The following is a 72,089-nucleotide window of genomic DNA, read 5'->3' on the forward strand; positions in this document are numbered from 1 at the left end:
TGTAGCCTAAGGTGTGATGAAATAAAAACGACTATTGTGTCTGTCATGAAATGAGTACAAAAGGTACTTTTGAGAGCTGTTTTTCAGGTCCTGTTTCGACCCGAACGTGCAATTTGTGTAAAAGTCGTCGTTGGGGGCAGCAAACAAAACATAGTAAATCATGACGTAATAAACAGGATTCCCGATGCAGCGTAGTATAAACGAGTCCTGACGGATATAAACGAGAAAAATGACGGAAATGTCTTCGAGCATTCCACAACCTCTTTAAAACGTGGGCAAATCATATCACCATTCATCACTCACGCATGACATACAATCGTTACATTTCATCTTTGGGATTGCATACCGGTGCTACATTCCATCTGCTTTAGACGACCTCATTACATGATGATCTTGTACTTCCATGCACTCCATGGTTTTTCATTCTTGTCATTCATAATCATGTTGAATTTTGCGCCATTAGTATTTTGTTTCAATTTTCATTGACATCAAATGCCTTTTTGTTTGCTCGCTTTCCGAAGGAAGGGCGAATCTCGTTGAAGGTACAGGTGTTTTTGTTGATTAGGTTAAGAACATGTATAAAAGTTGTACATTGTTTAATTTGTGATTAATATTTAAATATCAAAGACTACGGTAGGAAAGCCCTATGAAAATTCACATCATACTTATGGTGATGCTCATCGCATGAACATCAATTAAGTTTATGCATATGATGGAATTTGTGTCGGGGAGATTAGGTTTTGCCCTTCACCAACGTATATACACACTGTATACTTAGTGTGTTACCTCCCGAGTGAAAGTGAGAAAACAAAAATCACTTGGTTGGGACTCGAACCCACGACCTCCTGCTTTCTAGTGCAGATGTCTTACCACTCGACCACCGAGCTAACGGGATCGGGTGGCTGGTTCGAATCTGATGTACGTAGCAGCGGGTACCGCATAAACTATTATAAGATGGAATTTTGCGTCGGGGTGATATCAATCAAATTAGGTTTTGCCCTTCACCAACGTTTAAACACTGTATACTCAGTGTGTTACCTCCCGAGTGAGGAAAAAAAATCACTCAGTTGGGACTCGAACCCGCAACCTCCTACTTTATAGTGCAGATGTTTTGTTTTTTTGGCACAACAGATCCGCTTTGCAAGCAGACTGGTTCCCGGTCCGTACACTATCGATACTAATTGTGGAACAGAAACCAATCTACTCTCTGAGAACGGAATTATTGTCTTGCAACCAATAGTAAAATAAGGTTTTTTTGGTCTGCACTCAACCTAATATTGAATTTACATCACGGATGTGTAACCGATTGCAAACAAAATGTGGACTAACTAAATTTGGGAAATTGGGGGCAGTATTTGAAAAAAGTCAGTTTTTTCCAACGATGGTTGGCCAACCATTGTTGGAAATTGAAACAAAAATTCCACTTATCTTGAAAATGACAGCACACCAAGTGCCATGACTTCACAGGATGCTGGAGACTACTATTGACTTACAGTCAAGTAAGGTATTTCATGATAGTTTGGTAGTTTTGTTTTTTGATGTTTTCAAATGTTGTATAACAATAACGCTTAGTACTGTTCGGAAATAAAATTGAAGTGCAAACATTTTTGTTCAACTTCTTTTAAATTGGGTCCAGTTCTACTTCAGCAGTAATGGTATGCCATGAATAGTGCCCTCAATGGTAGACGCACGGAGCTGGTTTAAATCCAAATTTATATAACATGTATATTTTTTTTAACGATTTTGCAGGTCTGATCTACGGGTCCAACCGCGGCAGCCGCAATCTCTCCTTAGAGGCCACCTCGCGTTTCTCCCTGTCCCAGTACATGACGGACTGGTCATTGGTGAGCTCGTCCAGGACCAGCATGATCGGAGAGAACGGACTCCTGGACACCCCGCCCACTGATGGGGGAGGGGGAGGAGGAGGAGGAGGAGGGGGCGGAGTCACAGGACACAAGGAAGGGGCGGAGGAAAACGCCGGAGGGATTGATGAGACCTCAGAGTGGGCGCAGGTAAGCACTTTAAACTGATAATCAATTTTATCGCTAAATGATCAAATTATTTATAAGCAGCAAAATTTCTTTTGTGGTCTTGGCATACAATGTATGCACATAGGAACAATTTATCATAAGCTTTGTGGTGATATAAAGTTTACCGGCACTTTCTTAATGGATTTTCAGTTCGGCCTATCGTAAATAGGTCATTTATTGCAATGAGGATTGAGCTGTGGTGCTCCGAGTCAAATGGTGCTTGGAGCTGCCCTTGGGCCTTTGTGGGTGCCCAAAAAAACGGAAGAGCTATGGTCTCCGAGTCAAATGGTGCTTGGATGAGCTATTGGTGCTCTGGGCCTTTGAGGTGCCCAAAATTTGAATATTAATAATAATAATAATGTGCTGCATGCATGATGGGTCGGCTGCCCAGATTTCGGTACCCGACATTTTTTTAATAAAAACCTTTTGGCTGAGGCGTGCACACACAAAATTTTCTGTGTTGCTTGTGATTTTTTTTTTTGTCTGCTTGAAATTTATTGTGTAACGTTAGGGTTTGAAAAATACATATTCGGGTTTATTCTCTGGCTGTTAACCAGTTCGCCTCGGATGACGTGTATACACGCAACTGTTTTGCAGTATTCGGAACGGATGACGGATAAACACGCAATGAGCGAGGCCAGAAATATCTGTCTGCGACCCGCTCACAGCGAGCGAGGCTGGAAATATCAGGGTGTGCTGCCCGCAGATGACGGCCTGAACCCGTCTGGCATCGAGGTTCATGAAAAACAATCCCGCGCCTGGATCCGGTCAATGTCAGAATAATCCCGGCGCGAAGTGGTTAAAAGCTCTGTCACAGACATCATGCTTGAGTTGCCCTGACCTTGATCGACTTTCAATGTTTTCTCCTTTTGTTTCTTTTTTCCTCCAGATTGAGAGCATCATGGCATCCTTCGGAGCAGGTCTGGTCCGGGAATCGGTCTACATCAGAGACTTCCAGAAGGAGTTTGAAAAAATGTTTGAAGGTAATTAACCCTTATGGCGGCCATCTTGGTCTTGTTCCCAGAAGCATAAAATGACAGTTATCATCATGTGTGGCATGAGAATAGGGTATCGATGTACTAGTAAAATGTCCTGAACCATTTCTTGGCCATGTATATATTATTTTGAGAAAGTTTGGAGGGTTCAAAACAAAATCGAATGAAAAAGTGAAAATGTTAAATATGCTATTTGGTGACTTGGAGCAAGGCTGAAAAATAGTCTTGACGGAGGAAAGTAGCCATTTTGGTATAAAATGCAGTAGCCATCTTGGAAAATGAGCCCAATGTAATTTTTTTTTAAATTGGAATCTATCCATATTGTTTGGAAAAAGCTAGTTGCTACGTGTTTCTATGCATGATACACTACATGCCCTATTTTACATTTTTTTTTTAAGGAATTCTAAATTTCTTTTTCTATCAGGTCCCACTAAACCTCAGAGTGTTGGGGGCTGGCTGGACAATCTGGGCATGGGGCAATATGAAAACATGCTGATTGCTAACGGGTTTGACAACTTGGACTTTATGGTAGGTGGTACATTGTGATTGGTTTCTGATGACTTGTGATTGACTTGTACTGATTAATGACTTCACCTATGATTACTTGTGAACGGCTAATGACTTGACTTGTGTTAGTCTAGGGGCTAGGCATTGTTATGGTTTGATACGCAATAACCATAGAGCTATATTAAATTACCAGAGCGCTAACTCTTCATTCTTGCCTGCGGAGACGCTTTGAAGCCACTCTGGGCGCAGACATTTTGAATTCATGTGCGTGTTTGTAGAACACAATCAAAATAGATGGATTGAATTTTAAAAGTGTACTCTAAATGCAACGCGCAAGTGGAAGATACGCAAACAACTTAAGCGCGTCATGACGGTTCAAAAAACGTCACAGCGAAAGGCATCTGCAGCGGAGGGACGCGCACACGTTGCGCTGTTTGCGTAGAGCAAAATGAAACGCTCATTTGCTGATCATGCGTTTCGGTTTTGGGCTTGTTGGCTTCGATGACGCACCGGTATGGAATACAAACGCAGATATGCAAATAGCCGTACAAAAGCCGTACAAAATTTCGAGTTTTCCATAGGTTTGTGCACAAACATGGATGCGCCCATCAGGCATTACTTTGTACGTCAAGTTAGCGCTCTAGTAATTTAATATAGCACTATGGTGATAACCCACCGCCGCAGTAACCCGCCGCCACGAGAGGGCGTTATCACGACCAACAAATATCACCCATGAACCTGTCAGGAACAACGTCTAGAGAAACTTGTAACATCGCCCCCTAAAAAATAAGGGAAACTAGTGCGCATGCGTTACTTCTGCAGGCAATTACGGTCCATTTTCAGTCCCACGCACACAACAAAAGAGCTGACCAGTGAAGTTGCACAAAAGTCTTGCTGCATCTTTTATACTACTGGAAGAAATTTAAGACTTTGGTTCGGAACTACAATGAAATGTTTTGAATGCGCGCTGCATAGATTAGGCCAAACAGGTGCGCGCGCATTACACAACCGGTACGAATTTCCCTAGACGTTGTTCCTGAGAGGTTCGTGGCTGATATCGGTTGGTCATGACAATGCCCTCTCGCGGCGGCGAATTATCGCGTACCAGACTATAGCAACTTCTAGCCCCTAGACTGGGCTTGTGATTGTGAGTGATTGACTTGTGATTTGCAAGTGCTGATTGTGATGACTTCTGGTGACTTGTGATTGGCTATTGACGATTAACTTGTTATGACTTGTGATTGACTTGTGATGCTTGTGATTGGCTTGTGATTGACTTACGATTGTCTAGTGAGTGACTTGTGATGACATCTGAGTGACTTGTGAGTGACTTGTGATGACTCAATGACGGACTCATGACGACTTGTGATCACTAGAGACCAACCTCGTCCCCAGTGCTAACTTTATTTCCAACCGCGTTTCCAATAGTAAGCCCTGGATAGGAAACTTTCTTCCTGCATCCTGATTCGTTACCGCAATTTGCTAGTAATAGATTTTTTGTCGTGTACTTGGTGCTATAATTCACAACGTGCAGTACATGTTTTCGCGATCGTTCGTCCATGCCTTCTCGAAAATACTAATTTCCTTTTCAATTTGCTCATATTAATATGAAATATGATACTGCATGTTGTCTCGATAAGATCGTAACGGTTTGATTAAAAAAATCGTGTTTTCATAACTCACGCCGTGGCTCGCACTGCTACGAATTGACTCTGTTTTTACCCCAGACACCGCATACAAAAACAAACGCTAATGTAACGCATATCCAGGCACCAGACTGTTCCTCATTTGCATACGTGTTCAAAAATCTTGCACATGCAAATGATCCAATACCAGGGTGAGAGAGCAGGTAGTGGTGGGCGCGTACTGCTCGACACCTTGGGGAGGAGGTTGACTAGAGACAGACTTGTGAAAATGTATCACAACTCTTGCAGTACTGTCCACATTGGTGTTGTGTCTTGCAGGGAGGAAGCATTCTGGAGGATTCTGACCTGATTGAGATGGGGGTCATGGAGGAGCTGCATCGTAAGATCATCCTGCAGTCCACCAGCGCCCTCCCAGTCATGAAGACAATCAGTAAGCCCAAAATGTGTCACTTGACAGATCTTTGGAAATGACCTTCTTTTATTGTTTTCTTCAAATTGCCAGCATTCCAAGTATAGCTTTCAACACTATTTTCGTCAGTTACATTTTGGATAGCTGGAAAAGATCTACTCTACCTTTTAAATGTAGAGTACACGTATATCATCTGCAGCTATCCAAAAATGTTGACATTATTTTGACAACGACTGGACCCAGGCGCGGGATTGTTTTTCACAAACCTTGATGCCAGACGGGTTCAGGCTGTTATCTGCGGGTAGCACACCCTGATATTTCTGGCCTCGCTCACTGTGAGCGGGTCGCTGACAGATATTTCTGGCCTCGCTCGTTGCGTGTTTATCCGTCATCCGTTCCGAATACTGCAAAACCATTGCATGTAGACACGTCATCTGACATGAACTGGTTAAGCAGCTGGGCGTCAACTAAAGCAAACTAAAGTATTCACTTTTTTGTTGTTATCCAGCTCAAAAAGGCAGCATGCCCAGCTCTGTCTCGGAGTGGCTACGGAGCCTTCTCCTCAACGACTGCATACCCAACTTCCTAGCCAACGGGATCACCTCCATGGAACGCGCTATGGAACTCTGGGAAGTCGAGCTCGAAACCGTAAGTACAAGCAAAAAAGGTAGTCGGAAACCAAAACTGAATGTGGATTTTTGTTCCTCTCATGCAGCGAGTCCCTGGCAAGTACAGTGGTAGAGGGCGCTTTCACTATGATGAATCTTGGGAAATGTTCAGCAGTAGAGGGCGCTTTCACCATGATGAATCTTTGGAATGTTCAGCGGTAGAGGGCGCTTTCACCATGATGAATCTTGGGAATGTTCAGTGGTAGAGGGCGCTTTCACTATGATGAATCTTGGGAATGTTCAGTGGTAGAGGGCGCTTTCACCATGATGAATCTTGGGAATGTTCAGTGGTAGAGGGCGCTTTCACCATGATGAATCTTGGGAATGTTCAGTGGTAGAGGGCGCTTTCACTATGATGAATCTTTGGAATGTTCAGCGGTAGAGGGCGCTTTCACCATGATGAATCTTGGGAATGTTCAGTGGTAGAGGGCGCTTTCACCATGATGAATCTTGGGAATGTTCAGTGGAAGAGGGCGCTTTCACTATGATGAATCTTGGGAATGTTCAGCGGTAGAGGGCGCTGTCACCATGATGAATCTTGGGAACGTTGAGCGGTAGAGGGCGCTTTCACTAAGATGAATCTTGGGAATGTTCAGCGGTAGAGGGCACTTTCACCATGATGAATCTTGGAAATTATTTAGCAGTAGAGGGCGCTTTCACTATGATGAATCTTGGGAATGTTCAGTGGTAGAGGGCGCTTTCACCATGATGAATCTTGGGAATGTTCAGTGGTAGAGGGCGCTTTCACCATGATGAATCTTGGAAATTATTTAGCAGTAGAGGGCGCTTTCACTATGATGAATCTTGGGAATGTTCAGTGGTAGAGGGCGCTTTCACTATAATGAATCTTGGGAATGTTCAGTGGTAGAGGGCGCTTTCACCATGATGAATCTTGGGAATGTTCAGCGGTAGAGGGCGCTTTCACCATGATGAATCTTGGAAATTATTTAGCAGTAGAGGGCGCTTTCACCATGATGGATCTTGGGAATGTTCAGTGGTAGAGGGCGCTTTCACTATGATGAATCTGGGAATGTTCAGTGGTAGAGGGCGCTTTCACCATGATGAATCTTGGGAATGTTCAGTGGTAGAGGGCGCTTTCACTATGATGAATCTTGAGAATGTTGGCACTAGGACCCGATGGGATATGACATTTGATCACATTTGATCCGTTTTGGATTGACCCAGGTCCTTGAGGTTCACATGTTGGGGCATAGGAAGAGGATACTTGCTTCGTTGGGTGAGCGAAGGCACAGCGTAGCCAGCAGTGGGGGCAGTATACCCAGGCCTGACTCCCTGGAGCTCACCACTGATGACCTGGTAAGTAACACCTGTTTCAGACTTGGGCAAGTTTGCGCAAGAACTATTGTTAACCATAGTTCAACTAAGTTAGCCCAAACTCTGTCTAGTCGACGACGGTTGAACTACGCTAGTCGATTATTTTGAACCAGCCTACTGGGCCCGGTTGCATCGCTGGTTGTCAATAGCCTCGTCTTGTTACTTCAGTGCAGAGGCAACCATTGACAAGAGATTAAACGTAGCTAGTTGTACTACCCCCTGGTTGGCCTCGGAGATATCTCCCAGTTCATTCAACAGGTCAAAGGGCATAAACAATCCAAACATACTTGTGACCACCATATGTTGACAATGGTTCGACTAGAGTCATTCGCACTCTAATGTTACAGCGCATGCGCACTGTTCGACACCAACTAACCATTGGTTGACTAATGGTTGTTGCGCGAACTTTCCCTTGGTACTCCAAAGCCTTGCTAAACCAAACAGTTTTCAGAGCAACTCAAGTGGACCCAAATAGAATTTTGTTTTCAGCAAGCAGGGATGTCCCTTACAAGTCCATCCCCCTAAAAATATTTGTTCTGTTCAAAGCAAAACCAAATAAATTGAGACCGAAGGAGTCAGAGTTAGTCATCAAGTGACTGTGCTTTTTTTCTTCCAATCCAGGAGTTGAAGCTGTCCTCCTTTGAGCGGCGCAAGCAGCTCTCCAGCACGGCCTCGGAGCAGTCCGCCTCCCTGGACATCGACCTCTTCAAGGATTACTCTAAGGAGGTGTCCACCCCCACCAAGCCTAAACCCTTCTCCGCCCTGGACACGCCCGCCACGGCCGACGCCCAAACAGGGCGGGAGCCATCTCGGCAGCACTCGGACATTGAGGACTATGACAACATGACTGCGTCAGATAAGGTGACGAATAGGGTGTCAGACAGAGTGACCGAGAGTGTGAGAGATAGGCCGTCAGACAGGGTGGGGGACAGTGCGTCTAATTCCGAGGAGGTGGAAAACGGACCAGTTTCCCCTGCTATGCAATGGATGCATCCACCAGAGGCACTCATGAAGGGCTGTTGCAATTACACTGCGTCGGTGAGTATTTTTTTTGGGTGGGGGGTGTTCAAGAAAACAACTTTTTCTTGCTGATTTGAAGGAAACATGTGGCTTTCATGTGTTTTCCATCAGAGGCAATTCAAAGGGTCCGTGAAATGAGTTTTTCTTAGGAACATCTTTTGCGCAACTTTCTATTTTGTTACATTTCTAAACAGTCAACTGACCCGGAAAACAAAACAAAAATTCTGGCTTGGGCAACTGTGTCCACTTTTTGTGCGTGAACTTACCCAGTTTACGTGAAAATCGTCATCTCTCAGATTCAGATTCAGTAACTGAATCATACCATACGGCACTCACAACTTGACCTGCTGGTGGGCCTACATGTCATAGACCGTGCGTGATAGACTGCAAACCACTTTGGTCATACTGGGCACAGTGACTCTGCAATAAATATTGCATCCTGTGAATTTCTGGACTTTTTCTGGGGGTTTTTTTTGTTTAGTTTGGATTTTTCCAAGATGTCTTAACTGACCCGATCCGACCCGAAAATCGCAAACGCAAAACCGAAACCAACCCGACTGAAATGATGGACAAACTAACCTGACCCAAAGTCGGTTTCGGGTCGGCTTTGCACAATTCTATGTCAGAAGTGTTTGACACTGCCTTGATTCTTCTTCGGGGGAAACTTTGTAGGACCTACCTAAGAGAGTCAATTCCTTTTTTAAACAAATGGAGTTAAGATTTCAGATTTCGAATTTTTAATTGATTTGATCAATTTCTAGCATAGAGTGGCCCGATTCTGCTTTTAACTCACAAGTTTATTTTGTCTTGTTTTTCTAGTATCTTGGCTCGACGCTCGTGAAGGAAGTCAAAGGTTTGGACTCCACGCAGGAATCCTGCTCTAAGCTGCGGCGATCCGCCTCACACCTGCAGAAAGTCCCATCCATCACGCTGTCCATCAGCTACCTGGGCGTCAAATTCATCGACTTCAAATCTAAGGTATGGATAAGCCCCCAAAAAAGTGTCAAGTTTCTTGTATGGAGCTTGCCCAAAAGTGGTTCGGCGAGGCGGGTTTTTTTTTTTCCCCCTTACTTTTTTTCCTTCAAATGTCGGCTGATATTGCAGATGACGCTTTGATCCCCTTAAAACTCACAAAAATATCCCTCAGGGTGGAGCTTGAGATGACCTCAGTAAGGCCATACGGCTTGAGAATTCTGCACCCACTTACGATCTCGACCGACACGAGCATTCTTCAAGAAATTTGGATAGTTAAGAGAAAATCAGCGAAAACGGTAACGTCAGACCATACAGTGACATCGTGCCTTTGTCTGTGCTGCCAGGCTGGTCATTAGTCTGCTCCCTAACATATTGCGCTAAATATGGGAATTTATAAATTTAATTAAAAAGCGTTTACAGGTTCCAGATACATGACCATTGCTCCCTCAGTCTGGCTTCCAGACGCACAATTACAAGATAACAACACCATCTGCAAATGGTGCCCGACTAAATTCAGTACAAAATATATGGGAACCCAGAAAGGCCACATAAAGCTTATTCTCGACCATAACCCCTTCTAAAAACACGTTAAAATTGTGCAGCGGCAGGATTACAGTCAAACCAGTGAGTTTTGTGGTTTTGAGACATCATCTTACGTTGAACAAAATATAGTTTAATTTTGCCGATGCGCATGGCTACGGCGATGCGCGCTCAGACCAGAAACCGGAGACTTATTTCATGAAAGAACAGTGCATAACATTTTTTAGCCTACCCGCGAGTGCAAGATTCTGCAAATGTACTCAGGACACTCTGGCTCACAAGCCTGAAGAAACCTGTAGAGGGAATTTAAAGCTATCATGAAAAGTCATGGAAAAGTCGTGGAATGTTGTTATATATTTTACAAGTAGTCATTGAAAGTTGATATTCCAAGACAAAAAGTCATGGAAAAGTCACGGAATCCTACACAACACATACGTGAGGATGCGTACTATTTGGCTATAGCCTAGGCTGGTTTATACTTCAAGTGAAAGCAAGTGCGAAGTGAAATTCATGTTGTCAACAATGGTGGACGTGCTGTGAAATTATTGTTGACGTCACAAATTTTGCTTCGCTTTCACGTGAAGTATGAACGGGCCTTATGGCAGTCTTCCAGTTTGCATTCTACATGTAGTTTGCATTCCAGTGTATTATACTTCCTCTTTATGCATGTCTGCTCTACAGGGTGAGTAAAATAAAACGAAACCCAAATGTTGGGACCATTATTTTAGTGAAGTTCTGCATGTAGCATTTTCAAAATCTAGGATATGAAAGCCCAATTCAATAGCTTTCTTTTAGTACAAGAATCATTCAAATCACTCGTGTACTTTTCAAGTTACATAATTTTAAACACAACCACTGTTTAAAGGTTCTGTCCACGGATCACAAAAAAAGTTTGGCGTTCTTTCAGCAAAACGAAAACAAATCACATAAGGATGTGTGTGAATTGTTTTCGGGGTTTTTTTTGTGATCCGTGAACAGAACTTTAAAACGGCGGTTGTGTTTAAAATTACGTAACTTCAAAAATACATAAGTGATTTGAATGATTCTTCTACTAAAAGAAAGCTTATGAATTGGGCTTTTATATCCTAGATTTTGAAAGTGCTCCATGCAGAACTACACTAAAACAATGGTCCCAACATTTTGGTTTCGTTTTTTTTTTACTCACCCTCTATACTTGTTGCATGTTCAATGCACCATTGTGATGCTATTGTGGTGCTCAGTGGTCTTGTGTCAAACTGGAAGGCTGAAAGGGAGTGGTGTCCCTTGCCTCAGTGTGATGACTGACCAGTGAATTGTGCATGTAAAACGGGCTCCTAAGATGCCAAAACAGTGTAGGAATTGGTCATGGAAAGCCCGGATTTTGTTGCGAAACAGTCATGGAAAAGTCATTGCATTTCATTTTACAATTTCGGTGAGAATCCTGATTATGGGGATGCTACATAATCAGGTAGGGACTGAAAACCCAATCCGCATGTGGATCAGGGCGGGAATCGAACCTGAGTCACAGCGGTGGAAGGCGAGGAAAGATCCTATCCAGGCATGCAACTTTCCCTCGGATCTGCTGATTTCCTTGTTTCTTACTTCTCATGAATGCCATTACAAATTGATAAACGCTGTACAAAGTCTTGTGTGGTTTGGAATTTCCTGACTGCCCAGAAATTTGATCGGAATGTTTTTCTTTTTGCTCCTCCTTTACAGTTGATCATCACGGAGCATGAGATTTGTAACATATCCTGCGTCACGCAGGACTCGGACGACCTGAGGACCTTTGCCTACATCACCAAAGACAGCGAGAATGAGAAGCTGTATTGCCACGTGTTCAGCGTCAAGGTAGAGGTGAGAATACTAAGTGAACGTTGAGTCTATTCTCCTGATTCACATTACTCTTACCAACTTTCTAAAACATTCAAGTGACATGTTTCTCTTCCCGAATCTGATGAGAGCGCTTTGCTAAAGAAGGTTAATAATATAAATCCTTCTGTTCAGGAAAAGAAATTTGTAACGTGCATTTATTTATTCGTGTTTTACCCTTTTTTGTTTCTCCCAGGACACGGCTACAGAGATCATCATGACCTTGGGCCAGGCGTTTGAGATCGCCTACCAGATGCTCCTGAAATCCCGGCCAGGATCCCTGGAACACACCCGGCAGTTGTCCAACACCTCGGAACACGACCACAACACCAAATTATGAGGACCAACCTCAGGAAAACAACACTCTACTTTAACTCATACTGAACACCCTCTTTCAAATGCTATTGTTGGAGTAATCTCGTTAGCGAATTGCAAACACAAAGAAACAGTGCCTTAAGCACGCATTGAAAACTGGGTTGAGTTGTTTTAACTTTGTATTTCATTGGAGGGAAAACCCCTTCATGAACCTCTTTCTTAGGGAACATCTCAAAAGTCGGAACGTTCCCGTTCCGTATGGAACCTACGAAAAAGTACCCAGTGCTCTCTCCAAATGCTATTGTTGGTGTAATCTCATTGGCAAATTTCAAACATAAAGAAACAGTGCCTTAAGCACGCATTGAACACTGGGTTGATTTGTTCTTATCTTTGTAAATCATTGGAGAGAAAACCTCTACATGAACCTCTTTCTTAGGGAACGTCTCAAAAATCGGAACGTTCCCGTTCTGTATGGAACCTTCCTTTGAGGAACAATCAGGAATGCGCTGTGTTTCCAGCGTGTTCCCAACTGGAGCAGGCCGTTCCTGAAGCGTGCACACGCATAGACCAACGTTCCCATGCGGGATCACCTGGCGTTCCCGGGCTGTTCCCATTGGGAGCAACGCATGTTCCCACTTTGGAACGGGCGATGTTCCCTGATGGAACGTTCCAAGCGTTGCGACTTTGGAGACATTCCCTCCAGTTCGCGCCGGGATTATTTTGACATCGACCGGACCCAGGCGCAAGATTTCACGAACCTCAATGCCAGACGGGTCAGGCCGTCATCTGCAGGTAGCACACCCCGATATTTCCGGCCTCGCTTGCTGCAAGCGGGTCGCTGACAGATATTTCCACACTCGTTCGTTGTGTGTATTTCCGTCACCCGTTCCGAATACCGCAAAACCTTTGCGTGTATACACGTCATCTGACATGCACTGATCAACCTTCTTTATACCCAACGTAAGATGTACTGAATGCAAGGTCATCTATTGAACATAGACATTGACAAAACGGGGGAACCGCAATCATAGTGCTGGATAGCTCAGTTGGTAGAGCACCGGAACGGCAATCCGGAGGTCGCAGGTTCAAACCCCGCTCCAGTCAATTTCTTTGCTCAACATTAAAAGAGTCATTTATTTCTGACGATATTTAGAAGTCATGTACTCAGGAGTCATAATTATAATAATAAAAGAAACAAAAAGTAAGGTATTTTTAAAATGCTTTTATGTTTGTGCGTGAATCCTCCCATTTTTTTACGATGTTCTCAAATATTAAGTTTTTAGAACTGTAATGCTGAGTTTTCATTCACAATGTTAAAGTTGTTGAAATGTACGTCAACTTTGTAAATTGAAATATCTATCATTGCCTTTTTAGCAAAAAAATAAGGACTACTGATGAAAAAAAAAATCTACTTTTATTTGGCAAACTCGACATCACTATGGATGAACGAACTTTGTAAATTGTTTTAAAAATACCTCTATTTCACGAACCTCTCCTATTTGTAATGATTTTTTACTAACGTTCTGACTTGTTCAGAGAATCAGACTTCGCATATATATATTTCTTCCACCGATCGCATTTTTTATGACTTTGCCATCAGGAGCTGCTATTTTTAACTAAGATTTTTCTCTCTCACAAAATTTTCCCACCGTGGCTTGCAATTTGTATTTGCATTTTCAAAGTAAATCGGCAATTCCAGCGTTAAGTCCGTGACAGAGCTTTTAAGAGCTCAGTGAATAAACCCGAAAATGTATTTTTCAGATCTTATACATCCATCATCTTGCAATGGTTAAGGAGATTACAGACTAGAAGTTTTGGACCATTTCTCTGAATCATTAATTTATATCATGGTTACCTGGCTCTGTCACGGACTTTACACTTCCTTCCGTAATGATGGAATTGGCCAAATGTTTTTTGGGACATCTGTAGAAAATGATTATAGATCTTAGCTGGCCAGTTGAACACATATATGCAACAAGGTGTTAAAGCTACAGTCCATCATTTGCAGCTATCCAAAAGTAACTGACGTAATTATTGTTGAAAAACATACTTGGTTGAAAGATAGTAATGCCACTAAACTCTCTGTGAAAGTATTCGTTCTGGCATGCTGTCATTTTGAAGAAAACAATGAAAGAAGGCCTTTTCCAACGATGCGTCTAAAGACGCATTTTTGGAAATTTCCGTTTGTAGTTCATTTTTAATTCAGCAAAGCGCGCGCAGGCGTTGACACGACGCACAGGTGTGCGCAGTTGCTATAAATCGTTGGTTCAGTGCGCGACATCGCGTAGCTGCAACTAGCTGAATGAGAACGTGTCCCGGACGCTGAATTCGGGCGCAATTCAAAACATGACTCGGCAACTTTTGATTTGAAATCAAGATCCTAGAATATTGTTTTCTCGGTATATGCAGCATTCACTGAGCTGAAACTTCATCAGGTTAGTTGTTCAGCACCCTTCTTTTTAGATTTTGAGCACTTTGGTTGCTTCAAACGAACAATATGCACAAATGATAAAAGATGGGAATCTACCTTTAACACTTTTTTTTATTTCAAAGTTGAATGCATTGTACTAATGTGGGCGGGGCACACCCTCCCCCCGCTATAATTTGTCATTTTTTACTACATTTGAAATAATGCTCTTTAAACGATAATTCATCAGTATTTGCTTGTAAAGTCTTATTTTAAAATGCTGACGTTTCTTCTTGTTCATTTTATAATTTGTATAATTTTGTATTTTTGTATCTTTAAAAAAAGTATAGTACCTTAACTCTTGACAGTTTTGCTGAACAAATTGTAAATATGTATATATGCAGAATATGTAAAGGAATATATATATTTGATATTTGACGTCGTTCTCAGTATGTGCTCGGTCGAATGTGTGCAAACGCAATCATTTTACAGTAAGAGTAAAACAATATTGCTTCTATTTAATGTTACTTTTTTTTATTACAGGTTTTCCCTGCCAATTTCCTAAAATGTTCATTCACTTCTTAAAATCGGTCATTCATTTTCATCTGAATTTGAGAATCGCTCTGAACACGCGTTTCATTTTCGCTACCAGAGCATTCGATTCCATTTCAGTTCAACCAGTTAAGTGATTGAGCAGCACCTTTTGTCTATGTCCATTCAGATTCGTTTACAAGACTTCTTTTTCGCTTTTAGATGGCGATTTCAAACATTCACCATTCTATTTCACTTTTAGTTTAATGCCATCGGCACTAGATACAATTAGGGGTTTCTTTTTTCATTAACCGTCACTCAAATTAGCTGTACCTGAAATCAATTTAGAAAAGGTATGCTCGCGTAAATGAATGCACAGGTAACGTAATTGGCCGTCGGTTTCTCAAAACCGAAGGCACAGACAATGAAAATGATTGAACTTGCGTTAAAATGAAATGGAATTAGAGACGTGCATTCAAACTCAGACGAAAATGAATGACCGATTTTCAGAAGTGAATGAACATTCCAGGAAATTGGCCAGGAAAACCTATATTTGGTATTTGGTCTTCACAAAATAGACTTTGTGCATAGCAGCCATTTTGAAGGGCATGTTTTGGTTATGTGAATTCGGTGAATGAACAATAGGTCTACGCATGCCGATGTAATCAGAACAGAACCACTGCTCTCACAGATGGCCACCATGCAGAAGGTCACGCGATTGTCACAATTAACGCGCTTGAAGATATTTTACTCATTTAGAATATTACGATACAGTATTGTCTATTTCGAGATATTGAGGTCAATATTTTACATAAATATCTGGTGTTGCGTAACTAAACATGAGTATACAATTCGTCTTGAACGAGTGACATAATAAAGTACATGGGATTAAATTGCTAAGTCCCCCCCCCCCATTTCATTGCCCCGCCCACCTCTTATCGAAATTGTACAATTATAAAAAAATAAGACTGTCTCTAAGTATCCCCAAGTTGTCATTTCTGAGCCCATCACAAGTTAATCACTAGTCAATCACTAATCATAGCAGGTCAATCACAAGTCGATCACTAGTAATCACAAGTCAGTCTCTAGTAATCACAAGTCAATCACAAGTCAATCACAAGTCAATCATCGGTCAATCATAAGGCGATCACTTGCAATCACAAGTCATCACATATTAATCAGAGATTAGTCACTAGCCAGTCAAAACAGACAGTTAAAATGTCCATCCACTTCCCCTGCTATAAGTTTAACACAGGCTAGTCACCAGCAGTCAGATCATATGTCAAGTTAGCCACCGTTACTAGTCAAACTCAGTCGACAGACCATGAACAGACAAAGGGCTGTCTCGAGTTATATTAACTGTCCTGGCCAGTCAATCCTGCTTTATGTAGGCTGGGAATTAACTGTTGAAAACAGTCACTTGATTGATTTTGACTGAAAGGACTACTTGGCACAGAGTGTTTGTTTGCATAGGAGGGCTATCCAAAGTCAATCGCAAGTCATCACAAGTCAATCATACGCCTATCACAAATTCATCACAAGTCAATCGCAAGTCAAATCACAAGTCCAGTTATAACTGTGACAAAAGCAAATGGACTTAACTCAATCTCGTTTGTTTCCTTTTTTTTTTTAATTAATACATTGTATATCACCAACATGTGTTATCCAAGACTTTTAAACGATTCAGATTTTGCTTTAAAATGCATAATCACTTACCACTTTTTTATTCCTATTTTCTTTGGTGCTCTGTAATAAATGTTGGACTTCAGTTTTATTGAGGCTTATCAAAAGTTCTGGTTGAAACTGCAGCTACAAAGTGGGATTTTTTTTTAATGTTTGTCTGATTGTAAAAACAAAATTAAGAATCCTCAAAATTTTCCAATACCTGTATTCTCGATCCTAATTCCAACTTTATTTACCCTAAACCTACCAGATCCATCAAAATCCATGAGGTTTTTGAAGGATATTGTAGGATTGAGGAAGGTTCAGAGCGTAGAATCATTACAGGGGAGTTGGACGCCTTTTGAAATAGATTTGGAGGATATAGGAAGGTTTGAATGAAAACAAATTTTGGAGTCGTTCTGGCAAAATACACAACTGGGCAGAGGTCAAAATGAGGGTTTGCAGATATCATGAGCGAAAACAATTCTCCTTACAGTACTGTTTGTTGCTCTTCAATTTGACACTCCATTGACAAGTTATGGCTGTTTAAAGTTCGCATTTATCGACATGTCATAAAAGTAAAATACTGAGAAAAAAGGCCTTTAAAATTCGATTGTTTTGCTGTCGTGAAAATGAAAGATGCCAATTGTATTTCCTTACAGACACATTTATTTCTCGATTTTTATACTATTTCCTTATTAAAAATATGTGTAGTAGACATCAAAGATAACAAATATCAATAAATCCGATAATCGAAAAAATAAAAAATATATTACCCCATTCAGTTTTTGGCATTTTTCTCCATTTCAGCCTGTGCTAAGTTTCGTCTCATTTTGCCAGCACGACTTAATTTGGAAGAAAAAACCTCAAGGATGTACCATAGCATTTCCTTCATTAGAAAATAGTTTTCTTTCATGACTCTTTACCACTGAAAAATCAATTCAGTGATTTTTTTTTTGTTAGAAGATCAGATTTTGTTTCAATGCTACGGTGCCGAAGTTGTTGCTTTTTAATTCTTTCATCAGTACAGTTTTATTTGTTAAAATAAACTATGCATTGCAGTTGTCCATTGTTCTGTAAATTTATGAACATTTTATTTATCATCGCACCCCACTGGGCAATACTTTGGGCGTTTGTGGACTCTAAGAAGTCTTCTATTTTTCCCTTTTCTTTTTTCTCCTCCTTGAAACTTGTCCAATTTGGATTTTGGTTTTTTGGCCTGGCTGTTATTTATGCAAATGTTATTTGCCTGTCAACAATTGTTCGTATTGAGAGCAACAATTTGTTATTGTTTGTACTAACTCCAGACATGCCAGGATAATGTGAATATGACCGACATATATAAATGTCTTATGTTTTCTTCTTTTTCAAAGGAAAATTAATGTTTTTCATTATGTGTTGTTGTTGTTGAGTTGTCTTTATTACATGATTTATTTATAAACATAAGTGAGACAATAAACGAGGCAGGGGCAGCCGGGGTAAAAAAAAAAAAAAAACTCAAATGCTACTCAGGGTGACTAATTCAAGTGATAATTTCTACGCGAGTCATAAGCATATAAAGTGCCCCCACAATTTCGTTTGAAACGGAGACCGTTTGGCTTTAAAAAAAAACAGTGGAATTGTGTAAATAGGCCTATACCCAGGGATCAACTCCCCGGTTTTGGGGCTTCCATCTGAGGGCAGGCTTGATAAAAATACGGATGAAAAATGGGTCCTATTTGCCTGTGAAAGTGGAAGGATGCCACTTGTAAAATGACTACATGCAGGCTTGGGAACTATTACTTATCGGGAGGTGATGGGTGTGAATATTTAAAAATGTAATTGGCCAATGTACCTAAAATTGAACAGAAATGAAAAGATGAAGACAAGACAATAATTTAATTTTTGTTTCAGAAACCCCAGTGATGTTGGCTTGCATGTTACTTGGCCCTGAACTTTGTTGATTTTACACTGTTTTCAATGGGGCTTGAATTAGTACAGTGGACCCCTCAGTTTCCGTAAATATAGGTCAATTGTTTGGCTTCTATTAAAATAATTGCTCAACATTTTTTCTTGAAATTTAATAGACGTATGACTGACATACATTTCAATCAATAGACAAAAGGTCATTTGAATACAACAGGTGTTTCTGGAGATATCGTCTGGAAAACGAGTACATTACCGAGTTTTTAGCACACTTTTGCTAATTTAACATATTTTGTCAAAAGAGGGCGCACTGCACAAATGCTGGTCAACATAGAGGATTTTCTTCAACATGAGAAACTCCTGCCTAACCGAAGTCAACTTTATTAATTGAACTGAACGAAAGTTATTTGTTTCATATTTCCTCTTGAAATTTAACACTCTTGCTAAGAATATCACTAGTAATCAATAGAGAAAAATTGCAATTATTCGACACAAAAGGTATTTCGGGAGATATCGTCTGGAAAACGATTACGTTAAATATGCATTTTTTTTGTCGCACTGTTTTACATTTCCTCTTGAAATAGGCGACGGTCTCACTTACAATCAAATGGAGAAAAACAATTTTCAGTACAATAGGTAATTCTTGAGTTATCTTCTGCACAACGAGTATTTTAATTACTTTCGTTCAATTAAAGTTGACTTGAATTTGGCATTGCATTTTTTTTTCGCGCTTACCACAATAATTATAGGCCCTAATTGTTTTGCTTTTGTTAAAATTAGTGTTTGGCATTTCCTCTGCATTTGAAGCATACTCTTGTTCAAAAGTGTTGACATCTACTGTTTAATATGGGCAAAATAACATGTAATGATTTGTGTATGTTCTTGACTCTGATTTTTGTTTTCATCTACAAACAAAAATTGTGCCGCATGGCATTTATTAATTGAACTGAACGAAAGTTATTTGTTTCATATAACCACTTAAGAGGTGTTTGCACAGTATACAACCAGAACCAGAACCAGTTCATGCACCAGTTTCCGAGGTCCATTAAAAAAATGATAGGGGGCGCTATTTAACCTCACCGTGTCGACGTGTATCCGGAAGTCATTGAATTTTTTTTCAGACACGGCGGGTGTTTAAACGCTAGCTATGTCATGTATGTCGTAGTGACGTAGTGTCAGTTTTTATTAGGAAAATTTGGCTTTTGATGTTTCTGATGTTTGTCCTTCTAACTGAAGCATAGTCTTTTTCGGAAAGAATGTGGTAGGCCGTAGTAGTACTGGGAGATGCCACTTGTTGCTTGTTTCAATGTTTGGTTGTGTACAAAGTCTATGGACGTGATGGAGAGTTGATCGAGTGCATTTTCAAAGTATTTTCTAACAAAATTGGAAATGTTTCTCAGTCCCAGATTCTTGTCTGTTCAACATTTGGAAAAAATGTTGCAACCTAACGCCACTTTTTCCTTCATATATCATCTCAATGAAGGTCATTCATTGAAAAAATGATGATAAGACATGAATCTGGGACTGAGAAACATTTCCAATTTTGTAAAGATAAATAGTCCGAGTAACTAGGACTCTACGAATCGCCTTTTTAACATTTTGACCATGTTTAATTGTTAAAAAAAGGTGATCCGTAGATTTCTAGTTACTCGGACTCATAATGGAACAGGGTCCTAAACCACACTTTACCACTAAACTGATGAAGATAATAAGGGAAAGAGTTCCAATTACCTGGACATCATTTGACACCCTGTGCACAAACCCAATGAGACTGGTCTAAAAAAATATGTTTTCTCAATAAATGCTTCAATATTTTCCCTGCTAAATTTATGTGACTTTACATGTTAATAATTGTTACCACTTTCTGATGGCTGATACATGTCGGTCAATGTCATTGCAGGCGGGAAAAATTAGTGATGGCCGGCCATGTATCGAATTCTTTCCATAATATTAATAAGATAATTGATTTGAAGTTGAGCTGTCAAAAATAACCTTTGACTATTCACTCACTTCTTTTAATTAAAATTTTTAATGCAGTTTATACATTTTTGATGATAATATCTTTTTCCACAAATTTCAGAAAACACTCTCAACCTAAGCAACGATGCCGAGATGTGGCCTGGCTTTCATCCCAGTCAGCTTGGTAGTCATAGCAACACTGTTGATAGGCATCACATTTCCTCTGGCCGTTGCAAATAATGACGTGGCTCCGTTCTTTCCCTATCTCAGGTAAAACAGTAAACAAAAACGTTACGTAAAACACTAGTCCGAAAATTTGGGACTCTCTCAATACTGTGTATGAGAGTCCCAAAACTTGAGGTATTGAAAACATGCAATAAAAGAAGCAACCAGTCCAACACCGCTTCAGTACTGCATCAATCAACTGTGCCAAAATAAACATGTGGCATGAACCGGGAACTAGTCTCTATTTACTACACATTTCTCCATAGTCTGCCACGTACCAGACTAATACCGTGGCGTAGCCGTGGGGGGGCGGCAGAACCTCATGAAACCTTGTCGCCCCCCAGTTGCCCCCCCTCCCCCCCCCCACTCCCGTTGTCCCCCCCCCCCCCCCCCACCATTGAGATGTTGAGTTTCTAAAAAAATTATCATTGATCTACATGACGCCCCCCAATGAAATGTTCCAGCGCCCCCGCCCACTGAAAAATTCCTGGCTACGCCACTGGACTAATATGAATGAAGAGGTCATTTTTATCAAACAGTTGGACCATGGTTGGACATGTACCAGTCTAGTCTTTAGCCTCGTTTTGAAATCACTTGACTTCCATCTCATTTGCAAAATATTTGAGAAAAGTCTCCTTTAAAAATTGAATTGAGTCTTCAAACATGGTTGTTGAAATACTGAGGACCTTTTCTTTGCCCAATGAACATTTTGGAGAATTTTGCTGGCTGAAGAGTGAGTAAAGTTGGCCTGATTTAGTTTTGCATGTTTTTCAGTCCCAGTCTGGCCATAATGCAGCCAGTCATAGTCCGAGTAACTTGGACCCAACTTATCGCCTTTTTTAACATTTTGGACATGGTCTATCGCCAGACCATGTCCAAAATGTTAAAAAAGGCGATAAGTTGGGTCCAAGTTACTCGGACTAAGCCAGTCATAGGGCCTAAACTCCTCATAAATGTGCCACATCGAGAGTGTTTTTGGTGTTTAGAATAAAATGACTTTTTCATGTATTCTGTGAAGTCGTCGGATAATGTGTACAATCTGTAATTTCCTGGCAGTTTTCTGGGCTCCAAGCCGCCAGCATCCATCGTGTTCAGCTACTTGTTGTATGCGTCATCTCTGCTTGGTACGTTGAATGTAAATGTGATAGTCATTCAATAAGCCAGAGGCCGATTTCACAAAACGCTGAGACACGTTTTAGACTCGGAGGGTAATTCGTCTTAACTCGCGACTCGTCCTAGGATCGATTTCACCAAACTTAAGACGCGTTTAGCACGTCCTAACTTCCTTAGCAAAAAAAATGAAAGTTTTTTAATAACTACACATTACAGACCATATTTTTTTAGTTTTACATTCTTCAGTTTTGTTTCTACATTTGATAACTCATTCAGTTAACATAAATTGAGGAAAGAATGCAGTATCTAGACGTAACTTAAGTGGTTGTGTACAAGTCAATGGAGAGTCAAGAAAATTGTCTAAGTATTTCCTAACAAACTTGGATATGTTTCTCAGTCCCAGATTCATATCTTTTCAACATTTTTGCAATAATAATATAATAATTGTGCTTATATAGCGCTTTCCATCGTATCAACAATCTCAAAGTGCTGCACAATTATTCCCCGTTCATCAGGCCATGGGACCACGCGGCAACCGATATCAGCGCACATTCAGCCCCCTACCCTCACAGGTACCCATTCATACTCCTGGGTGGAGAGAGGCAATTGTAGTTAAGTGTCTCGCTCAAGGGCACAAACACCATGTTCCTGGCAGGGTTTGAACCCACGCACCTTCGTACATGAGTCAAACACCGTAACCACTGGACCATGGCGTTCTACCAATGACTGACCTTTTAATATTGAGATGATATATGGAGATAAAAAGTGGCGTCAGGTTGCAACATTCATTCCTAAATTAAATTTGAGGCCAAATTATCTTCTTATTAAAACGATGGCATTGAAACGGTTGGTTGCACCACACTAATGAGCTATGCAGTTTTTTCTAAGTAGTACGTTTGTCAACTTAATTTTCTTCATGATTTGTTGTGTGTGATGAAAAAAAAACATTAAATTTGTTTATTTTGACCCTCATTTAACACTCTTTAGTTTATATACTGTTTTTGCCTTTGTTCTCTTCAAGTTGTCGCAGGTTCCTATGTTAGATACAGACTGGTGCGGCTGAGTACCGGCGATCTGTCCAAGCACTCCCGACGGCTCAACATCGCCGGGTTTGTCCTGGGTATCGCAGCCGGGGTGGGGATGTCGGTAGTGGCAACGGTCAGGGTGAGTTTTGGCCGGGGATTTGATTTTGAGTGAGGGCGCTATACCAATGGCCTTGCTCTTGAGTAAAGGTTTTTGGACCGCATCTACACTACCAAAGATTTTACGCTGCCTGTTAAATGGTTAACTACCTGCTAGATGCATTGGCGTAGCTTAGGTTCTCGCCAATGTTGGGGAGGGGTGTGAGTGGAGGGGGGCTGGATGTTACAGTTGAGGGGGGGGGGGGGCAATTGCTTTTAAACCCGTTAACCATGGTCACTTATAGGACTAACAAATTCCAAGGGGGGGGGGCGACTGGGAGGCGACAAATTTGTTGGGGGGCCCGGCTACGCTGCTGGCTAGATGTGTACATCACCCATTTCATATTACATGTATAGCTATCAAAAAGAAAGACGGCATGAGTTCCTTGATCTTCAGTGTTAAAAAGATAAATAACAACGTGAAGATCAAAGTGTCTCAGTATAATAAAGTAATCTTTCTCACTGCCACAGTTCGTGAATAATTTAGGATCAGTTGTACGGATCATTTTCCTTGGATGACTGATAATAGTATGGCTCATATGCAGTGTTTGTATAAAATACAGGATGTCTCAAACAAACAAACAAATGACCTCAAAGCCCACTCTTTTTCACACCTTTAAAAAAAATCCTCGGAAATATCAAAACATGTGGAGATTATATTTCACTAGCTTTTCACCAACAAAAGCATCTTTCCAATCGGGTAAATATTTATTGAGTTATGGCCAATTCAAAATAAGTGTCGATTTTCCAATCTGTCCACGGTCTCAATTGTCATTCATTAGGAATGTAATGGATTTGGGGTGAGGGTAGTTTTGCTTTCTTTAATGTTTTTATCTTTCTTTCTTTATTTATTTGGTGGACAAAATGAAGAAAAAAAACAGTACTTGTGGTCAGTTGGCCATAACTCATAAACTCAATAATAATTTACCTGAATGGAAAGATTATGTCGGTGTTGAAAAGCTAATGGAATACATTCTCTAAATGTGTATCGATAATTGCCATGTATTTTTTTTAAGCTGTGAAAAAAAGGGTTTGAATTTTTTTTTTTATTATTTATTAGTCATCCTGTATTACATTTCAGTAAATTTTTTTTCTGATTTAATTTTCTTACATATGTAATCTATTGGTTTGCTTCCTTTTTTTTTGGCAAATGTAAATTAATTGCTTTGTACAGAAACTCAACCCGGGTATGCAATAAATTGTAATAAAATGGTCTTGTAAAACTGACAAGATAATCATTTAAAAATGTTTACGATGCAATTAGTTTATGAATTATGTTTCAACAGACTTCAATATTACTCTCACAGATTACAGAGGTCTATACCATTCACATGCTAGGGGCGGGTCTCTTATTTTGGCCCTCTGCAGCCTACTGTATACTGCAGACTGTCCTCTCTTACCTGATGCTCACCCCTCAGGGTGGTAATGGTACTGTCTGCCGCCTTCGTCTGGTGCTGAGTCTTATGTCTTCTGTTAGCATCTTTACTTGTATCCTTTGAATTTGAGGGTTTTTTTTTTCAAGTGTTACTGTGTATTTTGACCTCATTAACCCTCCTGCTATTTAAACAGTCACAGACAGTCAAAATTCACTTCCACTTCCCCTGCTACACTTTTAACACAGACTAGTCACCAGGGCCCAATGTCAATTTCTAAACAGTTAGCAGAAAAGTTGTGCTTAGCATAGCAGAATAAAATTGCTAACCTTTAAGCACTATTTCAAGGTGTGGATGTGCTAACGGTCGGAGATTTCTATCGTTACGTCTCTAACTAAGTTAAGCAAATTTGTCCGCTGAAGTAAGCGTGCCTTTTGCTGTGCTTATGCTTACGGTCTCCATGAAATAGACGGAGGCTCTGTTAGCAGAAAATCGTGTGCTTAGCAGCGCCGTGAAATTGGGCCCAGCAGTCAGATCATATGTCAAGCAAGCAAACTCAGTCAAGAGACCATGAACAGACAAAGCAGGCAAGTTGTGGACACAGCTGGCTTATCAATTACCCACAGTCAAAGCAAAGTTACATAAACAGTCACGGCCAGTCAATCCTGCTGTATGTAGGCTGGAATTAGCTGTAGCAAACAGTCACTTGATTGATTCTGACTGAAAGGACTACTTGGCACAGAATGTATGTTTGCATTGGATATCTTTTACTTTATATGCATTTTGTTTTTCTCCCGGCCCCAATAGTAACACCACTAGACTCAAATCCAAAGAAGAATTTTCGAAATATAACCTGTTGAAGTTTAAGCTTAGCGGATATTTATACTTCTGAGAAAACAGTGAAAAACCATGCACAGCCTTTCGGTCACAGAACGCAATTTCGTCAATAGCATTCGTTATTCAAAATCTTGGAAGAACTATTCTTGGAAGAACTATTCTTTCTGGCATGCTGTCATTTTGTAGAAAACACTTAAAGAATGTCATTTCCAAATATGCGTCTGAAGACGCATTTTTCGAAATTTCCGTGTTCAAATTTTTAAGTATTTCAATTTTAATTTTAATGCGCGGTTGCTATAATTCGTCGGTTCAGTGCGTGACATCGCTTAGCTGCAATCGGCTGAATGAGAACGTGTCCCGGACGCTGAATTTGGGCGCAATTTCAAACATGACTCTGCAACTTTTGAATTGAAATTGAGATCCTAGAATATTGTTTTCTCGGAATATGCAGCATTCACTGAGCTAAAACTTCATCAGGTTAGTTGTTCAACACCCTTCTTAAGATTTTAGCAATTTTGTTGCTTCAAACCAAAAATATGCACAAATGACAAATGATATACTCTACCTTTAGTCCCGAACATCTCGCTTGCGTAATTGTGCAAATTTCAGGTGCCTTAACAATGCAACTTCAGGCCTTATTTCCTCCATTCTTGCTGCAATTGGGTGGTCTGAGGTTCAACACCATGTCGATGACAAACAGCATTGGCAGGAGTTGGATGGGGTGAGCATTTATTCTTGTGAGATCTATTTGTCATTCTAGAGAATGCACTGGACAAAATGTTTTTGGACAAAATGTTTGAAATTTACATTTGACCAGTGATGGATCGGGGGGGGGGGGGGGGAGAAGGGGGGAGGACACAGGGGGCATGCAATTTTTTTGTTCAGTCAGCCAGAGCAGGGTTGAAGACTATTTTTATAAGATGGAATTTTTCGTTGAGGAGATGAAAATTTTTATATTGGTTGCGCCCTTGCCAACATATTTTTATTTCTATAAACACAATTTATAAAAATCTGTGTTGTCTGAGGGCTAGCGAGTAAATATTTACACACTTCCTTGGGCGGGACTCGAACCCACAACCTTCTGCTTACTAGTGCAGACGTCTCACCACTCAACCACCGAGCTTGCCAAGGTCGACTGGTTAGAGTCTGATGCAGCAGCAGGTACCGCAACCAACCTGTTTATAAAATGGGTTTTTGTCGGGAATTTTTCAACAAGAAAAACAATCAGGAAGAGAACACCATCCCCCCCCCCCCCCCCCCCCCAGTTTATGAACTTGCAATAGCCCCTCCCAATTTTGGCACCTATGAGAATTTGTGTCTATCTGCAGGTGCCCCAATGTGCAAATTCGATACCAAAATTAAAAACACCAAAATTCATATCTTTTTGGGTTCATAGTGAGCACTATCACTTAACCCTGGTTTCCATATCGACGTTAAGCTTACGCCAACTATGCAGACTGCACAGACAGTACGCCAAACAGTCGGCAAAGTTGAACCGGGCTGAACTTTGCCGATCGTTTACCAGGTAGTTTGCGTCTGTCTGAGTTGTTGACAACACTTCCGGATGAAATGTTTCCATATGTCAGCGTTGCAGTTTGGGTCCTGTCTGCGTTTCACTTTCTTACATCGATATGGAAAATATGATATCGATATGGAAACCAGGCTTCACTGTAAGATTAAGTGTACGGTTACACCATGTAACAAATTTCTTTTGTGAATTTGTGACGTTCTGAAAAGAACCGGGGAAAATTCAACGTTTCGGACAGTATACTCTGCCTGTCGTCACTTCTTTTCACTCTCTGATTATCCCCAGGGTTACGTAGCTCATCTCGTCAGCGCCTTCACTGAGTTGACCATGGTCCTATCCTTCATCTTTTACTTTCTCACTTTCATCCCTGAGTTCCGTCACGTTCGTCTCAAAGTGATCTTCATCTCACACGATGGCGACGACAGGTGCATCATGGGTAATGACAGGGAGGGGTTGCAATGTGGGCGGAGTTATCACTTTCTCTCGGGGGAGGGCAGCGATGAGGAATCGACAGAGATAAACAGTAAAGTTTAGGGATAGGAATCCTATAGTTTTTTTTTCATCCTGGGCAACTTTCATGGCCATCTTTTTTTCAGCCAGGTGATATGTTTTGGTTTCTCCTTGTTCCCATTTTTACGTTAATACAAAAAAAGCAAAACAAACAAGCAAGGAAAGGCACAGAATGCTAAAGAGCAGATGTAAGCTAGACATGTGAGCACCTGATTGGCTGTCTTTGCTAAGCAAAATGTGCCCTCTCTAGTGTGTACACAAATCAGATATTACTTAAAGGTAATATACAACATTTGCAAACATCAAAACACAAAACTACCAAATTAGATGAAATACCTTTACTTCACTGTAAGCGAATGATAGTCTCAAGCATACTGTGAAATCATGGCACCTGGTATGCTGTAATTTTCAAGAAAAGTGGAATTTTTGTATGAATTTCTAACTCCAACGATGGTCAGCGGACCATCATTGGGAAAAATTGACTTTTTTTCAAATACTGCCCCCAATTTACCAAATTTAGTTAGTCCAAATTTTGTTTGCAATCGGTTTTCACATCGATGAACGGGTGCAAGCAAACTAGTCTGGTTCCCTGACCTGACAATTCCTGACGTCTATAAATTGCTCTGTCTTGTAAAAAGTAGGGTCAGGGAACCCAACTACAAGAACAGCATTTTTTCAGCATCTGTAAACACAAAACTTTAAACAGGTCAGTGTAAACAATTTTTGCTATAAAATGCTAACCCCCAAATCCATCCATTTCTGAAAATTACAGCAAAAAGAAAAGGTTGCCTTTGGTTCCTTCTGTCTGCAGGTTTTTTTTTTATAATTTGATGAAAAGTCACTTTGCCATGCCATATTATAACCAGCAAGATATTTTTATGTGTGTAATAAAGTATTTATTCAACTTTTTGCGTGTAAAAATTGAGATATTTTCTATTTAATATTCATTAGGTGCTGTATGAATCAGGAAAGAAAAGAGTCTTTTTTCTATAACAGAAAGATATGTTTTGGCTGTTTCGGCAAGCAACCTTTGTTTTTGTTAATATTTATATTTTTACAGTGCTCAGGAATTCAGTTAGTGAAAGCCAAAATCCGATATTAAAATTCCATCATAAGAGAACTAAGCCAATCAAACGACAGGGAAGGCTCATGAATAATCATCACAGTATTAAGTAACCAATAATATTTCAGCTTTGAGGGTTTTCCCCTTTTTATGCATATATGTACGAGGTCAGGACTCGAGTTGATGTTCAAAAGTGTTGCTGTACTTTGACTTTCGATATAGGCCTATTTAGTACTTCATGATCTTATAAGCAAACATATACATGTACTTCCAACTTTCTTGCTTTCAACTTTATTGCTGTCAATATTCATTACATCTGTTCTAGTACTATAGATTTTCTTATCTAAGTTATCTTCCACTTTGTGAAGGGAACAACTCTATTTGATGAATAAAAAAGAAAATATGTTTACTACTTTATCTGTAAGGTTCTCATTTTGAATGTCCTGGGAATTTGTGTGATAAATTTTGACAAAGTAAATAACAAAAATATTTTGTAAACGTGCGACTCTCCAAAAAGAAGATAATGCCACATTCAAGAAAACATGTTGAAATTTCAAATAAGTTTTCTGTGCTGCATGCTTACGGGTGAACCAATACGTTTAATTTATCAGACCAAATAAGGTAATCCAAAAATGTGCAAATTAGAATATGCAAATAAAGGGAACTTGCAACCAATGGGGAGGCTTCTTTTATTCAGTTTTTTCCTCATGTACCTGTATCCGGTTCGTTAGTGTGACGTCACCTCCAGCACTTTCTGCACGATTGGAACCGGAAGTTAACGCAGCTCGAGCGTTTGTAGCCAATGGGCGCTAGTAATCAGTGGTGTGCGCGCGTGTATGACGTATTTACTAACGAACCGGATACTGCTGTTGATTGTAAAGCCTCCTTGTGATTGGACTATGATTGGACATAGAGCCAAGGAATTGGAGCATGCTTACATCCTTCGGAATTTTATTAACCCAATCGAAAGCAACGTGAACTTTCCTGTCACTCCCCCCCCCCTCACCCCCCCCCCCCCCGGCCTTTAAACCTTTTGGACATAGCATGTACATGTACATTGTCAACTTTTTGTATTGTACACATTTGCATTGAATGTCATTGGGAAAACTTTTTCGTGACAACAAAAAACTACAACAGGTGTAAGAGAGGAGCGTCGTGATTGGAAGCACCGGGTGTGGACGACTACATTTAAAATTAGGGGTCTGTAAAAGCGCAGGTTGATAATTCCTTTTATTTTCTGCTAACTTCTGAGTAACGTTTGGTCGGCACGCGAAATAAATAGTTATAATGTATCTCATGATAAAAGCCTGAAATATATTTGTGTACAAATGATCAATTTAAGGTACATTTTTATATTAAAAGCTGGTTGCGACTCCCCGAGACAATATGTGTGCGGGTTCACCACCCCTATCGTGGAATGTAAACGTCCGTGTGTTTCTCTTAGTACGACGGCAAGAATGACAACACGCACACAAGTTATTAATCCTCAACGCGTCGAGACAGAAACAGATTCCAAGCTTTCTCGAGTCAAAATCGGTGTGGAAATGTCCAACTAATTTCTCCTTCCAAGATGGAGTGTAAAACCGTACAACTGCCACGGGTCAGCGTTTATTTACTTCTCCTTCTTTGCCTTCGTGTGGTGATATCGAGCCGTGTGTGTGGCGATACTGGGTTCCTGTGTCCCGGGACGCTGTGCTGCTGTCATGACGGGGGAACACACGTCAATTGCACCCGGCGGAACCTGACGGACGTGCCCGCTAGCTTATTGGGAATCACGGAAACTCTGTAAGTACTTCAAGTTCAACTACTAGCTTTTTCCGACCTCATAAGTTCTTTGGGGCATTAGTTAATTTTTAGGACCCCTCTGTGTTTTGAACTTGCCCGTAAACAGCTGGCGAAGGACAGATTTATTCTTTCTTTCTAATTTATGGCTCTGAAGTGAAGGGAAATGAAGTCCGAGAAACATTCAATTTTGGTGACCTCTATGTTCCGACACCCCTATGTTCCGACTGCACATATTCCTATTCCTAACCCTAACCCTAACCGGGAGTAACACAATCTAGGTTGTCGGAACATAGGGGTGTCGGAACATAGAGCAGTCACCTTCAATTTTGATTGACAACTGCCTCCCGGTCGGCTTCCGTAAAGCGAAACAAATATTAGCCATTAGGCCTATAGGGGTCCTAAAAGTAACTATATGCATCTTTCTCACTGCACAAAATCACCTGTCTTTTCCTTTGACGTAGCTGCAGTGTTCACTAAGTTCTGGGCATGGAACTTGGAAGGTTTTTGGATTATTCCGCCATGTTCCGAATCTGAGTAACTTCAAATTTTTAAAACTAGGGAAATTGGCCCAAAGTGTCTGTAGGGCTTCGGTTCTATTGATCGTTCACATGTTGGTTGAGTTTCTTGTTACTTCGAGAAATGAAATTCATGTTCCTCTGTAACAAACAGATGAGTGGGCTCATAGAATAAGTGTTTAATTAATTGATTTATCAAGTGAAAGACAAAGTGAATATTGTGGTTGGTAAAACGTGTGTGCGGCAGTAAGTCTTGATTTGACAGCTATTTTTATTCTCTAATTAAATAATTCCCCGGATATTATAAGGGGGGAAAGCAAGTGACAATAATTATAAGAAAAAAAAATGTTGCAACCTGTCGCCACTTTTTTCTTCATATAACATCTCAATGAAGGTCAGTTATTGCAAAAATGATGATAAGACATGAATCTGGGACAATGAGAAACATTTCCAAGTTTGTTAGGAAATACTTAGAAAATGTTCTTGACTCTCTATAGACTTTGTACCCAACTGCTTAAGTGGCGTCAGGTGCGGCAACATTTTTTCCATTATGAGCTTTATACAGAACAGGGAAAACAAACAGTAGACACGTACCTGTGGACAAGCTGTACAAATTCCCAAGACTGATTGATAGCAGATATGTTTTGAAAATGTGACAAGCTTTGTAATGATCTGTCTTTGTGATTTCATCATAGTTTTGTTAGGGTTATAATATTGGCTTTTCCCATGATCGTACTTTCCTTGGGGCAGTCAAGCCCAATGTAGTGTCCACTACGACATCAAGTGTCAATTTTAGCTATAGGGAGTTTGAAAACAGGTGCATTCTTCATGCAATTCAACCTTGATGCACAGCTATTTAGGCCTATAATCTGTCCGGCAATCCAAGCTCAGAATGCGTTCAATCATGAAGATACATTAACCGGAAGGCTAGTGACACTTCATCCAAGAAGTGTCAAGAAAAATGTGTATAATCCTTAATTTCACGGGATGGTGGTGTATGACACGGCGAAGCATTTTCATTCCCTACTCCCAGCCTCAAGCAAAACAAAAATCATCATACACAGACTTTTTTTTCAGCAAACGGCACGACGATGTCCGGGTGTTTTCATAGTGAATCGATCAGGCTTTCCACAAGCTAACAGGAAATTGTCATCTTTGGAACTAAACTCTAATCCCATGCCTAAAGCGATCTTAATCAATTGGAAGTGGGGGAAAACACACTGTATGATGGAAAAGACACATTCTTTAGTTACTGCAGGGGACAATTGTAATAGATATGATCGTGTGTGTGTTCAGCCCGCTGTGTAGAGTTTTAGAAATAATCACAATCCTCATCACGATTTGGGCGCTCAAAGGTAAATTTTGCTATTTTTGTCAGAAATTTTCAAACACTTTTCTAAAGTGTCATTTCCCCCCAAAAAAAAAATTCCTCCCAATTTTTTTTCTTCAGAAAATGTCCCAAATTGTTCTGAAAATTATATGCCATCAAAAAAAAATTGTTTCAAACTCCCATAATTTTTGCTCAAGACTTACACCTGCATCAGTTGTCAAGAAAATTTGCTCAAATCTTTCTACAGTTGCTTTTAACCCCCCCCCCCCTTCCCATAAATGTAGAGTCCAAAATGGTTGGAATGTAAGCACCGTTGATATATCGATATTACTCGATTATTTATCATTATTTTGATATCGATATAACCGATAGCAATGGTTTAATCGTATTGAAATTTTTGATATTGAGGAATGACATCGAAAATATGTTAGTATCGTCAAAATGAATCTCCCGGATTTGTGCTTTTACTCTGTGTTGAACGTTTGCTGTTTAAGGCAAAAAAAAAATTAAAGTCGGTCTCTGGTCAGCGCGCGCATCGATTTTAATCATGCGCGTCGATCATTTTTTTTCCAAAATGTTCCGCGGTAGCTCCAACAACGCCCTCTATTTCCGCACCTCCTCAATTTTTTTTTACCAAAGAGCACCAAGGAATGGGAAATTGCACCAAGGCAAATGATCGAAAGCACCAAGGCAAATTATGGAGGACACCAATGTACATGAGGACACCAAAAAAGCAAAATAGTACCCACCTTGTCTGTACAATCCAAGCTTGAAGAAAAAAAAAAAAAGAAAAAAAAAAAAATCCGCATGGCCGCGTCAATTCTGGAACTTTGGTCTGACCAGAGACCGAATATTTGTTTTTTTGGCCTAATGTATAATGAAATATAGCTCGGCGGCAACTCGTGCTTGTGACTCAAAATAAAAACATTGCGAAATGCCAAGCGACGTCGCTTTGTGCTCTGCATTCGCTGGAATTCACGGTCTCCCCTTTGTAAAACCTCAAAAGAAACCAAACTGATCAGTGCTGAGATTTGCTTTAAAATCTTTGAGCAATATGCTCCACATATAGAAAGCAGTGGAAAATTGGGACTTAAGATTTTGTTATCAAAGTGTCATCTTTATGGTCTTTAACTTTTACATGGGATAATCGATATATCAAATATTCTTGATATTGGATTTCAGATATATTGATTATTGAAAATTCTGATATCGACGGTGCTTATTGGAATGGTGGCCTTAAATTTGTATCGAAGAAAAGTATTGTATTTGGTTATTGATATTGGTATTATAAAAAAGTTTGCAGAGGTACATGTGTGAAATTGAAAAAACCAATGTCAGGGATGTCATGTTTGCTCTAAAACATAATCGAACGCTTGAATGTTTGAAAATGTGGAACGTTTTCTCATTAAGCCAGGTTGTCACATTCAGTTTAGGCCTAATTACTCTGAATTGCAACAACAAAAATGTCGGAAGCCAAACCATTTGAACTTTGGATGCAGTGACAGCAAATCCACTCCATTTTCCACTTGCTAAAAAAAAAAAACCTGACCAGTGCACATTAAGTGCTCCAAAGGAAATCACAGTAGCCCACTTCATCAAACACTAAAATTTCATTCATTTTTCCCTTTTTACTCCCTTTAAAAAAAATTGTTGTCACGCAAACCATTTTACAATTTATGAGTCAAGTGTGCCTTTACCTGTCAATTTGGTCTCTGTGGAACATACCCCCCCCCCCCCCAACAAAAAAGGAAAAAAAAAATTGAGGTATTTACTTCTAGTTTACGCACGCAATCAGTCTATAAAAAGAAAGCCACACCGACCGACTACTTCAATAAATCATCCCCACGGCACACCGGTACAGCATGTTTTGTTTGTCCGATACGGGCAATTTGCTGAATGTTTGCTTGCACAGCGTATTGATTGAGTAGACACATGCATGTGAACATGGGGTACGCTTGTACAAAGTTCCACATGATCACCGACACACGCCGTATTAGGAGTTTAAGAAAGAGAACCGACTGAGATAATAAAGTATCTCAAATTTTTGTCCGGAATTGTTAATGGAAATTTCAAGATCTCTGATCTTCACCGCAATATCTGTGAGGACGTTAGTACACATTAAAGTGAGAGCATGTACAAAATATGTAAGAATGAATGGAGAGAAGAGGATATTTTCGAAACACGACATATCCATTTGAAAAGGGTGAAAATTTGCACGTTTATGAAACTTAAAAAATAATAAAGCCATTTTTTTGGCCAATTTTTTTGTGTTTACGATCATATGGAGGTGTCTGCGTGAAGTCAAGGGTATTAAAAGGTAGTAATTGATGGTTTTGGGTGTTTTTTTTTCTTCTAATTTTTCCAATAAAAAATTAGTGTAGTGTTGTCAGAATAGGGTTGGTAGGGAAACCGGAAGCAGAACTAATTTTTTTTTGGCCTAAACAGCTATATCTAAGCTTCATTTTGGCTTTATTATATTCTTGAGTTGTGTTTTAAGAATATAACATTTGAAAAGGTGACTTTTTGCACAGTTATGAAACTTTAAGGAATAAAAAACCTGCTATATCTAAGCTTTATTTTCGCTTTATTGTATTCTTAAGTTGTGTTTTAAGAATATAACAGCTGTCGAAATTGCTTTTGGGCAGCCGGGAGAGAGCAGGATTCTAAAAGGGAACAAAATGGCGTATGTCGTATTTTTGAAATAAACTTGTCAAGTGTTAATGGTGCAATGCATAATGAATCAGAAATTCACGATTTTCAACAGACTTTTTCAAGAAGTTTTAAATTTCGAAGTTTGTCTCTTCCACTTTGGAAGTTTTGGAGGAATGCTGGAAAGTTCTAATACACAGTGTGTTTTTTTTTCTCTTTAGCAGTACCGGTAAGCATTTTACCAACACTGATTCATCTTGATTTTGATCCTTGTAAACCTGCGTGGTGCAGTTACACATTTTAATCTTCACATGATTTAGTTTAACTTAATGATCAATGTTTGTCCTTTCTATTTTTATTCATCATTTTCTTTTTTATGAGCAACTTTCTTGTTGTTTTTTTAATGTAATTTAACCGCAATTCAGCTTTTGGCTGCTATGGTTGAATAAAATAAACCATATCAAATCAAATCAAATGCCCAGGGTTTGAATAAAATTCAAATGATCGTTGTGGCCCAGGGACAATAAATTGACAAGTTTAATTTCAAGGGCTACCTATACTCCTAGATGTCTCGCTATGTGAGACGCTGGGTGTCAACTATTACTTTTTTTGACGCCGCCTCGAAATAAAAATATCGTTGGCCAATATTTGTTTCCTGGCATCTTTCTTACTTTTTTCCCTGCCTGTTGCACTTGCCAGGGATGCTGCATCAACCTGGGTAGTTTATTGGACTGATTGATCGTGAGTTGCCTCCGATTCGCGGTCTAAATCATCCCATTTCGCACCTGTGCGCGGAGCAGACATGGCCTACGTGCGCTTTCACCAATTCTCCGCATATTTGGGGATTTTTTTTATTATCATTATGATTTTTCATCTCAGGTGGAATCTCGAATTTTTTGCTGCACGGCAGCTCGGATTAAAACAGATTGCACTGACGCACACGCTCAAATTGCGCTTGATCTCGATTTGAGTACAGCATTTCCGATTGGGGATTAATCATTGGTTGGCCTAATGGTGATTTGTGGCCCCTGAACATGTATAACTTCTGATTCTAAGGGTTTTTGTAGTCTCTTTGGCCAATCAGATCACAGACACAGTAGAAGTCCTATGAGAAAAAGCTGGGAAAACTTTTTTATAAATTTATCGGGTTTCTTAGAGTTTTTGTAAACTAGAAACAAACTGCAGATCTTAATGTGTCTCATTTTAAAACAGAATACGTCTGTGAAAAAATCGAGTGTTTACGGTAAACGGACCTTCCGACAGACAAACCTAAAAGAAAGTTACACGTACAAAATAAACTTATTTTCTACCTACGTACCTACCTGGATAATTTTCGGATGTTTTTTTTCCCTAGGCCTAATCAATCAATGTGTATTAAATTTCCAAGTATCTGTTTGCAACTGTTTGTCACTCATTTGTATAAAGGTTTTTTGACAAATCAGTACAAACTTTAAAACATTTGTACCAAATTCAGGTGCGGATCCGGGGGGGGGGGGGGGGGGGAAACCTGCTCTGACACAAAAAAAAAATTATGACAATTATTCTAATAATAATTACCTTTATGTCCGCCTGTCCCCAACATTTGGACGCAGAGGCCTAGCCAGTGGGGGTAGATTCTAGAGGGGGTTATTTTGTACACAATTGTGCAATAAATTGTGCACCAACTCCCTCTGGCTATCAAATCATCTCCATCCATCACAACATTTAAGACAAACATAAAATCTCACCTGTACAAACAAGCTTACTCTCACAACACACAATCTTAACTTGACTTTCTCCTCGAGCGCCATGAGCGCCTTTTTTAGGCGGATACCGGCGCTTTACAAATGTTCTTTTATTATTATTATTTTCATCGTCGGATATGAACAGCGCCCCAATTGGAAGAATGGTACCAGCCTCTCCCCCCTTTCCCCCCCCCCCTTGCAAAAATTCCTTCAGTGTTGTGATTAAAAACATTGAAATAAGAACGAAGATAACCATCGGATTTCAAAGCACTTATAAACTTGTCGTGCCTACATTTTTATCCTGTCCGCCCCCTCCCTCTCCCCGTTTTTGAAATTTCTTTGTAGTTTGGACCAAAAGATATACATGTAACAAAGGTAGTTTACTTGAAAAGTTGCTCCAACGGTCGGTACCACATTTCAAAAACTGTGAAGCAGTCTATTCATGATATGGAAAGGAATCAAGTAAGCCTGGTTTTCTTATCTTGCCTGCAGCGGTTGGCATCGTTTTGCAATTCCGTTTTGTCAAAATCTCAATTTTTCCCAATTCTTCAACCTTCCTTTTCATCCAGAATTGGATGTTGAAAGACCTGCTGGTACTTTTGCCACTGGCAATATTTTCCTCAAATTTTCTCCTTTTTTTCAGTCTTCTCATTTTTGTGTGTTTTGGACTCGATGTATCTCAATTTATTGCACAATGCGCCAGATTTGTTGATCCTGTATTAGAATACTGGAAAAACAGAAAAGTATCGGTGTTTCCATGTGAGAGATGATTGAAAGGGTGTTTGCGGAGCAACGAGGCTGTTAAAATAACAGATATCACTTTGTTGAGTGCACAGGGCTTGTGTGTGTTTAAAGGCAAGATTTGTAGGGCAGTGTGTTCGCGACATTACGATGTTAAGAGATCGATACAGTTTCTGACTTGTCCGCATGTTTTTATTATTCTTACTTGAGGAGTAAAATTTCTTTTCTATCTAGTAGCTTACGGTCGTTCCTCAAAATGGATTTTATTTTTGAGTGCAGAGGACTTCGGTATCATGGACATTTGTGAATTAAATTGTGTACTAGTATGCGTACTTCATATTTTTTTGGTATTAATGTTGGCTTATATAGGACTATTTGTGAGGTCATATGATTTATAAATATTTAAAAGGTATGGTAGATCATTTGTCATTTGTGCATTTTTTACGTTTGAAAAACAAAAGTGCTCAAAATCTAAAGACGTGTGCTGAACAACAAACCTGATGAAGTTTTAGCTCTGTGAATGCTGTTTATTTCGAGAAAACAATATTCCAGGATCTCGGTTTCAATTCAAAAGTTGCCGAGTCATGTTTTGAATTGCACCAGAAATCAGCGTTCGGTACATGTTCTCATTCAGCTGATTGCAGCCACGCGATTTCACGCACTGAACCGACAAATAATAGCAACTGCGTGTGCATCGTGTCTACGCTTTCGACACCCATCCACAGATTTTCCAAATTGCAAACCAACTACTTAATTTCCAAAAATGCATCACTTGACATCTTTGGAAATGGCCTTCTTTTATTGTTTTTTTTTTCAAAATGACTGCATGTCAGATAGAATCATTTCACAGGGAGTTTATTGCTATTGCTTTCTTTAAACCAAGTAAGCTTCAACAAAAAATTCTTCAGTTACTTTTCGGATAGCTGCAAATGATGTACTCTACCTTTAACTGCACAGAAGATATACTGAGACACTTGGCAGTACAAATTCCTTAAAATATTTGGAATGTTCAGAAAAAAATTATGCCGAATGGCTTAATGATATTGCTGTGTCCTAAATGTACACTCAGGATAGACCCAGCCGACTCCCACGTTTCCTTGAATATTGGGGTCTGGTCCCCATTTTGCGGTCGTTATTTTTAGCCAGACACCACACCGTGAAGCACTGCGTGATCCGGTGATGAGTTATGCCGCAGTCATGCACCAAACACACAACACACATGCCTCATTTAGTACGACGGTGGCTATGTAAAACACAGAGACCAATCTATTTATAAGGACAAAGTGTAACTGTAGTGTAACTGATGAACAGCTGGCATTGCATGTCTGAGTTCAGGGTGTCAGTCAGCCTATAATAGATTTTTTTAATTTTAATTGCTAGTTGTTTTTTTCTGAGCAATTTTTAAAAATTATTCACTTAGGGTTAAAGGGAATGTACAGCATTTGCTTTTGCTGCACTTTTCAGAAATAAATGGATTTGGAGGAGAAGTATGTTAAAGCAAAACTTGTTAAACTGACTTGTTTCACGTTTTGGGCTGGTAGATGCTGGAAAAACCAAGAAAACCAATCATGTTCTTGTAGTCTGGTTCCCTGACCCCACCTAAGATGAAATAGTCAATTTCTAAACTGGGGGGAATTGTAAGGTCAGAGAATCAGTCTAGCATGCTTGAACCATTTCACAGGTGTGTAAACAATTGCAAAGTAAATGCGGAATAACTAAATATGAAAAAAGTCAGTTTTTTTCCAACGCTGGTCGGCCGACCAGCGTTGGAAAAATACAAGTTTTCATGCAAATGTCAGCACACCAGGAGCCACGATTTTACAGGATGCTTTGGACTGTCAGTCCCTAACAATGCAGTAAGGTGCTTCGTGATTATTTGATCATTTCTTTTTTTGATGTTTGCAAATGTTGTATTTTTCCTTTAAGGAATAATAACTGTACACATTTTGTTACATATACGCTTTAAAAAAGTTTTTTATACAATGGAGATTAGACAGAAATTGCCAGTGTATGTAATTTAATTGATTTAAATGAATTGTAAAAAAACTAGCAATTAAAAAAAATGTAATTTAATTGATTAGTATGTTTAATTTAATTCATGGCACGTACCTGTGATTAGTTGATTATGGCTTTACTGTCAGTGGCTGATACTGGCCTTACTGTAAGTGCGGAGGGGGCGCCTGCCGCCAACCCCCCCCCCCCCTCCCACCCCGCACCCGGCAGTGAACACAATTTTCTCAAATAAGGCTGTTTTCCTTGAGAGAGCCCCATCGCCCCCACGCCCGACAGTAAACGCAATTTTCTCAAATAAGCCTCTCTTTTTTACTTGAGAGAGCCCCCCCCCCCTTGTCAGTAATCTCTCTGGATCCGCCCTTAACAGTGAACAGTGAAGTAGTCTTTTCCCAAAGATTTTGTTTATAACAGTCTTGTTTTCGGTTGTTCAACAACTCTTACATCAACTTTTATCCAGGGTTTTTAGGTCAATGTGTGATAACTTCCTGGAAAGACTCGGCAATATGTATGATATTCATTAAAAAAAATAAATCAGCTTTCTGAAATCTTTTCCTCTCGGGATTCAGGCCACGTTTTTCTTTACGTCTGGCTAAAAAGTCTCGCTTAGATCACTCACTAGGCCACAAAGCTAGAGCATAACGGATTCCAGGCTGAGGATATAAGGACAAGGAAAAAAAGACCCAATTTGAATAAATATTTAACAGGAATTGTTTCTCAAGAGTGCAGTCGACGGTACCCACAAGTTATTATCATTTTTCGGTCAAGCAAGTCAGTATAGGGAATTTCCGAGTGTAAATGATGGCATTTGTGAGGTGATCTTAGGAGATCAGGAATAAAACGAATGGCGGTTTACTTCAAAGACTTCCGTTGATTCACAGCTAAATATCTATCCTTTAGTCAAGTCCCACGCGCCTATACCCGGACCATCCGGACACGTAACGCACCCTGGATGCTGGCACATAAAAAGACTAGCACGAGTGGCAAAGCCGCGAGGGCCTTTACTATCTTGTGGAACTAATCACTTATTCATTTATTCCCGTAATATAAATCAAGCAATATAAACCAATTATAAACGGTGGTTTGCGGTTACCAGCAACAGCACACGCGCCATGGCGCGCATGCTGTCTGGCGCCAGACGACGGCTGCATGATTTACGTTAGTAATTCTGCATTTTCATTGGTCAATTCACAACGGTAATGCATTATGCATGTCTACCAAATCGGTAGACAAATGTAAAGAAAAACATAAGCGTTCTCCACGAGATGGTAAAGGTCCTCGCGGCTTCGCCGCTCGTGCTAGTCTTTTTACGTGTCAGCATCCGGGGTGCGTCACATGTCCGGGTAAGCGCGTGGGACTTGACTAAAGGCTACTAAATATCAAGATTGCTTGCAGTCATTGTTGTGCCATTTGAAATCCCTTTGTTTTTCGACAAGGCAAAGCCACTGGGGCTGTCCATTTTAGAATAATTTAGTATTCGATTATTTGAAACCGCACTTGACCGAATATTGGAGTATTCGAAATTTGCCAATCTAGTTTGTAATATGTGCATTTTGTTTGTTTGAAGCAACAAAAGTGCTCAAAATCTAAAGAAGGTTGCTGAACAACTAACCTGATGAACTTTCAGCTCAGCTTCAGCTGTATATTTCAAGAAAAACAATATTCTAGGATCTCGATTTCAAATCAGAAGTTGCTGAGTCATGTTTTGAATTGGGCCTGAATTCAGCGTCCAAACACGTTCTTACTGAGCCGATTGCAGCTACGCGATGTCGCGCACTGAACCGACAAATTATAGGAACCGCGTGCGCATGTGTGTCTTCTCAACGCTTGCGCGCTTCGCCGAATAAAAAAACCAACTACTAAACGGAAATCTCCAACGATGCGTTATTTCATTGATTTCTTCAAATAGACAGCATGCCAGAAAGAATAAATTCACAGGGAGTTGAGTCCAATTACTATCTTTAAACCAAGTATACTTTTCAACAATAATTACGTCAGTTACTTTTTGGATTGCTGCAAATGAAGGACTGTACCTTTAAGCTGCCTTCCTTGCTTGTCAAAAGTTGCGCACACAGCACGTCAGTTAAAAATTGCATACGATGATGGATATAATGGAACGCTGGAGTGTCTTGCAATTGCAGTATCAAAGCACTGTATCACTGTCCATGGACTTTACCCAGCCTAAAGAATGGGACCAATAAATACATGTACGTGTCTACAAGAAAGTTACCGTCGGCAAAAAAATATCATCTGACAATAAAAACGCGACTTTACGATTAGATTGACTCCATAGTCCAGTTTGCACGTGCATAGTTTTCTCCTTTTGAATATTTTCAAACTGGCAAAAAGCTATTCGAATATTCGATTGATGATCAAATATTCGGTATATTCAAGACAGCCCTAAAACTAATAGCCACTCTACATAAATGTCATTTCTGTCGAATTTACAAATTGCCATCGTTAATTTGCATGAAATTCATGAACAGTCGGAGCATGTTGGCATGCAAATGGTGGCCAACAAGAAAATCATTTCAGTATGAACCACAAGTCCTTCAAAGACAAAACAAAGATAATAGAGAGGTTTCGCATGCAAACGGATACGTTTAGTGCGATAGATACGTCATCAGTTATGACGTCATACGCCACTCACTATCCGCTAAACGTGCCGACGACACGCATATCTCGCTCGCTACATGTAAGTAAAAAACAGATACGTATGAGCTAAACGTAAGTGTAAGCGTATCCGTTCGCTTGCAAACCTCCCTAAAAACTCATTCATACATGTACCCATAGAGAAATAATAATCAAGTTTCTTATGATATGTGAACAGAATTGTAATTTGACAGTTGTATAATTGCAATTTGCCAACCACATTATCGGTACGGGAGAATCCAGCTTTTGCTCCGGGGGAGGGGGGGTGTATATATCAGGCATGTGCTATGTTTTTATGCACAAGTTCCTATTTTTCTTTGCGGCCCAAGGGCAAAGGCAGATCTAAAACACAATTTTTGTAAGAAGGCAACATGTTTTTTGTTCCCCAAAAAGTGGGTCGAAACATTTCCCCAAATTTAATATGAAAAGCAAGGGGTGGTGGCACTAAGACTCTTCATTGCATTGGTGCATGGTGGCGCAAGTTTAATTCTGTACTCAGTGGCTGCCTTTTTTGCGACGTTGCTTAAGAAAAAAATTGGGGTTCATTTTGGGGAGGGCCATGGCCCCCATTGGGCCCCCTCCCCCTCGATCCGCCGTTACCCAAGGGTGGGGGGGGGGGGGGTTTAGACCGCCTAACCCCTGTAGCTCTGCCACTGGTTAGTGAGGCACACGTACAGTTTATCATGATTTTATCAGGAAGTATTGCTCATCATGACACTTTTGCTGGTATCTTTTTTTGCTGAGCAAATACTGCATGTATCTGTGATAAGCAGTTGTCTTTATTTAAGGGTTCAATGAAATTGACCTTAAATTGTACTCTCAAATCCTGTTTTGGCTAGTCTCGGAGGACCAGCATGGTGCCCTCATTTTTGCACCAATGACATTGACTGACTCACTCCCCGATCCACTGACTGATTGCTAAGGCCGGTCCATACTTCATGCGAATGCCAAGTGAATTTGACATCAGGAAACGTTCGCTGCAAAATTTGCTATCGTTTTAAATATCTTCAACTTTTTCAAATTCTCATCACAAATACTTGCCATGATGTCACAAAAGTTACGTTCGCTTTCGCACCGAGTATGAACAGGCCTTCACTTATAACTGCGGGCAGTGCTGTCGTATAGGATTACCCCGTAAGGCCAATGAATGGGCTATTAATCCAGCCCAGACCAGATGCATGAAAAGACTTCCAGTGAATAGCCATTCTGAAACAATTGAAATAGAATTTGTGTACCCTGGGACCAGTGTGTCATTATTTGAATAATGAAATTCCGTATCAAAATTGGAACGTACAGTCAGACACTTTAATGGGCTGCTGTTGGAAAAGTGAATGTGATACATGTACATCACTAATAATACTGTGACATCTAATGAGTAGAAAACAATTACAGACCAAACTTAGGTAGCACCACCTTAACGACCTTGTACATGCACATAATAATAATATAATAATAACGGAGTCTTATGTAGCACACGTATCTACCAACAATTAGGTACTCAAGGCGCTGGAAGTTATGTCAATTATTAAAGAAAGCTAAATAAAGTTTATGAGAAATATGAGACCCATTATGTAGCACCTTATAATGGTTTACAAGGTGCTGCAGCGCACATTGCAGCCACTGCCAGAAACACCGGGGCAAACCCCTTCTCTTAGCGATAAGTGTTACTGGGTTCTTTAACGTACATTACACAACACACGGGACCTACGGCTTTACGTCCCATCCGAAGGACGAAGCAAAAGTGCCTTGCTCAAGAGCACAAGCACCATGTTCCCACGGTCAGGATTCGAACCCATGCACCACGGCACACGAGTCGAACACCGTAACCATTGGACCACGCGTACAGCGCCCCACACATCATGTGGTCGGACGTACCTTGGATTTTGCCCACTGGTTTTCCGTAGATTAAAAACACTGCTGTCAACCACTTCCATTATGTCAATGAAGTGTGTTTTTGATGATGAGGTTGGTCATTCTACAGTGAACAAATATGTACATAAGCATCAGTGAATAATACGGTTGGAACACCAGCAATTTTGTCCTTGTGGTTTGTGGCTTAACTTGAGTGTAGAATGTGTATTTCAAGAGCTATATATTAAAGGTAGAGTCCATCATTTGCAGCCATCCAAAAAGTAACTGACAAAATTATTGTTGAAAAGCATACTTGGTTAAAAGATGGTAATGGCACTAAACTCTCTGTGAAATTATTCTTCCTGGCATGCTGTCATTTTGAAGAAAAGAATAAAAGAAGGTCATTTCCAAAGATGCATTTTTGGAAATTTCCATTAGTACAGTAGTTCGTTTAATTTGGCGGAGCCGTGAATTGGTGCATGCAAGCGTTGACACAACGCACACACATACTCACGCAGTTGCTATTATTCGTCAGTTCAGTGCGTGACATCGCGTAGCTGCAATCGGCTAAATGAGCATGTGTCCCAGATGCTGATTTCAGGCGCAATTCAAAACATGACTCGGCAACTTTTGAATTGGAAATTGAGATTGTAGAATATTGTTTTCTCGGAATATACAGCATTCACTGAGCTAAAACTTCATCAGGTTAGTTGTTGAGCTCCCTTCTTTAGATTTTGAGCTCTTTTGTAGCTTCAAACCAAAAAAATGCACAAAAAATGACAAATGATATAGGCCCTATTCTATCTTTAATTCAAAAAGTAGGTTGAAACCTACAGGGTGAGTTAAACAAATGAAACCCAAATGTTGGGACCATTGTCTTAGTGAAGTTCTGCATGTAGCACTTTCAAAATCTAGGATATGAAAGCCCAATTCATAAGCTTTCTTTTAGTACAAGAATCATTGAAATCACTTATGTACTTTTCAAGTTTCGGAGTTTTAAACACAACCATCATTTTAAAGTTCTGTCCACTGATCACAAAAAAAGGTGTGAGTGCTTTCAGCAAAACGAAAACAAGTACACATCCTTATGTGATTTGTTTTCGTTTTGCTGAAAGAACACTGAACTTTTTGTGATCTGTGGATAAGCTTATCTGTGGACAGAACCTTGAAACAGCGGTTGTGTTTAAAACTCTGTAAATTGAAAAGTACATGAGTGATTTGAATGATTCTTGTACTAAAAGGAAGCTTATGAATTGGGCTTTCACATCCTAGATTTTGAAAGTGCTACATGCAGAACTTCACTAAAATAATGGTCCCGAAATTTGGGTTTCGTTTTTTTTTTTACTCACCCTGTATGCAAGGTATTCAGTATTATAAAAGTATAGACTTTGCATTGGATGTTTTGGTTTAGTGCTTAGGCTTGTTGATAAATATTATATTTTGCCCAAATTATGGACTTTGAATTCTGAGCCAAAGACATAAATGTATCCTCTTACTATATATAGTCGGAATTGTGAAGTTCCTGTCACTTTGATAATAATTCCCCCCGGCCCCCTGGCCCAACATTGCCAAATTACAAGATAATGTTTACCCATTTTGGCCAAGCCGTGGCCTGTTGAACAAGTAATTTGTGCGGAAGATATTGTTTTCATTAAAAAAAAAAAATTCAGACGAGCGGTACTCGTGCGGTTGCGTCAGCGACGGTGGGGACCGACGCGTGCAGTCCGTATCCGCTGCTCGTTACAACGCAAATTTGCTCAGGATCTGATTTCGGGGCGCGGTTTGAGATCGCTGTTGACTGGCAGTCAACACAGGTTTAGCAAGACCACAAAAGAAATTGTGATTAAGGGTTTTTTTGGGTTTTTTTTATCTTTTCTGAAGTGCTGCTCGAGGATGAGATGTCATAATAGATATGTTGCATAGTTTGTTTGAAAATGTCTAGAGAGATGTGTAAACACTATGTACGGTGTATGTTCTCATACATATGTTTCTTTTCACTTTCGGCCGGTTGCGGTGAAAATCTTGTCTCGTATTTGAGAATTTATATTAAAGGTGATGAAATCAGTTAAAGGGAAAATACAACATTTGCAAACATCAAAAAACGAAATGATCAAATTATCACGAATTACCTTACTGAATTGTTAGGGACTGACAGTCTAAAGCATCCTTTAAAATCGTGGCTCCTGGTGGGCTGACATTTTCAAGAAAAACTGTATTTTTCCAACGCTGGTCGGCCGACCAGCGTTGGAGAAAACTGGCTTTTTTCAAAAACTATTCTTAATTTTTCATATTTAGTTATTCTGACTTTTCTTTGCAATTGATCACACACCTGTGAAGGGGTACAGGCCTGCTAGACTGATTCTCTGACCTTACAATTCCCAAAAGTGTATTAATTGCTCCGTTTCATCTTAAGTGGGGTCAGGGAACCAGACTACAAGAACATGATTGGTTTTCTTGGTTTTTCCAGCATCTACAAGCCCAAAACATGAAACAAGTCAGTTTAACAATATTTTATATAACATACTAATCCTCCAAATCCATTTATTTCTGGAAATTGCAGCAAAAGCAAATGTTGTACATTCCCTTTAAGGAGAATACACGAGAAAGAATCCACACTTGAGAGTGTATTATTCTACTTAAACCATTGCGTCAAAAGAAGTATTGTCATTAACAGTCCAGTGAGTGGAGATGAAAAGACTTTACACTTACAATGTAGGGAGTTTTTCGAGGCTCTTAAAGGTAATCAAGCATTGTGGCGTGTTTAGCATGTGTATCGCCACACCCGTACAACCAAGTCATTTAGTGTGTAGGCTCTATCCTTACGTCACCATGGATAGTTCAGACGATGATTTCTTTCCGACTCCAAAGTTGTTTTTACAGCGACGGCGGAGAATCTGACAATGAAGATGCATTGGTAATTTTCTAAAGGAATATTTTCACACAGACGGTTCTATTAAATGCTGATTATGGAGAACAATTGTCCGACATGTTCAAAGTGTGGATTCGTAATTCCGAATCCATCCACACTTTGCTAAAGATTCGTCGTTCTAAATCCACACTTTGTGACCAGTGTAACATATATTTTTTTGTTTAACAATAGTGTGACGTCACAGCAATGTTTTAATTGAACTGACAACCTGGACAAAATGGGGAAAAAATAATGTTATCCTGTATTGTGATATTTATGTGAGGAGAAAGCTAGAGGGGCATAATTTCATATTAGTTCTAATGTATACAATTGTATACAACAGCTATATATCAGGCCCTGCATGATCAGGCTTTGTGGTAAAGTTTCGGAAACGAACCCAGACATACATGTATATCTAATGTGCCATGTCCTTCAGCAAGATACTTTACCGAGAGAATGGATGAGCGCTCACAGTTGGCTCATTTCTCATAGTTTATGAAATTTACACTGAAGAGAACAGCTTTATCAGGCCCTGAATGACCATGTTTTGTGGCAAACGCTTTTCATGCTGACAGGAATCAAGCCCCTGCAGTCAAATATCTGATGTTCTGTGTCCTTAAGCAAGACACCTTACCTAGAGAATGGATGGATGCTCACAGTTGGCTCCTTTCTCATAGTTTATGACTTGCGGAGCCTGTCACAATTTGCTTCCCCAAGAATGAATGTTCTCTGACTTTCAAAAAGTCTTGATCAGACTATGCATGAGCTCATTGGAAAAGTGATTGGCGATTTAGCTAGAGTTCTCGGTAAACTGAAATAAATCCTGTTTGCTTCTTAAGGCCCCAAAAAAGTCTCCGGTTTCAGGTATGGAGCTTGCCCCAAAAGTGGTGCGGCGATGCAGCTTCTTCTTTTTTCCCCCTACTTTTTTTTCTTCAAATGTCGGCTGAGGTTGCAGATGATGACGCTTCGATCCCCTTAAAACTCTCAAAAATATCTTTCAGTGTGGAGCTTGAGATGACCTCAGTAAGGACATAAGGCTTGAGAATTCTGCACCCACTTACGATCTCGACCGACACGAAGGTTCTTCTGGAAATTTGGATAGTCAAGACAAAATCAGAGAAAACGGTAACATCAGACCATACAGCAATATTGACATCGTGCGTGTGCTGCCAGGCTGGTTATTAGTCTGCTCCCTTACATATTGCGCTAATTAAAAAGCGTTTACAGGTTCCAGATACACGACCATCGCTTCCACACACACAATCACAAAAATACAGCACCATCTGTCAATTGTGCCCGACTATTCTGTGCAAAATATATGGGAGCCCAGAAAGGCCACATAAAGCTTATACTCGATCGTAACCCCATCTAAAACACTTTAAAATTGTGCAGCAGCAGGATTCCAGTCGAACCAGTGAGTTTGGCGGTTTTGAGGCATCATCTTACGTTGAAAAAAAACTTTTTAATTTTGCCGATGCGCATTGCTTCGGCGACACACGCGCATACCAGAAACCGGAGCTTTGTGGTTTTTTTGGCCTAAAGAGGATGAATTTGATTTTTTATGCTCCTCAGTTTACCCTCCCCTCCCCCACTCCAAAATAACTTGTTCTAGATACATCGGCTCCGTAACCTCAGTGTTGCCACATCTACGTAACTGCACTTTTAAGAGGCCTGTTTGACCGACCAACAGGCACGGTTCAAACCAAATAAAGAAAAATCGGCTGGCTATCCTACTCGTAAATTGCTGTAGACCGGGTCCTTAACCCGACCACTAATTAGATACTTGTCTGCGTTCCACGCACCACTCCACCTAGAGTGGCCCCTCTTCATGGAGTCCTCAGGCCGGTCGAGAGGACAGTGATGACTCTACTGGACGTTTTTTTCGTCCTCCAGTGCACGTGTCCGGACTGATCTTACAGGAATCAAAAGTTTGTGTCGGTTACTCGGTGTCGGCGGGTCGGATTTGATAGTCAACATGCGGTGAAAGTGCACAGCTCTTATTCGTGTTTTCTCTTCTTTTTTGGGGGTAAGGGTACTTTTTTACGTAAATGCAGTCTCTGGAGTAGATTGGGCCATGACTTAGTTCAGGAAGTTTTGGAAGGAGCTTTGGAGTGCTGTGGCCTCGTGGTTAAGGGCATTGGATTTGTGGTCTGTGGGTAAAGCTGCAGGTTGTTGGCCATTGCACTGCTGAGGCCAAAAAAAAACAAATTCTGCTTCCGATTACATGGCATTTGAAAATAAGGTATGTACGGTAGGTACAGACATTTTAATTTGGAGGGGAGAATTATTTTGTTTATGATCGTATGGAGGTGTCTGCCTGTAGTCAAATGTTTAAGGTAGTAATTGATGGTTTTCGTGTTTTTTTTCCTCATTTTCCCCATAAAAATTAGGGTAGGGGCTGTCAAAATAGGGTAGGTAGGGTAACCGGAAGCAGAAGTCTTTTTTTTTTTGGCCTCGGCCAAAAAAATTGACAGAGCAAGAGTGTGTGTTTTTTTCAAAACAGCATTGCTGTAAATGCCTTGTGAGAATTCCAGAATTCAAAAAAAATTTGGACTCTAGGATTGCTCGCAGTATGTTTCCCTTGCCAAACGTGAGATTTTGTTTTTTTCTTCTTTTTTTTTACATTGTTAGGCCGTCAGATTTTGTATACTGTAGTCTCTGTGTGCTGTATTCCTGTGTGGAATATAAGATTGGGTGAAAACTATCCGGGTTTCCAGATATCAATCACCGTTCCTTAAAACCAATCTAAGAAATAGACAAACATTTCCCGAGGCAAAAAAAAATATAAGAACGACCAATACGTTGTAATTAGTGTAAACAGTGTGGGATGCTTTTTATTTGAGTTGCGCAAGGTTGTGCAAACCTGTCTTCAATTTAAACCAACATAACAAAGAGTGACACTATAGTGGCGTGTCATTGAAACCAAACTTGAATGAGTCCTCTATTTTTAAGACGGAATAAGAACAAACGGCAAGAGAACCTCTCTGTTGGCCAATTTCATGCCCATTGCTCTTTTGTACATTGATGTCCTTACATTGGACTACTTCGTTCTTTTGGTTGTATATTTCACGCCTTGTGCAATTCTATAAAGCACCATGATTACCTATACAGTATTATTGAGTGTGTTTATTAGAGAAGGGATTTTTTCCTTTAATTCTGCAATCAGCATTGGGCGTTGACATTACCACAATGCAATAACAGGGCAGTCGTGGTTTTTTTTAGTGACATCCATTTTATGTGTTTGTTCAGTTGTTTTTGTTTTTGGCTTAATCCTTTTTTTTGTGGGTGGGGGTATATTTTAGTCTGAGTATCATCCATTGTTCAACGGAGCTCAACGGAGCCTGCATGCTATCTCCGCAACAATGTCTAATATATGTGTGCAGTGCAAATTTATGAGACCCCGTGCACCAGAGTCGACTTTAGAAACTGTGATGTCATCTCCTGCAGAAATGTGAACTAGGCTGTTGATTGGTCTATTTGCTGCCATGTGTTTTGTATTAACAACTGGTTACCGAAGAACCGATAGAAGGCGGCCGCTGAATGGTCAGAATCTTGAGGTCAAGACGTGGGGGTGTTTTGCATACTTAATCGCTGGATCTAGCACGCATATCATAGACACTTGTGGGCAAGTGGATATTTCATAGACTAGGTATATTTCTGGTTGAGATCAAATGGGCCCGAAATATCATTTGCTGAAGGGACACACAGGCATAAGGCACAACAAAAATTAGCAAGGTAAAACAAAATAACCGCTAGTTGTTTTTATAATTTAAAAAATTCATTATATGAACCATGACATGCCGCAAGGTATAGGACTGGGTTATAACCTAATCATGTGACATGAGTCAGACATACCGTACGTTCAACCTGGGTTATTACCACTGCATGCTATACTGCCGGTTCCGGGGCTTTATAAACAACGTGAGATTAAATAAAAACAAAGATCTCCAATTAGACTTAATTCTTTTTAGAAATTCTCGAACTACGTTTATTTAGAAAGAAGGAAACGGACATACACTCTATTTCATCCCAGTCTGTTTTTTAATCCAATTAAGGCTAGCTTCACTGGAACTTCAAAAACCAATTTCAAAACTGACGTCGTCAGGCTGGAAAAGAAATTTGAGACATTTTTTTATGATTACATTCTGAGAATTCAAAAGTAGCCGAATATTAAAAAAAAAGATTCGGTTCGTACCCGCAGTCATGTTATGAATATGATATAAGGTTCCCAAACCAGACAGCAGAATGAGTTTTTAATGTTAGACAATTTCACGCTTGCGCGGCCAACCGTAAAAAAAAAAAAAAAAAATCCCGACAGTTTTGCCAAGAGGCCAACCGAACAATATCCGTGACACGCCCGGAAGATTGGGACTTCAGTCAGTACGTGGATTAAACTGCTGAAGTACCTCCAGAAGATAAGACGGATTACTTGGTAAAGATATGCTGAAAATTGATGGGGACAATGTTTAATTGCTTTGGCTTTATTGTTAGATAAGGCTTCGCCTCTCCGGCTTTGCGGGCTTGTCTCGTATAAAAAGCAACAACTGTTTTCATAAACTGCCTGTGAAGCTATGTTAGAGCAGAATTATAAATTTTTGAAAGATTTTCAGATGCACATTCTGTGTTTCAAGTCCATCACAAGTCCATCACAAGTCCATCACAAGTCCATTACAAGTCTTTGAAATTAGAATAAAATAAATACAAAACAAACTGAATACAATATGAAACAGTTCAATGATGCCATAATTTGAAAACTCTAATTCTATTGCCAAATTTCTCTCACTTTTTTCAGACTTGGCTTTCCGTTGCCAAATTCCCTAAATGTGACTCGCAGATTCAGGTCTCCTACAGTGGAGTTGCTAAGAAGACAATATTGCTTAGCTATTTAGTCTGCTCATATCAATTTGTTTGGCAAAACCGCTCCTATTTTTACTGTGTTTACTGTTTACACATAGCACGGCTGTGTGTATTACAAAGATGTAACAGCTGCACGTGTGCGTGTACATGTTCTACATAACACCCAAGGACTGACACACAGATCCTTTCAGTCCTCGGGAGTTGGGTCTTTTGTTGGAAACGGTCCTCTGTGGTAAGTTTGTGTGCTTAGTCTGTAGGAGAGTGTTATATTACAGGGACAAAGGGAAACACAAAGCATTGTCCTCGAGAGTATAGTAAAACAAGAGTGTGTGTGTGCACTTGCCGTAACCTCATATGTTTCAATACTCAGGGGTGGGCACTGGAGCGTAAATTGTGCAACAATAGCAGTGCACAACGACCAATCAGAATCAACACATGGTCCATCTCCACAGACTTCACGGACTTTGTGTGTGTGTACAAGGGATTAGCGTGTTTAGACGTTGCCCGGAGGCGAGTCGAGGCAATCTTGACGTTTTAACCTGTCAGCCGTGCCTGTGTATAAAAACAACAAGTGCATGTTATCACATCCTCCAATGCGACCTGGTTAAGATTGGTGATCACCTTCTTTAACAGTATGGAACTTCCTAAACAAAAGCTCCCCTAACAATCCTTTTTTTTTTTTTAAGAAGGTCGTATGTTTATTTATTGCGAGTTGAAGAGACGTTGGTCTACTGGAAACCGAGACTTTACACACAAAGTATTGTGATAAAAGTCATAAAGTCAAGGTGGGGGGTTATTCCTCATGCCACAGCAGGTTACAAATTGTCTGCTCTCAGCAGCTCCTTGTTATCAGCCCCAGTTAACCCACAGATACTGACTGGCTTCTTAAAGATATAGTCCATCATTTGTAATTTGTGCATTTTTGTTTGAAGCAACAAAAGTGTTCAAAATCTAATGAAGGATACTGAACAACTAACCTGATGAATTTTCAGCTCAGCTTCAGCTGTATATTCCGAGAAAAACAGCATTCTAGGATCTCAATTTCAAATCAAAAGTTGCTGAATCTTGTTTTGAATTCAGCGTCGGAGACGCGTTCTCACTGAGCCGATTGCAGCTTTACGCGATGTCGCGCACTGATCCGACGAATTATAGCAACCGAGGGCGCGAGTGCGTCGTGCCAATGCTTGCGCGCGCTTAACAAAACGAACTACTAATGTAATATTTTCCTCTGGTGCGTCTTAAGACGCACCGTTGGAAAGGCCTTCTTTCGTTGATTACTTCAAAATGACAGCTTGCCAGAAAGAATAATTTCACAGGGAGTTTAGTCCCCTTACTATCTTTCAACCAAATATGTTTTTCAACAATAATTACGCCAGTTACTTTTTGGATGGCTGCAATGATGGACTATAGCTTTAAGCTAAACATTTCTCTCTTGTTCTCTGCCACCACCTTCAAATCTCAGCACTTGCGTGGATCGGATTAATTCACAGCTGAATGCTTGAGTTACAACGGACGCTCACACCTTTTCACAACCCCGTGTTTAGAACGTGCCATAATTAACCCAGATAAGTACCTGCATGTTTATAGTTTTGCTGGCTGCGAATGGGATCCGTCTTCGTCACTCTAAGTATTGATTCTGCTCCTCTGGAGAAAAAAAAGGGGGGGAGGACCAAAAACAAAAAGGCCAAAGTCTTAAACAAGTTAGCTTAATATTGGCGACCCTTTTTATAGCAATACTATACCCGAGTCGAATTTCGCCACCCTTCACTGGTCGGGACGTTGTAACCGGCGTTTTGTTACAGCCCCCGACATTTAGGGGCACTGACAAACGCGATCAGGGTCCGGCCGGGTTTTCGGCCCGCGAAATCCTAGCCAACTTTTATGCGTCGGCTTGCGTGCGGCTGCGGGTGCCTACATCGCGCAATCCAATTAAGCAAGGGATCTGTGTGCAGGCGTTCATCGAAAAATACACCAGCCATGCCAGAGGGGTTCCCAGGCATAAACCCGATAGAGGCTTAATTAAATTAAGCCAGACAGCAATTTTTATTCTTTTTAAGTTTTTTTTTTTTTTCCATTGGAGATCTCTCCAAGCGAACCCCGGATGTTGCCTTTCCGTGTAGCTGCAGAAGTACAGGTGTTTTTTACATTTTATCGCTAATCCTGTAAGTGTTATTATAGAAAGAAGAAAAAATTTCCCCCAGGGATCTGAGGAGATTATTGTCTGTCTTTGATCAGATAAACTGAAAAGGGGTTCTAAGCCAAAAAAAAAATCAATTTGTAAGATTTGTTTTGCTCACTTGAGCAGAAGAAAACGGCCGGAGTTAATGATAAGGCGCGGGGGTGAGAAGATATGGGTCTTCGGGTGATAATAGGGGCACGCTCTCCAAAAATGAAGTTGGGTTATATAAACGCCTTTTGGGGGATAGAAGGGAAAAGGCCAGTTTTGCTTTCAGGGGTATTTGCTGCTCCAAATAACAGAGAGGAGTCATTTTCTTAAGGGGAGAGTTAATAAGGTTAATGCGTAAGAAAAACGTTGGTCCTTTTTATTGACGATGAAGGGGATGGATTTAAGGAGGTTGCGGGGAGGGAGTCGGGGTAAAAGTTGTTTACACGCTCGTCTGGGATGTCCTGGTACCTATAAGAGGAGATATTGTGACTATAGAGGAGGGGAAAATAGTGAGAAAGATAAGAAAAAACACTGGTCTTGCTCGATTAGCTGAGGGCGAGGCTGAGAGTTCGAATAGGCAAACGGGTAATTGGAGCAAAGCTGTTTTGATATTGACTGGCAGGATACTTTTAGTGGAATGTTGTCTTTCAGGGGAAAAGCAATTTAGGAGCTTATAATGCCTAGGAAGACAATGTGACAACTTTGATAATTCCAAGGGAATACAAGTTCTTCTTTCGGAGTTGTAGTTTTTTGGGATGTGGAGGAAAAAATGAACTTTTGAACATGGATCAGTTTGCAATTTTGCAGCACAAAGAAAGGTTGTTCTGGCCAATTATATTCTGCAGGTTGTGAGGCTTTATTGTTGTCAAGTGCCTTACTAGGGGACACAGATGTATCATTGATGTCCAGTTAGGTTTGGAGCTCACTCCAAACCTGTCGCTAGAGGAGGGGGGGGGGGAGAGGGGCCGGGTCCCCCTTGGTGAGCAACTGGCCTTTCCATCGGCAAAAACCATAAGCGTAAAAATTATCTACAATTGTGTTTTACTTGTGGTGCCCCCCCCCCCCCCCCCCCCCCCCCCCTCCCCAGTTGGTACTGTGGCCCCCACAAGCCCGGGACTGCCGACAGTGCTGGCTCGACTCCCTGTCACCACAGAATGTACTACAAATCTGACACTGCATCTCAAGTAATACTTATAAAACAGAAATTCAAAAATATGATAAACCAATGTTGAAAACGTGTCTTTGCTTGAACAACAAATCAGAGAGCTTGCAGCAGCCATGGTATCCGGTGCTTGACCCCCCAAAAAAGAAGGAGAAATTGCCTTTCTAGTCCGTAGGAGATCTTTGTGGTACAAATCCAAAACCCACTGCATTTCGGCTGGTGTGTTCATTACTTTTGGTATTTTTCTCTTTTTACCCCGGAGAATTGTTGAGCTGCTTATATACATGTAAAGCAAATGACTGAAAATCCTGGCGGCGACCTTAAAACACTGCAGGCCTATATTATACAGAGCAGACACTGCCTGGCTAGTGAACTTATTTACAACATGCCACAGCATCTTTTCTCATTAGAGGCATTGATACGGAGCCGCTCAGTGTCGATGTCTTGCGGCCTGCTTGCCTTTTCTGTCAACAGCTTTATACTGAAATGCTACCGGATTTCTGGAAGGCTGAATCGGTACGTCCCACATCCAGACATTCTTAGCGTGCCTGTATGTTGTGGTCGAACCATCTTCTGTTTCTTTCGAATCGCAACTTGCAGTTGAGGGGAACAAAAAACTTTGATCGTTCTGTTTATGCTGTATTCAGGAGCACGGCAAGATTAACCAGCTTCCATTTTGGGACAAACAATTCGCCGGTATGCGTGCCAAATCATAGGGCAAGTTCGCACAAACTATTGTCGACCATTGGTTTACCATAGTTTGACTAAAGTTAGCCCGAACTCTGTCTAGTCGACGATGGTTGACTACGCTAGTCGACTATTTTGGAACCAACCTACTGGGGCTGGTTGCATCGCTGGTAACCAAAAGCTTGCACGCATTCATAACGTACTGGGTACAGCAGGGAGCCAGGATCCAGAAGTTTTGCAATGACATTTTGACCAGCGTTTGACTAGAGACGTTTGCAATTTGCTATTAGTGCGCAGGCGTAATGGTAGTCACAAATCAACCACTATAGTCGACAAATGGTCCTTGCCTGAACTTGGCCATAGCTGTTACCAACAAAATTAAAGAAATTGTCTTGTTCTGATGTTAGCACAGAATTTCAAAGAGTTTGGACTGAGAAGTTTTTTTTAGGTGTTTGGTGTGTGGCCCAACCTTTGTGCATACGAAATTGCAGAATTCATGCCCAGATTTGGTTACCACGTCCCTCATATAGACTATATCTGCCGCCTTTATCCCGAAGTAAAAATTGTCCAGCCTTGTTATGCAGTTGCCCTGTTGGAATACCGATTTGGCTTAATGTTAAAATTGGTTTCATTTAAAGGGCCCACGCAATGTAATAATGCAGTCCTTGAAAATGCACTCTTGGGTTCCATGTTCAATTTTCGTTTTGCCAGTTTCAAGGGTATTTGGTGCTTTTTTGGTTTTTATGCTAAATGAAAATTTCCAAGTTCATGAGCAAAAGTTTGATGTCATTTCAGGAAGAAACCTCAATGTTACAGCTTTTTCAGCACCAAAAATTGCCAGAATTTTGCATATTTTGCTGTCGTCTTTTTTCTGGACTTGGGTTGTGCAACTTGCGACATAATCAGTTGCCTGACGAAGTCCGATGGTTTCAGACGCAACATCGCAAGTTGCAAAACGTAAGTTCCAGAAAAAAGATTCAGTTGATATTTCATCTTACAGTACTGGATGTCTGAGAATATACACCATGATGGCGATTATATTTCAGACATTCGGTCACCGTTTCTGTAACATAATCTCCTCTTGCTTTTGGAATGTTTGAAACGTAAACCTGTAAAAACCACTTACATTTCAGAATTTTTTTTTACCATGAATGGATCTATTCATGCGATAGAAAAATCTGTTCACATTATACATAATGCCCAAAAAATATACGGACAGATTCCTTCCGGGATAGATTCTCTCCCAGATAAATCAATATGTCTGGTCACTCTGACATTTAGAATAGCTTACAGATCTAAAACGGGTAGAAACCTGAGCTAAAAGGTGGGAGATATATAGATAGTAAACCCGCGGAGCTGATGAGATTAATTAAAAGACAAATTTGCGAAGCTGCCAAAGTGAGGGATTGTATTAGAACACATGGCAGCAGGTGTATTTGCAGGGATTGGGTGGTTTTTCTGGGATGGATTCGGGGGGGGGGGCTCAGGTTCCCTTGAGGATAGGCTCTGACCATTCAGTGTTCCCCGTGGTCGGCCACCATTGCAGTAGGCAAGTGTTTTGTTAGCAACCACGCCATGCATTGACAGACAGAGAATTCGGGCGATTCACAATGCAGTGCGCCACCAAGAGTTTGCCATGGAGAGTCCATTTTTCAAGTTTACGGTCAACAGAACGCGGTCCATTTGAATGAGTGTCAGTAGACAACTTGAGCTAATTTTGTTATAGATTGGGACATAGCGTTCTGCCGCCTTACTAAAAAAACACCATATTGATTAAAAGAAAAAAAGGGCGAACATACGTGTATATTCGAATCATACTCTTACGAAACTACTGACCGGAAAAAAGTAACAATTTCAAATGTCCCGCGCTGCAAATTTGTCGACCATCTCCCACAATGTACTGGAGAAAATGAACTCTCCGTGGCAAACTCTTGGTGGTGCACTGAATTGTGAATCGCCCGAATTACGTATAATAAACGCGAATTCGTTATTTAATGGCAACTGTCGCTTTTGCCGTGTCATCATCATGCCCAGTGTTGGCTCTGCATTTTCCTCACAGTTTTTGTCATCCATCACAGCATTGAATGTGTACCTACTAGTTACTATGCTAAATGATCTTTGTCTAAGTACCACAATGGCGATGCTGACTTTCGGATGTTGGCCAGGGCCCAATTTCACGGCGCTGCTAAGCGCAAACATTTGCTTAGCACAAAAAAGTCTGGCTTATAAAAGCAGGTTACCAGCCAAAAATCAACGTGACGTACATTGCTCGTGATTAGTATTCAGCTGTTGTTTGCTTAGCATGAAAATCACATGGAGTTTTGGCTGGTAACCTGCTTTTATAAGCCAGACTTTTTTGTGCTTAGCAATTTTTTGTGCTTAGCAGTGCCGTGAAATTGGGCCCAGGTCACATGGGTCAGTGTGAGCCCTCTGTTGGCCCCTTTTTTATGTTGTGGCAGAGGTTTGTTTGTATAAACTTCCATTTTTGAGCTTCAGAAATTCTCTCCTTTTTTAGAAGGGGGGATGGTTTAATTGTTTGGATGGAATTTCAAAAAGTAGTGGTCATTGGCTGAAAGTAAAAAAAAATTAAGATAAAAATACTTCCCTCAGTTCTTATTTTGTGTGAAACAACTGAACAGTTCAACAATGTGGAGAAAATACTATACTTTTTCTTATGAGCAACTTTTCCTTCAAACACAAAAACAAAACAGTTGACTTCTTTAACCTCAAATTTTCCCAAAATGTATCCGAATTGCATGGCTGTTTTCCTGTTTCTGGGGAGTGGTTTGGCGTTGTTGTCGCGCCTCTGTTCGAGAGCACTTTCTGGCACAGCTTCAAAACAAATCCGTTTTTTTGCGAAAGACGAGTCTTTCCACCGGAAAGTCATCCAGTATAATCAGCCCGGGCATTCGGACCCAAAAGAAAAAATTGCCGCAAATTAAAGCCTCAGCGCAGTAACTCAAGCCGCCCACGGGTGGAGAGAAACCGGAACCCTGAGACGGGGAACCTGCAGGAAATTTCTGGGAAGGTTGTCCATCTCGTTATAACTTACCGATCAACCAGGACCCGCAGCCCCAAGTGAACGTTATTGCATGTGTCACGGCGACGTGTCCACTTACCAGCCCAGGAAATTTGAACGCGTTATTTTGGCATTTTTTTTTTTTTGGTCCGTTGGAGGCTGCGCTGCCAGTAAAATCATTTTTACATGCGGTGTATCGTGTGGCAAACGTGTTTCGTTACAGGGAAATAGTACAACGGAAAGGCGGGCTGTTATTTCATAAGAGGCTGGATGAATTAAAGGTAACTGTTTTTGAGGGGAATGTTGTCAATCAAAAGTTCTTGATGTGCTCAGTCAGCAGAGCACTTGAGCCGTGGTCTTGGGTTCACATCCACGCTCGTTCAATTTACTTTCTAAATTCAGAGTGAAAAATGGTAAAGTTGACTTTATATATTTGATTTTTTTATTTGCATGAATTCTTCAAAAAAAGAGAATGGAATGTTGTGGCCTCGTGGTCAACAGAAGCGAACTTTAGATCTTGTGGGTAATTCTGCAGATGGTGGGTTCGAGTCCAGCCTTGGGTTGTGTCCTTGGGCAAGACACTTTGCACTCATTGCTTTTCCTCATCAAGGAATACAATGGGTATACAGGTCTTGAGGGTAGAGATGGTTATATGTTGTGTTTGAAACAGCTGTTTCCCCCCCCCCCCAACAAAAAAATGGTAGCCCGGAGCTTGTTTACTCCCCAGGGAACTTGATGGTTTGAGGAATGTTTCATAAGCACGATGAGCAGGGGTAATAATTTAAAGTGCTTTAACCTTTGATCGACCTAATTTATAAATGCCCGCATGTTTTTATTTTTTATTAAAAGTCATAACACTGTGGATTGGACCAAAAAAAATTGTCGCGTTCAAAGTTGAACAAAGAAATTGACTGGAGCGGGGTTTGAACCTGCGACCTCTGGATTGCCGTTCCGGTGCTCTACCAACTGAGCTATCCGGCCTTAAATGTTGCTATTTCCCAGGTTTGCAGCATTAATTGCTAATGTTGCTAGCATCATGACTTTGGGCATGATCCCTGACTAGATGGCATATATATGGGTGTATGGCTTCTGACTAGCGCCACTTGAACAAATTACACTGCCAAATTAGGGAACTGCAAACGTAAGGCTGGATAGCTCAGTTGGTTGAGCACCGGAACGGCAATCTGGAGGTTGCAGGTTCAAACCCCGCTCCAGTCAATTCTTTGTTCAAACCTTGAATAATGAACCTAGACAGTTACACTTTGTGGTTTGTTTGAAAAAAATATTGTCAACGGCATCTTTTTTTTCTTCCTCAAATTTCAAGGACCTGACATTTCGGTCCCAGAAGCATCTTTCTTGAAGGCTGATAGATTTTTGTTTAAGAGGGAAATTTAATCCGATTAACGTTAGGCTTAAACTAAAAATCAGATTAGAAAAAATTGGTCAGAAAGTGTGAACGTTTGCAGTGCCCTTGTGTTTTGAGACTATGGAAAGGGAATTGTCAACTTATTATTTTTTTCACTCCAACTGATTGAGTTCTTTACAAGCATTTGTGAAAAGCACGCAACACAATGTGACGTGATTTCCCAACAAGTGTGTTTAAAGTTCCTTTTCTCTTTCTTCCTCGACGGGGGACTTTGTTGCCTCTGGATCAGAGGCTGGAAATCGTGTAAACAGAATGTTGATTGGATTTAATCCATTCGGGCAATTTTCTTTCAGTATTTGTTTTCCTTCCTTTCCCCAGTGTTTATGTATTTTTTTTATTCTTTGGATGGGAGGGCGAATATCGTGAGGTTTTGACAGACACAAACCAGTTGGGAATCGAATGCAATCACACATCCAGTTGCAAATCTAGTCACGATTTTTGCCGCCAGTCATCATCGACGTCGTTCCGAAGAAAAAAAGGGAATTTTGGGGCCCAGACGTGCCCTAAATCCTGACTACAACGCCGTGGTTGTGGATTGAACACGCGCTGTCGCCCCTTGCACTGTTTGGCGTGTTTTATTTCCCATGAAACCTTGTTGTTGCGTAAATGGCCACGACAATAGAAATCTGTGTTTCAGGTACCCACTGTATCACATTAAAGTTTTTGTGGCTGTTATCAACCAGTTATTGCCCTAAAATGAGGTTTTGTTAAAAAGTAGCTTTAAGGAAATGGGTGGGGGGGGGGTGTTGATATAAAGGGGGTTTGAGTCTAAGGCATGCCAAAGGCACAACCTGGTAGGGGGGTCCGGGGTATGCCCCGGAAAACTTTTGAAATCTACGGTGGTTTCTCCTGCATTCTAAGGCAATTTCAAGAATAAATTGAGGAACTTATTAAATAGCATTCCATTTCTTATTTTTCACAACATTTTACTATAGTTTCTAACATTCAGCAGCAAACACCCCCCCCCCCAGATCTGCTACTGGCATGGGCGTCACAAGAATGGGGTGGGGGGCCCGCTTGGGGTCCCCCCCCCCCCTCCTGGAAAGGAAAAAAGAAAAGAAAAGAAAAATTAATATTTGCTATTAATTTAATACACATTTAACGAAATGGGCGTCTGCAGGGGTGTCAATGGGGGGTAAGGTAGGTAAATGTGCCTTGCCCCCCCCCCCCCTCGAAAAAATCCTGGCAACTGGTATGGTTTCAAATTGTGATTAAAAACTTGGATTACAGATCGTAGTGATCAAGACTAAACATGCCATGAAATTATTCCATCTGGCTTGCCGTCATTTAGAAGAAATCAAGAAATGTAGGTGATTTCCAACGATCAGTCAACTGTATGACTGATTTTCGGAAATAAACAGTGTTTCGTACAAAAATCGTGTTTTGTGATCAAAAGGTCGTGCCTGGTTTTTTACTGCTTTCTCAAACAGTGTAATATCTTCTGAGCTGAAACTCAGCAGGTTAGGTTTTTAGCATATCTTCTTTGGATTGTGTTATTACTGGATATGAACAGAATGTATGATCAGCAAATGATTTCTACAAACCTTTAAAGTAGCTTTCAAACTGTATTTTGAGGTACCCAGGCAGCTACTGCAGTACTTGTTTTCTGTCTTTATCCACAATATGACAAGATGTGACCAAGGATCCTACGATATGAATGTATGCATCCCTAGTGTGCCAAGTTTGACCTCAGCTTCACCTCATGTGATGTCCTTGTCAAACACTGGGTCATTCATTGAAACCCTAACCCTGTAAGCTACTCCTCACATAAACAGCAGGTACAGAAATGACAACTTGTCTGTCTGGCAAATTTGTGGTGTCATTTATTAGCCCCCAGAGCATATTTTTTTTGGGTTGTGTGTAGTCGCTCCAGCATGTGTTGGCATATTTTTTTCCCCTGAGCCTACATCCTTATCTGTCTCATCTGTTAAGCCTCCTTTTACATCAGCGTTGCTTACAGACCACAAGTCTTGCCTTCAGTGTGAGTTTCTAGCACATCTGTCCCCTAGTGCTGTCCCCTATTTGTCCTCCGTTGCTAAGCAACGCATCGCTGATACCATCTTGCTATCTCCAGCTATCTTTAGAGAAATATAGTTCGAGGGGTGATGAAAATAGTGGGTTTTTTTGTTTGTTTTACCTCAAGCTTCCATTCAGATGTTCATTTTCCAATCCTGCAAGAGAATTTGGGCCGGTTTGTTGGCTCGCACTTGAATGGAGATGTTCGTTCATGGATGCGGATGCGAAGCCAAATTGACAGCGCGAAATCATCCACAGCGAAACCCCCTGGAGTCACACTGCGTTCAATTTTTGTGAATGTCAAATGAACTCTGAAATTACAGGCTGATTTTTATCAAACATTTGAGATGTAGTTTAATAATTTGATACACAGGGCACTATCAGGGCAGTCTACATGTATGTAATAGACCATGGCAAAAGCCATGGTCTGTAATTTTTGAACAGATTCGGTGATTAATTATGCAAGACAACCGCATCTTGACCTCTAGATTTTGACCAATCATTTGAGATGTAGTTTAATAATTTGATACACGGGCACTATCAGGGTAGTCTATGTAATAGACCATGGCGAAAACCATGGTCTGTAATTTTTGAACAGATTGACTGATTTATTATGCAAGACAACCGCATCTTGACCTCTAGATTTTGACCAATCAGCGGGCGCTTTCTATGTCGGGTCTTCGGTCATTCACCCACTGTCGCGTCTAGATATGGATGGAAAACAAAACGCTAGACACAGCAACAAAGGCTGTTGTCACGCGCTCTGTATTATGTTACACGACACGCGCGCCGCTGTTGTTGTAATACAAAACACTGCATTCGAATTGACCAATCACAGTTTTTGTCCTGATTTAGGACTGAAATGACGTCACGATTAAGTAACGATGACTCCGATCGGCTGAGGCTCAAATCGCATCAATCTGCATGCTTTGACATATCAGACGTTATACAGGAGGCTTGGCTCTGTTGATAACTGGTGATACTCAGATTATATCAGGGTTGCAGAATAGCTACTTATTTCAAAACCTTTTTTTTTTTAATCAAGTCTTTGTTATCAATGTCCCTCAGTATCAAACCTATTGAACTGTAATAAAAAGCAAAACAAATTGTGTATTTTATAAAAAAAACATGTTTACACACTGAAGAATTGCCTTTATTCACTCAATAGATTTCGCCATTGGATATCGGTGACATTTACTGTCAATACACGAGAAGAAAGAAAGTGGCAGGCTCTGTTGTTGCTACAAAGAGGTTGCTTGTATTTCAGCGCGTTGTAGTTTGTTTTTGGGAGCGTTTGACATGATATTAAAAGATTTCCTGTCAGATCGGCTAACAAACGCAGATTGCAGGTCTGTCATATTTAGGAGTTAACACGAGTGGCCGGCAGTGTCGACAACCTTTTAGCAAAGGCATCTGTTCCTTGCCGACAGTTACAGATTGGTGTCTCTGCTGTGGGTTAATGACTTATTTTTCAAAGATGAATTCTTTGTTTTGAAAACATCTGGAAATTGTCTCTCTTGAGGAGGAGTTTGACAAGATTTGCTTCAGTGTTCAACTTGTGCAGTTATTGGTGTTAAAGAATTTGTAATGTTCCTTTTACTTTTAGATATTGAAATGTCTCCCTAATGTCCGGTGTCTCCCTAAGGTATAACTTATGACGCAGAATGTTTCCTTCAGGGTACATTAACAGGAATTACACTAAAAACGAAGGTAGAAACAAATTTTGTCAATACTTTGGTCAGTGGGGGGGGGGGGGATCTGCCCTTTTCCTGGCTGTTCTGCTTTTCAGCCTGCAATATCTCCCATCTTGCACCATGTCTATATTAATGCCCTGGATCTATTGATAATCCTGTGATTCCCCAGCATCAGTTTCCAGTCGACAGGGCCGTAGCCAGCCTGGTGGAAGGGATGGGTCATTTTTGGCGAGCTGCGAAGCAGATGCGAGCCTATGTAATACCAATTTCCGTCCGTCTGTCCGGGCCGTCCGTCGGGCCGTACGTCCGTCCGTCCGTTATTAGGTAAACTGTCGACTTTTTATGTTGACATTTAAAACCTGACCCCTACACCTAGGCACATCAACAAGAATCCTGATCCCCTTCCATCATGCCCATCCCCAACCCTACCTTCAGCCTCCCTTCCTGCCTTGGACAGCGAGCCATGGCGGCTTCGCCGTTCTAGTTACCTGGCGAAGTGGACCTTTTCATATTTGATTACACATGGAAATACACATTTTGAGTAAAACTCAAATGTCAATCGCCAGGAAAAAGTGGAGCTGCGGCCGATTTTTTGGAGGGTGTCATCTTGCAGTGATGTTTTTGTATTGTATTGTAATGTCTGTTTATAATCTGTGTAATTCCTCTTTTGTTTAAGTTTATCTAAATTATTTTTTTTAACACTGTTACATTGTACTCTTGATATTTTTAGTGTATTTTAATAGTAGTTTTGTGTGAGCTGGGATCCATGGGAGATCAGTGAGTTTTTCTCACTGAATGGATCACTCAGGATAAATAAGAAATAAATAAATCCCCTGCCAACGGGCCTGGCTCTCCAAATGTAAAAGAGTGACAAACCACTCGAAAAGAGTTGTCAGCTATATGGCTCTTAAAAAGAGTGGATGTTCCAATCATTCAGAGATGTTTTTCACTATGGGCCATTGTAAAAAAAAAAAAACTATAAAAGATAAAAATCTCACTCTCAAAGATTGAAACTTTCACTCTTTTTGAAGGAGCATTATGGCGAACAACTCCTTTTGAGTGGTTCAATTTTCACATCTTTTAGAGGTCCTTGTGTCGTCGGGTGTTTTCCAAGACCTTGAAGTGATCCGAAAAACAATGTTTTCACGCTTTCGATTGGGGTTTTGGTCATTTTTGGCGGCCATTTTGAAAAACAAGTTGGGGTGATATTAAATATGTTTTCACATGAAAATGAATTACACTTACTGTTTTTGAATTCCGTACAAATATTTGAGGGTGGTAAATTATCCACAAGGTAATTAAAATTGTGAAAAAATTGATGCTTTATTATCGAAATAGTGTTTAAAGTGAAAGGATGTAAATTTTACTTTGGCCCCTCTCACCTGGACATGCCGAATCCGGGTTAAGCATTGAATAGGTATTGAAGTTGATGACATCACAGGTGAGAGTGGCCCAAGTAAAATGTACACCCTTTTACTTAATGTTGCACTTTTTTGGCACACTCTGTACTCTGAGTTACTCCTCAATATTGGAGTTTATGGCCACTTCTGGTGCTCATTCTCTGCTGCCTAACTCATTATTCTGAAAATAGACCTTTTAAGGATTCCAAAACTGTTTTCAGAATGCTCCTGGGTCTTAAGAGGACACCTGACCCTTTTTTTATGACATAAGGACCCCTGCTATTTAGAGAGTAAAGCCCCCTAGGATCCACTTCTAGTTGGTATAGTTATAAATAGCCCGTTATTTTTGTCCATCATGGGATGGCGTCGTTGAAGCAGAAACGCCACTCTTTCACGGTTGACTGGACGTCAAGTGTGATGCAGCAAGTAGTGATTGATTCAGATTGTCCACACCTGGCTGGGTTTTTCTAGGACTGAGATGAAGCCATTTCAGCAAGGTCAATTGCATTTGATAGCCTGCGGAAAAGCTGTCGGGAAAGCTGTCTGCCAACGTGTGCCTGTCCGGGCCTGTAAAGTAACACACTTGTGTGAACATTCCTCAATCAAACATTGAAGAAAACAAATAAATGTGGAGGTTATTTTTGTTCCCATATACCAGACAGTTTGATACAAAAGAAAAAAGTGTCTTTTGGATTTCCAGATTGCTAAAAATTCAGATCACCTTTGGTTCTTGTACAGATTTTCTTTTTTCTTTTCAATTCTATTTTTCACATTTGTGATCAGGGTTGTCCATTCTAATTTGTCATTGACACAACAAACTGACACTCGGTGGTGCCCGGCACGCGCGTACTTTTGGCAGAACTGCGTAATTTGGTTTTCACGAACTGACACGCCGTACATTTTCGTTTTTAGGAACTGAAACCTGTCTGAATTTCACTAGTTAAACGGTTCTTAATTGAATGTTTCGGTAACCCCACAAGTATATGGATGGAGTAAATCCGTGTCAAACCTTTCAAAGCGTTTTCCTCCGACTTCCGCCACGTTTGTGTTTCAGTTCGTGAAAACCAAAATCATTCTGTTACGCGTCAGTGTACGAAGTGCGCGTGCACAGCTGCGTGTCAATTTGTTAAGCCGAAAGTACTGATTACACGGTTTTCATGCACTAAAACACACACAGCGCATGCGTGTCGGTTCGTGAAAACAGTGCCGCGGATTGTTCTGATTTTGGAATTGTCAGCTTTTCTCCATGCATGGAGGTGATTTATTACTCTGGAGTATTATTGCAAACAATTTATTCATTTAAAATAGATCATTCGATAAGAATTCATAGAATCTCAGATCAAGTAGGCCTAATGAAGTAATCCTTTTAACGTGAAATTGAATTTTGAATTTACAAGGAGTATGTCATATTTGTTGTCATCACACACCCATCTCAAAAAAGGAAAGGAAAAAAGCTTAATAAAAATCTCAGCTTAACGTCCTAATTCGTTCCCAGAATCTGCAACTAATTACAGTTTATTGGCCATTTCCCAAGAAAGTGAAACTTGTAAAAAAATCCCTGCAAAGATTGCAATCATTTTGGTTCTATTTTGAGTCTAAACAACCCCAGCTTTGTTATTGAGTCCCAAGAAAAAAGAACCCCAGAAGCATAGTGCACAGTAGGCCATATCATGAATCACTAATAATGAAAACAAATACGGACTAAAACTTCACCTCTTGCAGAGAGAAAGAAAACCGGTACCCAAACCACAAATCTCTCAATGTTGACAAAAGGCAACTCAACCCCAGCCAACCAGTCATCACCGTCGGGTGTATATTTAGACACTTGTGGGCGTCAAAACAAGAGGGGGGTATTACTGGATCAATTAACGTAAATTATATCCAGGTGACATATTTTGTGGGTGGTTCTTTGGGTTAAAAAAAAATTAAGTGAACCTCGGGAAATTGCGGTGATGAGAAATGTCTGATATTGCTGCATTGGTTTGTGTTTTAAGGATTGGTATTTTGTGTGACTTTTGTTACCTGTATGGGGGGGGTGACATCTCGCTGGATATCGGTGCGGTTACACTAAGAACCCCTTCCCCCAACTGCCAAAATGTCGGAAATGGTTTTGTTCTGGATAAAATGTCTCAATTTTTTTTCCTCGAAAAATAGCATGGGGAAAGCAACTGTAAAAATAGGTTGCTTGAATGATTTGGTCTTGTACAATTCTTGCTCTGCGGGGAGTGTGGCCAAGTGGTTAGGGTTCGTCACTCATGATCAGAGGGGCATGGATTTGAATCCAGCTGCTGGTAACGTGTTGTGTCCTTGGGCAAGCCACTTCACCCCCACTTGCCTCTCTCCACCCAAGAGTATAAATGGGTACCGGCATTAGCTGGGGAGTAACCTGTGATGGATCGGCATCCCATCCAGGGTGAATAGAAATATTCTCAGTCGCTTCATGCCATTGAAACCAGAGATAAACGCCGGCCTGATGGGCCATATTGGCTCCTGACAGACTTTACTTACTTACAATTCTAGCTTGCTGAAAGACCTGCACTTTCAAATCATTAGTAAGGCTTTGGATGTTGCTAAGAGATCATTTTTGATAATACCAGAATCATTATGCCTTTCATGGAGACCGTAGGATTGAGCAGCGCAGATACGTGTAGCACTCTTACCTATAGCCGTGAACATCATGTAAAATTGCTAACGCATTGATACCCATTTCTCATTCTACATTCGTGTTCATAATTGATTTTGGCTCGTGAAAAGATCACTCTCAAATGCCCTACACGATTCTCGTTGCTAGCTTTTGTTTTGAGTGTGTAGAAAGCACATCCGAGCGGCTTGCAATTTCCTGTAATGGAGACACGCTTGTCCATACCGCGGTCCACAGCATGTATTACTTTACATGTAGGGTGTTTTGAATGACATTTACATCAGATGATGTGAAAAGTCAAGCAAACAGACAAACAAACAGAAAGGCCATTTTGTCACTGAATTTAGCACACATTTGTGCACACATGTTTACGTTACATGTGGACATTCCTTTGTTTTCGTGAAGTTAAAAAAAAAATTGTGGAAAAATCATTTTACTCACACTGTGAAAACTTCTCAACCCAAATTTTTTTCTATGATTCCCTTTAGTGTTTCTCTTCATTTTGCCACGGATAAACCTAACCCCAAAATGCCTCTAAACCTAAAATGGGGGAAACCTGGTGTGGACGTGGGCAAGTCCACACAACGTCGCTGCTACCTGGTTTATGTGGACCTCTTTTGTTCGGAAGTCCACACAGTGAATGTAATGCTTGTACACTTATCGTGTGTGCAAAAAGCTGTGAGAAATGAGTAGTGTAGTTTGCAAAAAATAATTTTACCACCCCAAAAAAGTTTTTTTCTTTTCCTTTTCCTTTTCTTTTTCAATTTTCCACAGGGCTGTCCATTTTTCAAATAAGTTACGATTATTCGAAACTGCACTTGACCGAATATTTGTATATTCAAAACTCGCTGATCAAGTTTTACACGCTGCAGCTGCCTTCCTCGCTGGTCAAAAGTTGCATACAAAGCACGTCGGGTAAAATTTGTATGCGGCATTGGATATTATAGGCCACTGGAGTGTTTTGCAGAAAGTACTGTATAACTGTCGAGGGACTTCAACCGGCTAAAATAATGGGACCAATAAAATAGGCGTCGACAAAAAAATTACCGTTAACAAAAAAGTGGCATCTGACAATAGAAAATGCAACTTTACGAGTATTAAAAATAACACCACAGTCGTGTGTGCACATGCACAGTTGTTTTCTTTCGAATATTCAAACCTGCAAAAAGCTTATCGAATATTCAGCTGATAATCGAATCTTCGGTTTATTCGGGAAAGACCTAATTCCATAGTTGATAGTTAACCCTCCCCCCCAAAAAAAAAAAAAATAATAAAAATGATTTTCAGACATTTCAAGTTTGCATGCATGAAGCAATTCACCACCATTATTACAAAAAAATGAAGTATCCAAAATTTCTCACCAAGCATTTTTTGGTCCAACAATCACACCGACGCCAGCAAAGTGTTTTTTTTTTTCAACTTGCAAGGGTTCAGGGACATTATTAGAGAACCAAAGCGGTTTTACGCGGAAATGGTTGGCATTTTTGCCTGCGTGCCCAGTTACACACTCGCGGCTAGTTTGGCCTGGATATAGCATACGCCAACATCAACTCAGTTATTTCATTTTCCTTTCCCGCCACTAAGTTTCTAGTCTATTCTCTTTGATTCGGTCTCTCCCAGTCTCTTGAGATATCGCCTATGGGTCTCAGCTGCCTTGGTTTAGCTGGACGTGGCCGGTCTCGGGTCAGACCCTGCCCCTGTGCTCAGCTGGAGCCCTAGGGGGCGATGTAACCGAGTAGCGCCGCGCTCATCGGGAGGGCTGCGGTCTTTGGACGGAAAGATCTTACGGGAACGATAAATACTTTGAAAGGCAGAGTTTCCGGTTACCAATTTTTTTTTTAAGTTCGTTGACCTTCATGCTCTGACTTGCGATTAGTTTCCATAGATAATGATAGCTAGTATGTACAATCGCTTGAATGGAAGAAAGTATTTTCACAAACCAAAGTTAGTGCAGGTGTGGTTTTGGTGGGGGTGACTTCGCCTTAACTCTAGATTCTAGCAAAGTCTCTAGGAAAATTCTGTTTATTTCAGATTCTGCAAGTGATTTTCCCCATGCAGTGATATGACTACAGTTCCTTGTCAGTGGTAGTGTTCCTTCTCTTTTAGTTTAGGGACTCCATCTTCTAGCTGTCTTGTCATTGGGGAGGGGGGGGGGGGTGTTTCGTCCATTCAGTTAAGGGACTCTATCTTCTATCAACAAATACAAGGACTCCAGACCTGACATGGTGTTGCAACTTGATTTCAGGGTTTTGGGGGGCAGAATGAATTTGCAAAATTGTCTCAAAAATTATTGTTCTCCTCAAATGATTTTCTTCAAAGCTGCATTGGAACAGAAATCAGAAAATCTGGTTGAGGTATTTTGTGGGGTGTGAAATGTGAGCATTAGGAGAGGAAAAAAAGTACCTGCGATGCCTCATTTTAGGAATTTCTCAGTGGACCTACAAACAAATAAATAGGGGATGATTTTCAGAGGGTGAACAAAGAGGGCAAGCCTTTCAGTAGAAGAAATCAGATGCTAATATAATGAGGCTATATCCCCCCCCCCCCAGTCTATGGAATATCCCCTTGCACAGCAAGGGTGTATAATTTGTGAACAGATTCGATGATTAATTATGCAAAACAAGACTGCATCTTGACCTCGAGATTCTGACCATTCAGCGGGCGCCTTCTAATTTCTATATCGAGTCTTCGATAACCTGTTGTTGTATGGCATCTAAGTTGACCTATCAACAGCTTAGTCCACATTTCTTATTGACATGACGTCACAATTTCCTAAGTATAATTAAGAGTATAGACCATTATCATGTTGCAGTCATTTGATTTTTTTTCCCATTCAGATCAATGTAACCAAAGCGAGGCAGGAAGGAAAAATAGTATGGTTCCTTTTTGCACAAAAACATTATCATTCAGTACTGTTATTGGATACAGGAAACATGACTAAAATGGTGGAAGCATGATAAAGGTCTATTGCAGCTGAATTTGTATACTTACCCTCCATGCATATAAACATTCTCCTGAAATATTGAACATTTCAAACTTGCCTAACTTCCTCATATATCTGGTAGGGTTTTTACCACAGTTGAATGACCAGCGATAAGACCTCATTCATCTGCTGACGGAAGCACGTATACATTCCAATCATGTTTCAACCAATCTGTTTATTTAATTACCCAGTCAAGGGTGCATCAATGTAAATTGTATACGAATTCATAGCCTACTTATATCTAAGTTGCCCTTAAATTTTATCCGGTCAAGAACTGAAATGGGGACATAATGTTTCTTTTGCAGAACAGGTTTGAGGATCCCCAAAGGCCACCGATGTTCATCACAGTCGATCGATCTCTATATATTTCTAAACGCCGTTGCTCAGAGCGGCTGAACTTATTCTGCATCGGAATTTCCCGAGTGACACATTTTCCCCGAAGTGCTTTTAATTAGAAGGTAGATTACCTGAGGTGCACATTACTACTGCATGAATTGGTGTGTTTGGCTCTGTTCCTATGATGTGTTCAAAGGCCTCTCAGAAAGAAAAACACAAGAGGGGGGACGGCCATGAAATGAGTTGCACCCAACATTTCCCGGTCGTTGTGGTTACTGCGTTACGTGGGGCAAGTTGCAATAACTGGGATGGGATTGTTTTTCAAACATTATTGTTGCACCTCTGTCTTGAATACTGTATTTTCATTGGCCTAGAACAATCACGTGTTAAGTTAAAGGGAATATACATCATTTGCTTTTGCTGTAATTTTCAGAAATGGATGGAATTGGGGGGTTGGAAATATATAGCAAATATAGTTACACTGACTTTTTTGAGGTTTTGGGTTCGAAAATGCTATAAAAACCAAGAAAAAAATCATTTTCCTGTAGTCTGGTTCCCTGACTCCATATAAGAAGAAACAGAGCAGTTTACATACATTGGGGAATTGTTAGGTCAGGGAACCAGTCTAGCTGGCTCGTACCCGTTCATAGGTTTATAATCGATTGCAAACAAGTGCGATGGTCAATTGGGGCCAGTATTTGAAAAAAAGCCATTTTTTTCCAACGCTCATCGGCCGATCAGCGTTGGAAATTGATACAGAAATACCACTTTTCTTGAAAATGACAGTATACCAGGTGCCATGATTTTACAGGATGATTTACACTGTCATTCACTAACAGTCCAGCAAGGTGTTTCAAAATGATTTGGTAGTTTTATTTTTTGATGTTTGCAAATGTTGTATTTTCCCTTTAATAAAAAAAGTCTTGTTATACCTCTGTCTTGAATACCGTA

At 40.5% G+C, this 72,089-nt stretch overlaps 2 protein-coding genes across 6 annotated transcripts; both read left to right on the top strand.

Annotated features, from left to right (window-relative positions):
- The first annotated feature begins 1,706 nt into the window (after positions 1 to 1,706).
- LOC119721450 (ankyrin repeat and SAM domain-containing protein 1A-like) lies at positions 1,707 to 14,082 on the top strand. Its single transcript, XM_038191533.1, has 10 exons — positions 1,707 to 2,012; positions 2,920 to 3,013; positions 3,450 to 3,553; positions 5,497 to 5,608; positions 6,096 to 6,235; positions 7,441 to 7,572; positions 8,212 to 8,628; positions 9,430 to 9,588; positions 11,824 to 11,961; positions 12,173 to 14,082. Exons 1-10 carry the CDS (start codon positions 1,722 to 1,724, stop codon positions 12,314 to 12,316), a joined length of 1,731 nt encoding a protein of 576 aa, XP_038047461.1. The 5' UTR covers positions 1,707 to 1,721; the 3' UTR covers positions 12,317 to 14,082.
- A 5,809-nt stretch (positions 14,083 to 19,891) lies between these two features.
- Positions 19,892 to 27,904, top strand: LOC119721459 (DNA damage-regulated autophagy modulator protein 1-like). 5 transcript variants are annotated; one of them, XM_038191543.1, is made up of 7 exons: positions 19,892 to 20,057; positions 20,877 to 21,025; positions 22,037 to 22,104; positions 23,115 to 23,257; positions 24,582 to 24,762; positions 26,117 to 26,205; positions 27,298 to 27,904. In XM_038191543.1, exons 2-7 carry the CDS (start codon positions 20,901 to 20,903, stop codon positions 27,544 to 27,546), a joined length of 855 nt encoding a protein of 284 aa, XP_038047471.1. In that variant the 5' UTR covers positions 19,892 to 20,057; positions 20,877 to 20,900; the 3' UTR covers positions 27,547 to 27,904. The 5 variants fall into 5 exon arrangements, with proteins under 5 accessions (XP_038047471.1, XP_038047484.1, XP_038047490.1 ...); XM_038191556.1 differs by having other exon boundaries at positions 23,124 to 23,257; XM_038191547.1 differs by having other exon boundaries at positions 19,907 to 19,950.
- Positions 27,905 to 72,089: the final 44,185 nt, after the last annotated feature.

This window comes from Patiria miniata, unplaced genomic scaffold (genome assembly GCF_015706575.1).
Source record: "Patiria miniata isolate m_02_andy unplaced genomic scaffold, ASM1570657v1 HiC_scaffold_1, whole genome shotgun sequence".
NCBI lineage: Eukaryota > Metazoa > Echinodermata > Asteroidea > Valvatida > Asterinidae > Patiria > Patiria miniata.

Excerpts from the sequence above, each read along its gene's own strand:
- LOC119721450 (XM_038191533.1), top strand. The coding sequence starts at position 1,722 with ATGTATATTTTTTTTAACGATTTTGCAGGTCTGATCTACGGGTCCAAC. Across the intron at positions 3,554-5,496 it reads TTGACAACTTGGACTTTATG|GGAGGAAGCATTCTGGAGGA; the intron begins GTAGGTGGTACA and ends TGTGTCTTGCAG. Across the intron at positions 6,236-7,440 it reads GGGAAGTCGAGCTCGAAACC|GTCCTTGAGGTTCACATGTT; the intron begins GTAAGTACAAGC and ends GGATTGACCCAG.
- LOC119721459 (XM_038191543.1), top strand. The coding sequence starts at position 20,901 with ATGCCGAGATGTGGCCTGGCTTTCATCCCAGTCAGCTTGGTAGTCATA. Across the intron at positions 23,258-24,581 it reads CGGTAGTGGCAACGGTCAGG|ATTACAGAGGTCTATACCAT; the intron begins GTGAGTTTTGGC and ends TTACTCTCACAG. Across the intron at positions 26,206-27,297 it reads ATTGGCAGGAGTTGGATGGG|GGTTACGTAGCTCATCTCGT; the intron begins GTGAGCATTTAT and ends GATTATCCCCAG.